The 67,390-nt window shown below is 46.8% G+C and overlaps 7 protein-coding genes and 1 long non-coding RNA gene across 22 annotated transcripts in view; 3 read left to right on the top strand and 5 right to left on the bottom strand.

The window, feature by feature from the left end:
* Positions 1-6,126, top strand: part of lrrfip1b (leucine rich repeat (in FLII) interacting protein 1b) — a 10,990-nt gene extending 4,864 nt beyond the window's left edge. For 2 of the 6 annotated variants that reach the window (XM_076041906.1, XM_076041951.1), the window contains 16 exons: positions 285-332; positions 2,155-2,202; positions 2,356-2,406; positions 2,595-2,672; positions 2,833-2,868; positions 2,951-3,076; positions 3,213-3,383; positions 3,449-3,541; positions 3,743-3,835; positions 4,212-4,304; positions 4,429-4,561; positions 4,718-4,767; positions 4,865-4,976; positions 5,048-5,127; positions 5,208-5,312; positions 5,389-6,126. In XM_076041906.1, coding sequence (XP_075898021.1) covers positions 285-332; positions 2,155-2,202; positions 2,356-2,406; positions 2,595-2,672; positions 2,833-2,868; positions 2,951-3,076; positions 3,213-3,383; positions 3,449-3,541; positions 3,743-3,835; positions 4,212-4,304; positions 4,429-4,561; positions 4,718-4,767; positions 4,865-4,976; positions 5,048-5,127; positions 5,208-5,312; positions 5,389-5,499 — 1,428 coding nt within the window. In that variant the 3' untranslated portion in view covers positions 5,500-6,126. The remainder of the gene's footprint in view (positions 1-284; positions 333-2,154; positions 2,203-2,355; positions 2,407-2,594; positions 2,673-2,832; positions 2,869-2,950; positions 3,077-3,212; positions 3,384-3,448; positions 3,542-3,742; positions 3,836-4,211; positions 4,305-4,428; positions 4,562-4,717; positions 4,768-4,864; positions 4,977-5,047; positions 5,128-5,207; positions 5,313-5,388) is intronic. The other 4 variants (XM_076041940.1, XM_076041932.1, XM_076041915.1 and 1 more) reach the window with 3 other exon arrangements.
* Positions 6,127-11,446: 5,320 nt separating this feature from the next.
* On the bottom strand, positions 11,447-13,490 carry LOC142898620 (CD59 glycoprotein-like). Its single transcript, XM_076041646.1, has 4 exons — positions 13,332-13,490; positions 12,589-12,690; positions 12,438-12,511; positions 11,447-12,119 (listed from the first exon to the last, which is right to left on the bottom strand). Exons 1-4 carry the CDS (start codon positions 13,384-13,386, stop codon positions 11,997-11,999), a joined length of 354 nt encoding a protein of 117 aa, XP_075897761.1. The 5' UTR covers positions 13,387-13,490; the 3' UTR covers positions 11,447-11,996.
* Positions 13,491-14,020: 530 nt separating this feature from the next.
* On the top strand, positions 14,021-19,298 carry dytn (dystrotelin). Its single transcript, XM_076041245.1, has 14 exons — positions 14,021-14,098; positions 14,647-14,707; positions 14,779-14,853; positions 14,978-15,327; positions 15,422-15,441; positions 15,680-15,765; positions 15,929-16,026; positions 16,104-16,178; positions 16,236-16,299; positions 16,371-16,433; positions 17,978-18,089; positions 18,167-18,308; positions 18,410-18,734; positions 18,835-19,298. The coding sequence occupies exons 1-14, from the start codon at positions 14,021-14,023 to the stop codon at positions 18,933-18,935; spliced, it is 1,650 nt and encodes a 549-aa protein (XP_075897360.1). The 3' UTR covers positions 18,936-19,298.
* A 10,898-nt stretch (positions 19,299-30,196) lies between these two features.
* zdbf2 (zinc finger, DBF-type containing 2) lies at positions 30,197-39,510 on the bottom strand. 9 transcript variants are annotated; one of them, XM_076041862.1, is made up of 11 exons: positions 39,309-39,496; positions 38,740-38,802; positions 38,497-38,604; positions 38,397-38,437; positions 38,228-38,255; positions 38,013-38,127; positions 37,785-37,936; positions 37,155-37,608; positions 36,943-37,068; positions 36,570-36,877; positions 30,197-31,432 (listed from the first exon to the last, which is right to left on the bottom strand). In XM_076041862.1, the coding sequence occupies exons 4-11, from the start codon at positions 38,416-38,418 to the stop codon at positions 30,454-30,456; spliced, it is 2,184 nt and encodes a 727-aa protein (XP_075897977.1). In that variant the 5' UTR covers positions 38,419-38,437; positions 38,497-38,604; positions 38,740-38,802; positions 39,309-39,496; the 3' UTR covers positions 30,197-30,453. The 9 variants fall into 9 exon arrangements, with proteins under 9 accessions (XP_075897977.1, XP_075897940.1, XP_075897957.1 ...); XM_076041825.1 differs by having other exon boundaries at positions 38,527-38,604; XM_076041842.1 differs by having other exon boundaries at positions 38,527-38,604; positions 39,355-39,490.
* Positions 39,511-39,640: 130 nt separating this feature from the next.
* On the bottom strand, positions 39,641-42,812 carry eef1b2 (eukaryotic translation elongation factor 1 beta 2). Its single transcript, XM_076042005.1, has 7 exons — positions 42,655-42,812; positions 42,058-42,180; positions 41,855-41,984; positions 41,699-41,765; positions 40,624-40,749; positions 40,365-40,432; positions 39,641-39,759 (listed from the first exon to the last, which is right to left on the bottom strand). Exons 1-7 carry the CDS (start codon positions 42,732-42,734, stop codon positions 39,673-39,675), a joined length of 681 nt encoding a protein of 226 aa, XP_075898120.1. The 5' UTR covers positions 42,735-42,812; the 3' UTR covers positions 39,641-39,672.
* A 7,471-nt stretch (positions 42,813-50,283) lies between these two features.
* On the bottom strand, positions 50,284-51,268 carry LOC142898036 (uncharacterized). Its single transcript, XR_012928521.1, has 2 exons — positions 50,985-51,268; positions 50,284-50,865 (listed from the first exon to the last, which is right to left on the bottom strand). It is a non-coding gene; the product is annotated as an uncharacterized LOC142898036 (long non-coding RNA).
* Positions 51,269-55,218: 3,950 nt separating this feature from the next.
* arl11 (ADP-ribosylation factor-like 11) lies at positions 55,219-66,509 on the top strand. Of its 2 annotated transcripts, none has more exons than XM_076042023.1 (5): positions 55,219-55,373; positions 55,765-55,830; positions 55,910-56,025; positions 56,095-56,272; positions 65,758-66,509. In XM_076042023.1, the coding sequence occupies exons 1-5, from the start codon at positions 55,341-55,343 to the stop codon at positions 65,878-65,880; spliced, it is 516 nt and encodes a 171-aa protein (XP_075898138.1). In that variant the 5' UTR covers positions 55,219-55,340; the 3' UTR covers positions 65,881-66,509. The 2 variants fall into 2 exon arrangements, with proteins under 2 accessions (XP_075898138.1, XP_075898132.1); XM_076042017.1 differs by lacking the exon at positions 65,758-66,509 and adding an exon at positions 56,890-57,079 and having other exon boundaries at positions 55,220-55,373.
* Positions 60,243-65,490, bottom strand: LOC142898764 (caveolae-associated protein 2-like). Its single transcript, XM_076041960.1, has 7 exons — positions 65,182-65,490; positions 64,318-64,458; positions 64,131-64,232; positions 61,855-62,118; positions 61,637-61,789; positions 60,717-61,381; positions 60,243-60,621 (listed from the first exon to the last, which is right to left on the bottom strand). The coding sequence occupies exons 1-6, from the start codon at positions 65,395-65,397 to the stop codon at positions 60,971-60,973; spliced, it is 1,287 nt and encodes a 428-aa protein (XP_075898075.1). The 5' UTR covers positions 65,398-65,490; the 3' UTR covers positions 60,243-60,621; positions 60,717-60,970.
* Positions 66,510-67,390: the final 881 nt, after the last annotated feature.

Genomic DNA, 67,390 nt, shown 5'->3' with positions numbered 1-67,390 from the left:
CTGGCTTCCTGTCCTGACTTCCTGGCTTCCTGTCCTGATTCCTGACTTCTTGTCCCGACTTCTTGTCCCGACTTCTTGTCCCGACTTCCTGCCCTGACTTCCTGCCCTGACTTCCTGTCCCGACTTCCTGTCCCTACTTACTGACTTCCTGTCTTGACTTCCTGTCCCAATTCTTGACTTCCTGTCCTGATTCCTGACCTCCTGTCCTGACTTTCTGTCCTGATTCCTGTCCTGACTCCTGACTTCTTGTCCCATTTCCTTTCATAACTGTGTCCTCTCCACAGAGGTGCTCCCCCCTGGACACCCAGTGGAGCCACATTGAGCAGTGGATGGTACGACTGTTGTCAGGCTGTTGTGTGAGCAGTGTTGGTGGCTCCAGGGTGTTGGTTACCAGCAGGGGGCGCTGAGGTTAGAACCAGCCTGCATCAGATTTGGGGGTCCTAGTGTGATGGTAGTAGAGCTCCCCCTGCTGGCCACCACACAGTCTGAGACTGTTGCCTCCACAGCAGAAGGTTCCATGTGCCTGCAGCTGTTGTCTTGTTGTCTTGTTGTGTGTCTGTGCTACACATGCTCAGACAGACTCACTGCTGGATCAGCAGGCTGCCTAATAGGGCTGCACGATATTAGGAAAACATGCAATATGTGATAATGCTGTTGTATGTTGCGATAACGATATGACCAGCGATAAATAAGCAAATACAAAGTGCACAGTGTTCATGTCTTTCTGCTTTGGATTTGCTGGTAACATAGACTCCAGGCAATGAGTAGCCTATGCAGACACTGAAAAAAACTATATCCAATGTTTCCTTTCCAACAAGATGTTTTTATTGAAAGAACTGCACCTGGCAGCAGCTGCTATATTGACACTGAACCAACTTAGGTGCACAGCAACACAATTTCCTGATCACTTAAACAGACCATTTTAATATAAAACATTCATACTACTTAAAGAAAAGGATATCAGTAACATCGCCCATTAGCTGTATTGTTGAAATAAAAATTAAGTAAGTAAAATAAGTTAATAATAAATTACATTTTAAGCCTTAAACTGTGAAAGCTGTTGAGTTCAGTTTTCACAATTTGTGCCAGTTGCAATGTACAGAAGATGAAGAAGGGACTGGGGCAGGGGCATTCTAAAAGAAACTGCCCAGGGATTTTTGTTGTGTGTGTGTTTGACACACAAGAAAACTGAGTTATTGGCTTAGTCCGACTAACTAAAGTGCATGGGACCTCCCCCCTCCCCCTTTACCCACCGCGTTGGCATGAGCTCCTTCAACGCCTGGCACTTTTATGAGCTTGCGAAGGCAGTACGCAAACCTTTTATGTTCATTTGTGTCCTCTAAAAAGGGTTTGCAACAACACAGTGCTATGACGAAGCTATATGTTTTCAGCTCACAGATGTATACAGCTGATAGATATTTTGCTGAGTTTTTCATTCGGGTGAAAAGAAGTCCAGCTTAACGCAAATTTGCTGTTGTGGATGTGGCCTGCGACTTTAAAAATTGCCAGTAGTACGTTGTATACGTTTGTGAATTTCTGACAAATCCGCTGACGGTGGCAAAGCACATCTGCAGCTGTTCGGTGAGGAAACCCTTTAAATTGAAGACCAGTACGAACTACGCCGGTGTTGTATCGTGCTCCAATTCCTCTTCGCCCACATTTTCCTCGCAAGGCCTGCATAACACAGTAAGGCTCAATCTGATTGGCCAAATTTCTTTACATGTAGCGCATGGTGACCATGCTACTTATCGCAGTTTTTATGATATGTCTATCGCACATGTTATCGCGATAACGATAAATTTGCGATATATTGTGCAGCCCTACTGCCTAATCCAACATAATCCCTCCTGCATGTGTTTGACTCACTGCTGTTGCTGTTTTGCCTAATTTGCTTGTTTGTTTGACTTTTGTGTTTGTTTGTGTGTTTGTTTGTGTGTTTGTTCCTCCAATGTGACATGACCCCTGGGGGGTGTGGCCTCAGTCAGTGCGACGGAGGTGTCTACTACCTGGATGGTGTCTATCAGGAGCTTCTCCTGCAGCTGAAGTTGTTTAACTCTATTCTCTTCCTCGTCCTCCTCCTGCCCCTATTCCTCCTTCTCCTCCTACTCTTTCTCCACCTCCCCTTCCTCCTCTTCTTCTACGGTGGTGCTCCAGGAGGACAGTGAACACTACTCTCGTCACTCTCGGAGACACCTGGCCTCGGTCTGTACCCGCCTCCTCTCCACTTCCTGCTTCCTCAGTAACCTTCATCACACCTGGATGCTAGATAACTCTGTGGGATAGGCTCTGCCCACTAGCAGGTGACATCACTGTGAGCATGGATGTGCTCTCAGTGGGTGTGTCCTGTTGTTGCAGGTGTCTGATGACGAGGAGAAGATGTCGGTGGGCAGCCGAGGAAGCTTTAGGGTAAGTGAGAGAGTCAACCAATCAGAAGCAGTCGCTGCTCCAACCCTTCCTGTCTGTCACCACTCAAACCGGCCAATGACATCACTTCCTGTCTGTGCACGCTACACTCTAACATCACTTCCTGTCTGCACTCTGCGCACAGGAAGTGATGTTCCTCTGATGTTCCTCTGGTCTCTCTGCTCCTCCAGCCCTCGGACTACAGTGCTCTCCTGGGTTCAGGTTCTCGGGCCTCCTCCAGGGCCAGTTCAGCTCGGGCCAGCCCAGTGGTGAGTGCCACCCTCTGGCTGTCTGTGTCTCTGCTTCCATCCCATCACAGCCGAGTCTGGCTCCACCTGCTAGCCACACTGCAACGACACGCTCCGTCGATAGTGGGTTATCAATGATTGTGATCAGTGATTGTGTGTGTCTGTCTGTCTGTCTGTGCAGGTGGAGGACAGGGCAGACAGGGACCTCCTGGACAAGGTGAGTCTCGTTGCCTTCTCACGTTAGGACGGTGTTGAGATAAAATCACCAGCAAGTGGCACTGCCTCCTCGTCCTCCTCAGGGCTCCAGGACGGCCTCCACCCTGTCGGCTGCCACGTTGGCCTCGCTGGGTGGAGCCTCGTCTCGCAGAGGAAGCTGTGACACGTCCTTCTCCATGGAGACGGAGGCCTCCATCAGAGACATGAAGGTCGGTCTCAAGGCCACAATGTCAGAGCACAAAAAGTGCCTTTGTTGTTGTTGGCGGTGGTAAAGATGATGATGTTGATGATGAAGCTGATTATGATGATGATGATGGTGATGATGAGCTGGTGCTGGTGTTCCAGGAGGCCCTGCTGGAGGCAGAGGAAAGGTACCGCAGGGCGATGGTCTCCAACGCTCAGCTGCACAACAACAAGTCCACCCTGATGTACCAGGTGGAGGCGCTGAAGGACGAATTGAGTGACCTAGAGGAGCTTCTGTGGGAGACGCGGCGCCACCGTGACGAGCTCGACAAGGTGAGGCGGGCCAGGTCAGGGTGGCCCCTGCAGGAGGACCTGACCTGACCTTTGGTGTCTTTCAGGAGTGTGAGCGCGAGCGGCAGAAGCAGCGTCTCCTCCAGCTGCAGTTGGAAGAGGCCCAGGAGACCCTGAGACACGCTGAGGAGCTGATGAAGGTCCGTCCTCCTCCACCACCTCCTCCAGCTCCAGACTGGGATTAGCTCACATTACACTCTAATCCACCGATTCATCAGTGATCAACTCTTCTCTCTTCCTGCCATTTTCTGCTCCACTGAACAGTTAATCTGACTGTTAATCTCTTTCCACTAACCCTCTTCCTCACCTTTGTCTCTTCATCCTGACCGCTGCCTCCTCAGGAGGTGTCTGACCTGCGACTGAAGAGCAGCACTCAATGTCAGGAGGTGTCTGACCTGCAGGAGGTCCTGCAGTGGAAAGACAAGAAGATGGCGGTCAGTGGCAGACAGATAAGAGTAATCCTTGGAGTCGGTGGCACCAGATTATAACAATCCTGAACTCTGACAGTCACCCTGGGTACAGCCAGATAATCATATTATGTTATCCAGACTCTGTGGTAGTCACTTTATATTATCCAGACTCTAGTAGTGAGATTATATCATCCAGACTCTACTAGTCTTGATGTGTCAATCTTCCCGCTAATGTGCCACTCAGACTAGCAGCTAGCATCCTAAACTAACTCCCGAGGGTCAGGAATTGTCACTAACTCGTCACTCTGTCTCTTCCTTCTAACTCCTCCTGACTCCTCCTCCTATCGGCCCCACCTCTGGCTCCACCGCTTGTCCTTCCCCCTGCTCCGCCCCCTATCAGGCGTTAGAGAAACACAGCGAGGTGTCTGAGATTGTTTGGATCGATCGTGATCGGCTGAGGGTTGAGGTTCTGAGGCTCCTCGGCCTGTTAAAGGTACTGACAGGAAGTCGTGACCCCACTTCCTCCACCGGGCGGCGCTGTGGCCGTCATCCACACCGTGAACTTCTTGCCAGCTCCGGCTGCATTGGGTCTGATTGGCTACTGCTTTCTGCCTCAGGAACACGGCGTGGCCGCTGCCCCCAGCCTGTCAATCAGTGGGGAGACAGTAAGCGGCCAGGAGGATGGGGCCACCAGTTCTGACCCCGGATTGACTGAAGAGGCGTCTCACCACAGCAGAACGCACACTCTAGGTGAGGCTCCCCCACCTGGGCGACCAGACCTGCAGACCTGAAGAAGCCCCAGAAGGTCCCTCTGAAATGGACTGAAGAATCACCTGATGTCCACCTGTGGGTGTCTGTGGTGTGATTGTGTGTCTGTTCTGTGGTTGTATGTGTGATGTGTTTCAGAGTCTCGGCTGCAGAAGCTCTTTGAGGAGCGGGAGGGTCTCCAAGACGAGGTGAGCTCTCACGGTTCTTCTGGGTGGATCTGCAGGAACCTGGTCACCTGACCACCTAGTCACCTGACCACCTGGTCAATTGACCACCTGTGTGCAGGTGAGACTGCTGAGGGCTCAGCTGGCTCAGAGGGATACGGTTGACGGCGTCCAGCATCCAGAGGGGGGCACCCTGGAGAACGGGATGCAGTCTCATCTGCTGGAGCTCCAGCGTGAGTCTCAACAATGTGGTTGTGCGACTCTGTGGTCTGGCCCTGACTGTGTTTCCATTTGCGTCCACCAGGGGATGCCAACAGGCAGAGCAGCGAGCTCAAGTTCAAGCTGGTCAAGTGTGAACAGGAAGTGACCTCGATGGAGCAGAACGTGAGTCCTCCCCCTCCTTGTCAGACAGACGCCATGCATGTTGCTGGTTGTGATGGAGCCACTTCCTGTCTGATGTTCAGGTGATCCGACTCGAGGGTCAGGTGACACGCTACAGGTTGGCGTCAGAAATCGCCGAGCGGACGGAGGACGAGCTAAAGGTGGAGAAGAGGAAGCTGCAGAGAGAGGTGAGGTGTTGGACGGCTGCAGCAGCTTCAGCTCCCTGCTGGACCTCATCAGGAGTCTCTTCTGGTTCCCCTGTAGCTCCGAGTGGCTCTGGACCGGGTGGTGGAGTTGGAGGCCTCCAACGGACATCTGACCAAGCGGCTGGAGAAGATGAAGGCCAACCGCAGCGCCCTGCTGGCGCAGCACTGACCCCTGCTGGTGGAGCAGTGACTGCTGGGACGGGTGGGGTCCTGGTCCTGGTCCTGGTCCAGGTCCAGGTCCGCTCTTTTGGACACGGATGTCGTCTCGGTCCCGGACCTCCACTCTCCTGGAATGCAGCAGGGACCATTTCTCACCATGAATGTTCTCTGTGCAGTTTCGTCCGTCCTGAGCTCAGAGAGACGATGAAGCATCACAAGACATTTTTCCCCATCAAATACTTTGATAAAACTGGACCAGCTGTTGGATGGAAATCATCATTCTGGCTGGAACTGGAACTCATGCTTGAAGGTTCTGGTTTCAGTCCTTCAAACATCATTAGGGGTGTTTAAACTGACTGGCCCCCGCTGGTCCAGACTGGCCTCCACTGGTCCAGACTGGTCTCCACTGGTCCAGACTGGTCTCAGCTGGTGCAGGCGTGGCTCTTGTCTCTGCAGCTTCACGGAACTTCTGTCAATCAATGTCAGTCAGGCCCTGGAAATCAAGTCTTCTTTTCTTCTTCTGGCTTCCATGACTAATCCCTGACCACTGTGCTGGAGTGGAGGGGGCGTGGCCTTGTGTTGGACAATGAATGAGTCTGAATGTCCACGTCTGTAATAAAGTGAAATAAATCATAAATGTGTGACAAGTTTTGTAAATCACTGGTGCTCAGCATATTCCTAGTGTTTGAAGTGTTCCTAGTTTTCCCAGTGTCTCCAGATCCTGCTTCTCCAAGGGTTCCAGTTTTGACCCTCTCCTCCTTCCCCTCCCCACCTTCCCTCCCATCGCCATGGCAGCCACTCAGAGGCCCCCAAAGCTCTGGACAGCCCAGGAGTGAACCGGACCATGAGGCAGAGGATTGTAGGAAGAGACGACGCTGAAATAATGAACAATCCTGCAGTCCATAAACGCAAAATTCTGTGAAACAGCCATGCGCGCTTAACCAACAGAATGATGCGGCCAAATGCTGAAAACTCACAAGCTTATTCAGGCCGCCTCCCAGCCATGGTGCCCTTAACAAAAAAGATACGTCTGCAAGCAAGTTAACAAAATAACAAATGTTGCTAATGTATGTTTGCTATTCAAAGGTGTTGGTGGTGATGGTGATGACACTAGTCCTGCTGGTGCTTCAGGAGAAGCCAGTGCAGAGAAAATGGCAGAAGGTACAGAACCATTTCTACAGTAGAGCAACAACATGCAAATTGCAGACATATGAACACCAAGAGACACTGCCATTTGACATAAATGGCTCTCATAGCTTTCTTGGCACTAAATCATTATTCTATTAAGCGATTGTGTGGTTGAATTTTTCTGTCTATTGCTGACTTGCTGTTATGAATCCTAGCCCAAACATGAAAGTTTGTGCATTTCAACCTTGGATTTACTGTAGGTTGGGGTTCATTAGTATTCCCTGGCTTAATGGTGTGCCGCTGAGGCAGTTGATATTCTACATGACATGACTATTTATGTATAGCTCTAAACTTGGCAGTACTTATTATATAAAACCTTTATTCTCTTACTGCTATTGCAAATACAGCAGTAAAGTTACTGTATATTCCAACCTTACAAATTACACTAGCTCCCGTGCGTGCGTGCGTGTCCGCAGCATGCCCACCCATGCATGCCAGTTTGCATATGTAGTGTGCATACAGTATGTGCCACTGCCATGTGTGATAAGGCTGTCCCTCTGTAGATTAATTGTTAGGTTGGTTTCTAGTTGGCTTTGCTAGCTAAAGAGTCATTTGTTATGCTTTCTTCCATGCACATTCTGGTTTACTAATAAACTTTGTGACTGGCCATTGCAAAAGTCAATATTGAAATTTACTTTTCTATGTTTCCTATGCAAAGGTGGAGATATTATCAGTTCTGGTGCTTCAGACGTTCAGCCTAGTTCTAGCTCAGCCTCAGCGCAACTGACAGATAAAAAACAGACAGTATGTGTCAGTGGTTTAGGATTAAATAGGCTATGACTATGAAACATTTGAAAAAAAACATGTTTTTGACATTCTTTGATGAAATTTGTTATTGCCAAATTGACTATTATGCTTATATCGGAGTGCATATTTGTTTTCAATCAGCCAAAAACATATACAGTATTGTGTGTGCGCGGGTGTGTCTGTGCGTGCGCGCATGCACGTGTGCATGTGTGGGCACACCTACATACATGGGCACGCATGCCCATGCATGTAGGTGTCAACTTGCGTGTGTGGGCAAGGCAGGGGTGGCCTGTTAAATTACTGACTGCTGGCCTGAAAAAGTGTCCCAGTCCGGCCCTGGGTCGGTATATTGAAATCGAAACCGCATATTGGATGAAAACGCCGCCCTGCCCGGCTTCGTGTAAACGCCGAAACCTTTTGGAAACGCCTCCCTGCAACCTGAGTGGCAGTGAGGTGCAGACGACCACCCACAAAAACAACAGCGTCGGGCAACGGACTTGATTCTGCTACTCATGATCACCCTGCAGTCTTCCAATTAACCTCCACTACAACAAACCGCAAACTAAAGTGAACAATAACACACAGATGCGATTGCTCTAAGACTGCAAGGGAAGCTCAGCTTCCCCTAAAATGTCAGAAAATAAGCGGTCACATATGTACTGTTGTGTGTACATTTCATTCACTAAATATGCGACAGAATGCGTTCATCTTTAGTTCAGAATCAGCTTCTTATCGCAGGTAACTGACAGTGACACGACTTCTTTCTCATACATCCCCGCAGCGTCACCGTGCTTAGACCATGAAGGCGCTGAGCGTCTATTGAATTCAATGGGGAAGCATAGAGTGGGTTGTTCCACTGCAGCGAAACAAGACGGTCATTGTATAAATACTGGGCTTTGTCCCGCCCGTGGGACGCTCAGCATATCTGGGGGTCTATGGAGCAATGGCCTTGGTTGGCCCCGATGCTCGGCTTCTGCATGATTGGATGATCTGTTTGAGGCTGAATCCTTTTTGATTGACAGTGAAATGAGCGAGTCAGTGATCTTGAAGTATAACCATCCGCAGAAGCAGTTTTCAAGTTTTTCATTCTGTTGTTTTGAGTTGATCTGGAGACTTTACTGATCTTCTTAGCGACCTTGTCTTTGTTAAAATTGTCTAGCAACAATTCCAGCATCTATTTCTGTTGTTTCTGTAGACTGTAGCTGCTTGTGTTTGGAGACTGATTTCTGACACAGCGGGAGCGGATGAGCCTCCCGCTGTGAGTGCTTTGTGTGGGGGAGACCCTGTCACAAAGCACTCACAGTGGTGGCTGCTGGTCTTTCAAGGAGGGGAAGCTCATCTTCAGCCTTAGGGTTGCCAACTCCTAGAGTTTCAAATCCGGGACATCTCGGGGGGTGGAGATCTCTCAAGTCTGTCGACGACTGGGGGCGCTCCCCGAAATATACGGGACAAAGTGAAGTGCGTCTCGTATCAGTTCATTACGGGACAGGTTTTTTAGTTGCCAAATATGGGACAATTGCATATTTTACAGGAGGGTTGGCAACCCTATCTAGACCACAGACGGAAATCAAATGAGGTTTTGTCATTTTCTCTAAAAAGCGGGACAAATTCTGTCCCGGGAGAGATTAGGTGTTTCAGTTTTCTGGCACCTTTATTTTGGAATCATCTTCCAGCCTCGGTGAGGGGGGCAGACACAGTTAGTTTATTTAGAAGTAGACTTAAGACCTACCTTTTTCTTAAAGCTTATAATTAGATTTCTATCACTCTCCTCACCCAATCAACCTTTGACTCTATCTACTCTGTCCAAACTAGCTGTCATTATGCTTTGTATAGTATGCTCGATATGCATGATACTGCCGCAGTCTCTGTGTCCCCAGCAGGTGATGACCACTGTGCCAGGAGCTGGATTGTGCTGTCCTGGGGGTCTTGGTGTCATCGCTTCATCCCACCACCACGCTGAGGACCTATACTTGTTCTATCGGCACATTGTTCATCGAGCTAGGCTCTTGCCTTCCAAAGCATGGACAATTACTGCCCAAGCGGACAGCAGCCTTGAATTATTTCCTATGTTTTGTGTCTATATCCATTTTGTGAATGCCTGGTTGGTGTATCTGTTTTTCACTCTGTCCTGTCTGCCACCCTGGCTCACTCTGCTCCTTTCTCTCTTTCTCTGTCTCTCCTCTATTATTGTGTTTCACCCCAACTACTCATAGGCAGATGATGGCCCTCTGGAGTCTGGTTCTGCCCTAGGTTTCTTCCCACAGGGGACTTTTTCCCAGCCACTGTCGCATCTTGCTTGCTCCGGGGGCCCGGTTGGTTCTCTCTGATTGTATAAAGCGCTTTGAGACGCCTTTGGTTGTGATTTAGTGCTGTACAAATAAAGTTTTATTATTATTATGTTACATCTTGCATGCAGATTTCACCCAAGTATGCTGTCCAACTACTTGAAAAGTCTAAAGGTTAAAATGGGTCTGCTTGTGGATTTGACAAACACTTCTTTGAAACTTTGAAACTTCTTTCAAACACTTTTATTTGAAACTCTGGAAGTTGGCAACCCGTGGTTAACACAAGCAGGAGCTCAGTGACTTCCAGCATGGAACTGTCATAGGATGCCACCTGTGCAACAAATCCAGTCGCTCCTAAATATTCCACAGTCAACTGTCAGCTTATTATAAGAAAATGGAGCGCCGGATGCAGTGGTGTAAAGCACGCCGCCACTGGACTATAGAGCTGTGGAGACGCGTTCTCTGGAGTGATGAATCACGCTTTTCCATCTGGCAATCTGATGGACGAGTCTGGGTTTGGAGGTTGCCAGGAGAACGGTACATTTCGGACTGCATTGTGCCTAGTGTGAAATTTGGTGGAGGAGGAATTATGGTGTGGGGTTGTTTTTCAGGAGTCGGGCTTGGCCCCTTAGTTCCAGTGAAAGGAACTTTGAATGCTTCAGGATACCAAAACATTTTGGACAATTCCATGCTCCCGACCTTGACAAAGCCGGCCAAGGAGGCGTCCTGCGGGAGCGAGTGAGATGTGTTTACGTCCCACGGAGAGCACAGCGCTGGCTGTCTTTGATCGGGATCACGTAACGTGTTAGCGGTAGTTATCTATTTATCTAGTTATCTAATTGCTTTCACAAAAGTAATTGCAAAACACAAACCCACGGGGAATTGACATGAAATTAGATTATTATTATTTTAATTTATAAATTTTTTTGAAGGGCATTATTTTTTACTGGTCCCACCGGGCCAGTGGTTGGCGCATTCTGGTGGCCCTGGGGTACTTTAAATACTGTATATTGTCGACCCCAGAAACTGGTATGTCAAATAAGCATGTTGATTTTGATGCTTAGGCTACTAGTAGTATCCTAATATGGAAATATGAATTTAAATCAGAAGAGTGGGTACTAGTCGTGGGCACTGTTATCTGACTAACCTGAGAAGCCCGTATGCTTTGTAAAACTGTCTGAAATAAGGTCAGGTTTATGGTTTAAACATTCTAGGCTTGATAGTTTGTATGCTGTAAAACCTCATCATGTCATTATGGCATAAAATATAAGTTGGAAGGGGTAGAGCAAAGTTTTAGGTCAGTGCAAACTGCAGATTCATTCCAGTCATGTGTACCTTCCTAATCATACCTTTACGAATGTTTTGATTTTTTTTTTTTGTCAGTTTCACACTGCTAAATGTTCATTGTAATTAAGTGCCCCAAAACTGATACACCATGATAGTTTTAAACAAAAAGATCAACTGAATCACATAATGATGCAAGTTGATGTAATGACTAATATTTCTTCATAATGAAAATATTCTTATTACAGCTGATGGACTGTTATTTTGCATATTTTGACAAAACAAATTATTGAATGATATCTTATTTCTCATGTTGTCTATATCCTCACCATTACTGCACACTTTGGGGGTTTGACACATGAAAATTAGACCTGAAATTGAGTGGGTTTGCCTCCACCATGTGTATACACACACACACACACTATTTATTCCACAGAAAAATGACAAAAGGGAAACCATCGTTTTTCTTTAATTGTATTATTTTAACATGAATACAACCAGAAACAACTGAAGGGAAACAAGCTGGAGTCCACTTCTTGTTTAAGACTTTGGCTAGGAAGGGACCAGACTACTTCCTGAACTAAATCACACACACTGTAAACCATCAGATGTCCGTGAAGTCGCTGTGACGTGTTGTGTATTTGTTTTCTGTTCAGTCGTGTTGGCAACATCAGTCTGTCAGAGTTTTGACACATTCCATTAACTTTATTCATTCAAATGAAGCTTTTAGTCAAGAGTTAGTGAAACTGTGTGATCGCTGCGTCTGTCTGGCCACGGTTTCAACATGACAACCTTCTGACAAGGGTTCAGGTCAGAGGTCAAAGCCTCAGGTCAGGTCAGTAGCGCCGACGGTGAGACTGTGAAACAAGCAGAGAGGATTTTTAGCAAGAAGATTTAGATCAGTGGTGTGTTTGGATACTTCCTGACGTCAGTGCAGGTGGCCTGAAGGAATTAGTTGCAGCCACAAGGGGGCGCCAACATCATCATCATCATCATCATCTCCTCAGTGGACGCACCACCACGTGGCGGCCAGCGAGGCCAGCAGTCCAATCACAGAGCTGGCTGCCATGGAGGGGGCGGAGTTGCACAGGTCTGAGTTGCAGCACTTGAAGGTAAAACTGGAGACCTAGAAACAGCACAACATTAGCCTTTTAGCAGTGTGGGAGGAGTCTGTTAGCAGCGGGGTGAGCCTGTTAGCAGTGGGTGGAGCATGTCTGCAGTGGGGAGAAGCCTGTTAGCAGTGGTGGAGGAGCCTGTTAGCAGCAGGAGGAGCCTATTAGAAGTGGAAGGAGTCTGTTAGCAGGGGGGAGGAGCTTGTTAGTCAGCGTTGCACTCAAAGCCCCACAGCTGCTCCAAAGACACAAACTACACTTGTCTTGTCTCCCCCTGGAGAGCAGGAACATGTGTCCAATCATATGTCAGTGTGTGCAGGGAGCGAGGCTACCTGGGGGAACATCTGGCCCAGTCGGCTGTACTCGCAGTCAGAATACTTGAGACACTGGCGATACGTCATCCCACCTGTAGGGGCCAGAGAGCGTCAGAACTATTCCAGCCTGCAGTTCTGCTGTTGGCCTCCAAGGGGCAGCAGGTCTTACCTCTCTCACTGAGCGTCAGGCAGGCGTCGTCGTAGCTGCAGTCCCTCTGCTTGGAGCAACTGGCAGTGTAGTCTTTACAGCTGTAGCAGCGGATAGCTGAGCCTGCAACACAACACCATCACTGGAACCACTGACCACTGGGAACCACCAGCACTGCTGGACCCACCACTGGAAACACCACTGGAACCACTGACCACTGGAACCACCACTAGAACCACTTCTGGAAACACCCTTGGTGGTACATCCGTCACTGTGCGCCTGTAGCTGCTCAACAGCCTGGCAGTCTGAACATCCTGACCCATCCTGAACCAATGAACCATCACCCCCCCCAGAACCATCGCCACTTTAGAACCGTCGCCCCTCAGAACCATCGACACCCTGTACTATTGACATACTGAATTACTGAACCATTGACACCCTGACCCACCCTGAACCATCGCTCCCCCAGAAGCATCGACACCCTGAACCATCTCCCCCCAGAACCATCTACGCCCTGAACCATTGACATCCAGAACCATCGCCACACTGACACATCGACACCCAGAACCATCACCATACTGAACCACTCAACTAGTCAGACAAATTCAGACAATTGGACTGATCTGCCTGATCTTTACTTTCAATACAATTATAAACTTTGGATGGAATCCCACGAGGACCAGGTCAGGGTCAAGGTCAAGTGTTAAACTCCAGGTCTCTCGACGTGATGAAATCCAGTTTGAAAGTGCTGATTTCAAACATACCCAGTTCGAATAGCACTGAGCAGAGCAGCAGGCAGGTCCCCAGGGAGCGCTTCATTTTCACCTCAGCTGGCTGGGTGGGTGGAGTGACGCAGAATGAGCTGAGGGTGAGACAGTGCAGCGGGGCTGGTGTCGTTAGCCTGGACTGACCCAGCAGCAGCAGCCCCAGTCTGACTGACTCCGAGGGAGGTCCGGCCCCCTGGGAGGTCCCGCACACTGGTAGGCCATGCCCACTAGGAGGAGCCTCAACACAATTCAAATGAACATGTTTGTTGTTATTTTCCTGAACATGTAGACATATTGCACAACATTGTGTTGTTATTGGAATTTAAATACAACTTGAACACACAGTTTGTATGAGAGACAAATACATCCCAATAATCAACCCATGATGGACTCACACACAAGCACACAAGCACACACACACTCACACAAACACACTCTCACAAATACACTCACTCTTACTTGCAGACACACTCACTCTCAGTTGCAGACACACACACACACACACACACATACATACACACACACACACACACACACACTGTACATGTACATGTTTCTGCATTAGTGACACGACTGCTGCTACAGTGATCTCAGCGGAGGAGAAGAGAAGTTGTGTTGTTGTGTTGTGACGTCATACAAAGACACTCAGAGACTCACAAGCGGCTGCAGTTTGGGGGAACAAAGACATGTTGACGGGCAACAGTCAGGCCACTGTTCAGCCTCATCAGGCCACCAAGGCTGCGACACCAGACACACCGGGTCATGTGACCTCCTGCACTGTTGCTGCCCACGCATTCCTGGTTATTATTGATCAGTTTGTTTGTTCCATTGTTGGTTTAGTCATGCATTTATTGCTGATGATTGGTGTTGTTGATGATTGAGACACGCTAATGTCACGTCACTTGACACCTGACAGTCCTGATGATGTCACAAAAAGCCTGACTCTGATTGGCCACAGATGTCAGGTGAGAGAGACTGAAAGGTGAGAAGCAATTGAGCCTCCAGCCTTCCTCCTGCCTTCACTCATTCATCATTCAGGAGCTTCACAATCTTCAGGAGCTTCAGTCTCTGGACAACAGCACCGAGTAGGTTAGTATGTTTCACTGAATAGACTACATTTATTAGTTTTACTGCAATAAATAGTTTGGTTCTACTCCAGTAAATAGTTTGGTTGTACTGCAGGAAATACACTGGTTCTACTCTGGAGGTTGGTTTCACTTCCTGAGTTTCACCGTCCGGCTGCTGATCTGCTGGTGTGTGGTGATAAGGAAATTATTATCTGTGTGACATCTTCAGTGCGTTTGTGCTGCAGGTCAGAGTCCCAGAAGGTTGTGGTGTGACGGTGTCTCCAGACATGGACCTGCTCTCTGAAGGTGCTGTGATCTCCTGTGGTTTCTCCTCTGCTGTCAGTCTGAACTTCAGTTCGTGTCTCTTCCTCCATCAGAAGGGGTGCAGGAGGTCCGTCGTCCCCTCTACAGGGTCTCCATCAAGCTGCTATGTCTTCAGGAGCGTCTCCATAGTGAGTCCTCTGACCTTCACCTCTGACCCTCTGCTCCTCTGACCTTCACTTTGACCTTTGTCTCCGACCTTCACCTCAGGCTACAGCAGCTTCTGTCTTCACATCTGGTTTCCTCGTGTTTCAGTGAAAGTCGTGTCTCTGCGACATGTCTGGGCGGTGTTCTGCTCAGTGGGTGGGGCCCACCTGCAGCCGGACGCCAGGCTGAACCGACAGGAAGTGACCCGCATTCTGAGCAGGATGTTCCAGCAGGTGGACCAGGAAGTGAAGGTGGACCAGGAGGCCGTGGAGGAGATCTGCAGTCTGACTTTCAGGATGTTTGATGGGTGTGTCCACAAGGGGGCGTCTGTCTGGCTGAGCAGCTGCTGCCCTCTACTGCCCCCTGCTAGTCCCCTGCTGCCCTCTGCTGCCCCTGCTGGTCCTCTGCTGGTCCGCTGCTGCCCTCTGCTGGTTCTTGCTGGTCCTCTGCTGCCCTCTGTTGGTTCTCTGCTGCCCTCTGCTGCCCCTTACTGCTCTCTGCTGCTCCTTGATGGTCCTCTACCACCCTCCACTGCCCCTCACTGCTCCTCAGCTGCCTTATGCTGCCCTCTGGTAGCTCCTCTGCTGCCCTCTGCTGCCCCCTGTTGGTCCTCTGCTGCCCTCTCCTGCCCCCTGCTTCTCCCTACTGGCAGCTGTGGAACTCTGCTTCCACAAGGTTCCCATGTCCTTGACTTGAGGTTCTACCAGTCCAGAACAGAAGGAGCTCACAGGACAGATGTCCAATCAGAGCATCTGGTTGTGGTGTAGCTACGCCCACTTTACAGGGTGTCATGTGGCCCCTGTGTTGCAGGAGAGGAAGTGGAGGCGTGTCAGCAGCGTCTCTAAAGACGCTCCTCATCGTCTTATCAGGAGACAGTCTGCAGGACAAGTACACAGGTCAGTTACTGACTGTTACTGACTGACTGTCTCACTGACCGTCTGAATTTCACTGTCTGACTGACTGTTTTACTGTGTGTCTGACTGTTTTACTGACTGACTGACTGTTTTAATGACTGACTGATCGCATCTGTCTGTCTCTCTTCGACCTCGGACCCTGCAGCTCTGGTGGGCGTGGCCCAGGAAGGGGCATGGTCATCAGGGGAGCGTGGCTCCATCAGCAGGTCTGGACTGGAGTCCCTGCTGCGAGACCTCAGTCAGGTGAAACACTCAACATTTCCCAGCATGCCTCTCTTCCCTGCCCCACCCCCTCAGTGTGCATTTGTGTGTGTGCCAAGGTGCCCGTGGCAGTGCAAGAATTGGGTGTGGCCAGCTGCAGCGTGGAAGCAGCTGTGACTTCCTGCTTCCACCAGGTGAGAATGAAACAACTGTCAGAGTCTGGTCCTGTTCTGGTCCTGGTCTTGGTCCAGGTGTTTACCTCATCTGAGGCTGTTGTTCCTCCAGGGGAGCTCCCAGACAGCGAGTCCCAAGCAGGTGATGTCATGGTTGGGGGCGGAGCCCCCTCTGTTGCTATGGTTATCTGCTCTCTCTCGCCTCTCGCTCAGCCGCCACCTCCACCACGACGTCCGTTGCCACTGCTGCAAGACCCGCCCCCTCACTGGCCTTAGGTGAGTAGGCACTGTCTAATCAGAGGGCAGGACCCCGGACTCAGGTGTGTGTGTGTGTGTGTGTGTGTGTGCGTGTGTGTGTGCGCGCGCAGGTATCGCTGCCTCAGGTGTTCTAACGTCCAGGTGTGTCAGAGTTGCTTCCTCACCGACAGACACACAAAGAGACACAAAAGGGACCACCCAGTCCTGGAGCTAAGCACCCAGGTAAGCCCTGTGACCTCAGTGACTGCAGCCAGGAGACTTAAGTGACCTCTGACAGGTGACCTCGGCCAGGTGACCACTATGACCTCAGTGACCCCAGCAAGGTAACCTGTGTTTCAGCCCACCTGGAGGGAGTCTCTGACCTCAATGATCCGCTGCTCTGGCCACGCCATGTTGCCGCGGCGACAGAACCAGCGGGGGGTGGAGGGGACCCTGATGTGGGCGGAGCCTCCAGGGACCTCCCACAAGTAAGGGGGCATCCCCATAGCACCGCCTCGCCTTGCCTTGCCTCGCCACGGTTCGATTGTGTCCCCACAGCCCCGGGTCCACGAGACCGTGGGTGGAGTCGACGCGGTAAAGCGGGACAATGTGTTCGACGGCATCATTTCTGTGCGATACACGACAGCGCAGCGATGGACACAGTAGAAGTTGTTTCATACCTGCTGCTCGGTCTGTGGTTGGTTTTCTGTTCAAGAAAGAACAGTTTTCCTCACTGAAGTCACAGTTGATCATTTATGCAGGCAACATTTATAATTTCTGGTTTCGTTTTCTGGGAGAGTAAATGTGTAGTTCAACCTTTATATCTTCACCAAAAGTAAACACGACACAGATACAACGGGAAATAGCATCTATTTAAAAACAAACAGACAGTAAACACGCCTCCTTATTTGAAACAGCTGCCCTAGCGAGCCAAGGACCACTTTATGCCGCGGTGTTCGAGGCTTCCTTGCAGCGAAGAGCCACGTCCTCTCGACCAATCCGTATTTCCTCTCGTCTCAAGACTCCTCGGATTCCCTAGCTTACCGCGCCTCACGCAGGAGCAACTTGGTTTGTTTCGAGCGCTTCGCCGTTTGCCGCTCGTCGTTTTCGTGAATATGGTTGAACACACTCGCGAACACGGAAGTTCCGTGTCGAAAGAGTTGGCGTCGGTGTCCGCTCCGAAAGGGAAAATCGACGAAAACACTGAGCCAATCCAGTGCCCTGCTCGTCGCTAGGTCTCCACTCAACTCGCCTCGTCTCGCTTGGACCCTGAGCGCTTGAGGTACCAAAACGGCGCCCCCTACAACCGTGTAGCGGCCAGTGGGGACGCTCTACAGCCGTACCGTGGCGAGGCGAGGCGAGGCGGTGCTATGGGGACCCCCCCTAAGTCAGACAGGTGTCACTCAGCAGCTAATGAGCTGTGGCCCTTTGGTCATGTTGTGTTGTTTGCTTGTCAGAGCTCCGCACCCTTCAGACTCCACCCCCTCATTGGCTGCTGCTGCTGTCAGTCATCACGACTTCCATGATGCCTTGTGCTCCTCCAAGTGTGTGCAGACGGAAGAGCAGCAGGTGGAGCAGGTGAGGTGATGATGTGCAGGTGAGTCTGGCTGGCCAATCACAGAGCTCCCTGACTTTCGCTGCTCCGCAGGGCACCAATCTCCTGGCTGAGGTCAGAGACCTGCAGAGGGACAAGTGGTGAGCAGCCAATCAGAGCACAGCTGAGGCCTGAGGCCATCATCCCTGACCTCATCTGTGTCTGTTATGGTCCTCAGGCTGTTGGAGCAGCAGCTGCAGGCCTGGAGGCTCAGCGTCCAATCAGAGCAGAGCATCCTGGAGAAGCGCTGTTCTGGTGTGGAGGGAACCCTGGAGGTCCTGAGGAGGGAGACAGGCTGGCTGGAGGGGCTCCTCACCCAGGTGACCTTTGACCTCCTCCACCATGTCGCCCTACTCATCCAGGAGCTGGGATGGCCGAGGCATCATTGGAGTAGGAGTTCAGTGTGCCACTCTTTTTCTAGGCTCTGAACAAGGCAGCAGAGAAACACATAGAGGAGGAGGAGGAGCAGCAGGAGGATGATGAAGATGAAAATGAAGAGGAGGAGGTCATCCAGGACAGGCACTGCGAAGAGGAGGTGGAGCCTGAGGCTCCTGGACAGGAGGAGGCGTGGCCACAGGAAGTGGACCTCCTCCTCCCTCATGCAGAGGAGCAGGAGAAGGAGGAGGAGCAGAAGGAACAGGAGGGCGTGGGTGTGAGTGTGAGTGTGGAGCAGCGGCTGCAGCAGGCGGTGGTCCAGCTGAAGATGGAGATGGAGGTGGAGATGGGGGACAGGTGGAGCTGCTCAGGTGAGTCCCTTCTGCTGCTGCTGCTGTTGCTGCTGCTGCTGCTGCTGCTGGTGGTCAGCCCTAAGCAAATCACAGCCCTCACATGTATCATCCCTGACAGCAGGCACCAGAAAGGGGGCAGAGCTTGTGGAGGCAGCAGGCTGGATCGGGGCCTCCATACACCACCTGGTGGAAGCTGTGAGAACTACAACCTCTGACTGAGGACCAGTGAGGAGGAGCTGCTGAAGGACCTGAGGGTTGTCAGTAGCTTCATTCCTCCAACAGGGGGCAACACTTAGTGGACACTGTGATGTGATTGGTCTCCTCACCTGGAGCCTCATGTACAAAAACGTGGGTGAACGTCATCCTGACACCTGACGTACGTTCAAATCCAGGAACATTCGTCGAAAAAAATCTGGATGTTCAAAACATGACTGATGAGACACATGATGACTGTGGGTGTCCTTCTTGTTTTGCCAGGGGTTCAAGACTATTAATTCATTTTTTTATTCACCAAAGAGTCAACCATCAAGCATCATGCCACTTGGAGACCAGTTTCACTCAATCGTGTGCTGAAGCAGCCCTCGTCGCTCAGCTCCATACATGCACCACTGATGATCTACATTGACCGGCTCTACGTACGGTCAAGAGGGGGCAAAGCCCCCTCAAACAAGTGGCCTACCCCCTAAAATCAAACTTGTGCAGAATCTGCACAAGGTACGCGGTTTCAGGCTGTTTCTCACTTCCGGCATTATGTCTTTGGTACCTCAAGCTCTATTTAGTTAGCCTCTCAGAGACCGAGCTCTGAGTGTTGCGGTAAAGCGAAGCGTGCCCTTTGCTGTGTCAGCAGCAGGGATATGATTCTTTTTTTTTAATTTTTTTTTTTATAAACATATTTTATATTGTCATAATTACAGTACACAAACTTTTCATTTTTAAACAACATAACCCCATCCTTTCCCACCCACCTCTTACATCACACTTGAAACGTAGATAACTTAAACAAATAATAATAATAAAAAAAAAAAACATCATTGCAGTCATGGAGGGAGTGATGAATAACAATAATATGAATGTAGTGGGGTAAGGTTGATTGATTAATTTAATCGATCAAACTCACGAAGGAGTGGAAACAGACATCAAAAAGAAATTAATAATTTTAATGTTTATAATGTTTAATATGATTCGATCGGGGCACCACCTGCTTTTTTTGGTTGTTGACGTCAGCAGGAAACGCCAGAATCAGTCTCAATACCGTCTCCTTAATGGCGAGTTCTTGACGATACGCAGGGATTTGAACCACACTTTAATAAGTCAGTCAAACAATGACATCAGGCTTAATGTGCATTTATTTGTGTAACAATAGATGGTTCACACAGAACAGGATGACATGAGTGTGATCATAAAGACACAATCAGCAACAAACTGTGTGAGTGTAGTGTGTGCGTGCGTGTGTGTGTGTGTGTGTGAGAGAGAGAGAGAGAGTGGGCGAAAGAGAGAGAGAGAGAGTAAGTAAAGAAAATCTAAACTTAAGCTAAAAGTAACAAAATAAAAGAAGAAATATAAAAGACTTTGGTTTGTCTGCTAGACTTTTTGTGGCTAAGTCTAGCAAAAATAATTTGGCAGTTATTGGTTACACTGATGCGACAACCAGACTCTTGACAGTGAGAAAGTGATGAGGGCTTACGTTAGATGAGCTTCTTCCAAGGTGGTCCTGGGAGTTTGTACTGTACCGTTCGGGTCCGGTGCCGCGCAGGAAGCTTGGATTAGCAACACCGACCGTTGAGGTTGAATTTCCTGTTCTGCTCTGTCCTGCAGGTGGCTTCACTGGCGTTTTGTCATCAGAGTAGAGTCTTTCTTCGTAACCAGTTGTAATGTTGGTGATCAAACGAATTACACGGTTACGAGGAAGGAAAAACTGCTTGGCTGGTCTAAAAAGAAAAATCACAAAAATCACAATCTCGGGGCTGAGGATGAAAAATAATGGTCACTGGACGAGGCTGAGTTGTTTCTGCTTCTGTCTTAAATTGGCCTTTTGCCAGAAATTAGGAAAAATTAAGTTGACAAAAAAATAGAATAAAGAAAAATGACGAAGACAAAAACACGAGACAAGATGACACTAAGAAAGACGAGACAACACTCAGGAAAACTAAAACTTCTCTAACTCTTCTTCTTCATCTTCTGATCTTCTGAGACAAAGGAACTGAATTCGCTGGTATAACTTGTGGGTGGTCTCTTGAACTCCAAGAACCAATGAAAAGGCTGTTCCAACACTAAAACTGATGGGTCGTCTTACGCTATAGGCATCTGATGAATATGTATGTGGTGTCGGGTTCATTGCTGATAAAGAAATGAAACAACAACCAAAAATGAAACAGAAGAACAACATGAAGAAATAAAAACCGTGTGATCCTTCGTATGGTGGATACCTTGCGAAAGTTAGGCAACAATTGAGGAAGACATGGCGTTCAAAGCACATTAAAACTTCAACATATATTTTATATCTAAATACCTATCAACCTATCTAAGCATGCATACAAAAGCAGGAGTAAGTTTATTTATATTTAAAAGACAACTGAAAGATTTAATAGATTTCGCATTCAGGCACTTCTATGGGCACGTATACAAATATATTTATATATATGAGTAGATATATGTATATATAGTTGTCAATATTTAAAAGGTGTATGTAGGGATTGAGGTAACAGTCGCCTATCTGTAACGTGGAAAACTGGTGATGGTAATGATAGGGATTATGGCAAAGCGTGTAACATTGATATGAGGAAAACCGACGTGCAAAGTTTATTCAACTTTTAATCGATCACTTAGAAATCACTTTCGTAACCTCCCCTTAGTGGACACTCTTGCTCCACCTGAACCTTGAAAACCTCCAGGCTTCCATTAGGAGGAAATCCTAAATCCGTTAATTTTGAGGTTAGAAGAGTGACTCAAAGTCCATTAATACTTTATTTTTGATGGTGGTCACAGAAATGTGACTTCCAGATCTCTCTGTAAAAAGGAAAATAGAGTGTTTAACATTGTCTGATATTGAGATGTTCAGGAACATCTGTGTTGAGGATGGCCCCTTGGAATGTTCTGCAGAGAGATAACGGTCGTAAAACTAGCGCTGGCCGCCAGTGGTACCAGTCCCTGCCTGGGTGTTTTTCGGCTTTAAGATTTTAAGTAGAGATAGTCGCAGAGAGAGAAGCATCACAGCCAATCAGGTACCACCTTTAGTTCCTTCAAACGTGGTTCACCGGAAGGCCGTGCTGCAATAAATTCCAATTGTCCTGGTGAAAAACATTAGGTCCAGATGTGGCACTACATGAATAAGTAGCCAGAAAAGTAAAGAGAAACAATGAATAAAGAGAAAAAAAAAGAAGAAAAAAGAAAAAAAAAGAATAGATAACAGCTGCCCATATCTCAGTCAACGCGGCCCCACCAGGTATTCCAATCGCACTATCAGCTCTAATATCAGACACTTCGTCCAGGGACCGGCAGACTAGGCAGAATTTAAAGTATGATCACAGTATAGACCAAGAGATCAAGGAGAAACCTCTGTAGGGGCAAGTTGGTTAAAATTGTGTAGCAGTGGTTCCCAGTGGGAATAAAACCTTTTAGGGCAACCCCTCAGGTTAAATGTAACCTTTTACAGCTTTAGTAAATACAAAATATCATGCAGCCAGCTTTTGAAGGAAGGCGGCTGAGACAACTTCCACAGAAGGAGAATCTTCTTTCGCGCAACCAAAGAGGCAAAGGCCAAAACATTATTTTGTGTGGTTGTGGTTTTGAGGTCATCAGAAGGGGATATGATTCTTCATTACATGTCAACGTACCAATGAAAAATGAAATCCTATTCAAGTCAAATTCAAATCAGAAATGTTGATATAATTATTGGACAAAAACTGAAAATGATCATTTCTGTGCACTGTAATATTTCAGTATTTATAATCAAAGCTTCTTAGATGGCAATATACACCTCATTTGAGCATATATACGGTTCTTGAGCCTTATGAAAGATTTTTTGACTGCACAAATTGTGCTGCACTGCACCATCCAAAGACCTTTACTGCTAGAGACGTTGCTCTTACCGTGTGCGTCCGTTTCTCTCGCTGAGTAAGGTGCTGAATGAGGTCCTGACTTCTTTTCGGGCTCTGCACAGTTATTATGCGGTTTTCTCAAAACTTCCTCACTTTGCACTCCATTTTACAGCAGCTCACAAAGAGAGAGTTAAAGCTGCAAGATGCATCCTTTTTCAGAGGGTTCAAAACAAGTGTTGCTCCTGCATGTACTAACTCAAATCCTACAATAAAACTGTCAAACAGGCAAGAATATCCCCTTTCTCAAAACTCATCACAGACAATAAAAACAACCCTACATGTCTTTTCTCCACCCTCAATCTTTTAACCAATGCCAATTAAAAAAAAACACACAGAGGCACCAACAGATGCCCTCTGCGAGGACTTTGCAGACCACTTTGAAAGTAAAATTGGTGACATAGGATAGTTTTGTGTAACCTAGATGTAAACAGATGAATAATAATCGTGTTGAAGGCAGCAGGGTGTCTTGGGAGTAGTTAATGCTCAAATTGTTACTTTTTTTTGTGTGTGCTGCTGCTTTGGCCAGTGTGGCGGTGACAGCCGAGCACGTGGCACCCCTGCTGGAGGGAGGGTGATTGATGGGAGGGCGAGCGGACGGGAGGGTCGAGTCGAGAGCAGTAGGAAGAAGGGGAGCGAGCAGGAATCAAAGTGTGTTTTGGGGGTTTTCGCGTTGGTTGTTCTTTAGTATTTTGGAGGGATGTTTTGTTCACCTGCTGTCCCGCTGGAGTCTGTTTTTTGAACGAGGATTTGGTGAGTCTAGTGCTGCATTGTGTGTGTTGGCATGTTCATTCTTTTGTTGTGGAGGCTCAATGTGGGGCCAATATTATTTACAGCTAGGTTTTTCGTTTGTGCGACGTGTGTCTTGCGCGGTCAGGTTGCCTCGCATTGGACTGAGGAGCGAGAGCGGAGCGGCCATTTTGAGTCGCGGATTAGATCCAGACAGTTAATCTATGTTCACTAGTAATTTATTTTCTGTTTTCTTGATGTATATGAAGCTAAAATGCCTGTATGCGCGTTGCCTTGTTGTATGGCAGGCCAGGTTTTTTAGTTGGGATCACCAGTCTGGAGGAAACACAGGGAGCTGTGAACAGAAGATGGCGAGCCACCTGTAGGAGAGAGACAAGGAAGAGATCGGTTCTGCAGACTCACCTGCACATCGTGGACAGAGACTCTTATTCAGACTCTGGAATCGTGGTAGAACAAAATTGACAGGTTTTGTAGCAACACTGAACTTTATTTGAAAAGGACTCAACCAAATGACTGGTAAAACACCAAACTGTGAAATTTTGAGTTATTGTTCATATTGGTCTAGGAGATATGAGATTTGATTTATCTTTTTATATTTTTTTGAACTGTGTTATTCTTTTCCCTTTTCTTACTTCCTTCATTATATGCCAAAGTGGTGTTTAATGGGTGGGTCGGGTAAATTGAGTTAAAAGAGCTGGTTAAACAAACCAAAGAGAAATTAGAAAGATGGAACTAGATGCATAAATAGGCCTAACTGAGATTAAACAGGAACTTAAAACAGTAAACCCAAACTCTATACTAGTGACTAAACAACCCATAACAGAAATATAGACACCAAACTATATCTCAACTCAAATAGGTTGGATCAAATCTAACTTGGATAAATGTGGATATGTAACCTGATTTTCCTGAAGTTGTGGGGTTTGTAAATGTTGAGGAGAGAGTTTAGTGATTTATTTGTTGTGTGTTTGTGTGTAAATACTTGGTACCAATATATTGTTTTGTTTTCTATAAACTTTCTATATAAACAAGCCGGCAGTTAAACTCATTCACTGGTCTGTGGTCTGTTATTACTTATCATTAATATTAATAAACCACAATTTATTGAATAGACTCCGAAACCTGGTGGGCCTCTCTGGAACTGTTTTTAATTGGGTTCGTTCTTATCTCACAGATCGATGGTTCTTTATAAGTATGGATAAATGCTCCTCCAGAACGCATGAAATTAGGTGTGGGGTGCCCCAAGGGTCAATTTTAGGTCCAATTCTTTTTAATCTTTACATGCTTCCATTGGGGGACGTCATCAGGAGACATGGCATCAGTTTCCACAGTTATGCGGATGATACACAGCTGTACATCACTGTGTCTCCTGATGACACAGGGTTAATTGATGCCCGTTTTAACTGTATTTTAGATATAAAGTCATGGATGGCAGAGAATTTCCTGCAGTTCAACCAGGACAAAACTGAGTTTTTACTCATTGGTCCTGAAGGCCAGAGAGAGAAACTTTTACCAGTTCTAGTGAAACATCTTCTGTACAGAGACTGTCTGGCAAAGCCTCTGCACCCTACCTCCACGGGCAAGCACCAAGCCTTCCAGCCTCGGCTGTGGCAGTCGCTGACTAGGCCGTTGTACTTCTCTCTCTTCCCCTCAAAGGCCTCCTCCATTCGCTCTTCCCACGACACAGTGAGCTCCAGCATAACAACGTTCCTTGTTGCCTCTGACACCAAGACAAGGTCTGAGGGTGGTCTTAGCAACATGCTGGGGGACCTTGAGTTGGTTTCCCAAGTCCACTGACAGCTGCCAGTCCTGTGCAGTGTTGAGAAGCCCTGATGTTGTTCTTGATGTTGTTTTTTGCTTCTCCCCAGCTCTGATGAAGTTGATGGCTTTCTTCATGGGTTTTGACCTCTGACAGCTGGTGATGCTACTACAGATGCTCTCTGCGATGGTCTTGAGCACCTGATCGTGATGCCATCGGTATCGGCCGTCCCCCAGAGCTTTTGGGCAGCAACTCATTATGTGCTCAAGGGTCCCCTTTCTCTGGCAAAGGGGGCATGCTGCTGTATCGACCAAACCCCAGCAGGGCAAGTTGGAAGGGCTGGGAAGTACATCGTAGACAGCCTGGACTAAGAACTTGATGCAGTGTGGCTTTGACCGCCAGAGGTCAGCCCACGAGATCTTCCTCTCTGCAACTTGCTCCCATCTCGTCCAGGCGCCTTGCTGTCTCATTCCCACTGCTCTACTGGATCTCTCCTCCTCCACCTCCGCCTCGGTTCCTTTCCCCGAGCCTTCTCCAAACGGGGGGATGCGATGGTTCCTAGACCAGACCTCTGGCTACTGTTCCCACCAGGACTCTGTGGCGTACAGGTGATTCTGCCTGCTCCACTGCAGCCTCTGCTCTCCATTTCCTGCCAGTCTTGACTGCTACTTCTGCCCCGGATGGTGCCTTGCGGAACTGCAGCACCTCCCTTGCACGCAAGACCTTAAACTCCTCCTCAATAGATTTCAAGGGGAGTGTCAGTTTGCCAGTGTTTCCATAGAGGGCGATGTTGCTCAAGCTCCTCGGCAGTCCTAGCCATCTCCTTAACCAACTCTCCTTTCCAGATCTGAGATGGTTGTGATCGGGAAATCATAGAGGAGCAATGGCCACAGTATCCTCGGCAGAATCCCGTGCTGGTAAACCCACGCCTTGAATTTTCCTTGAAGACCCGTCTTGTCGACATCCTTCAGCCACCCCCCTAGCTCCTCACAGGTGTTCTTGATGGAGGCTGAATCCCTGAGGCTACTGTCAAAGACCTTTCCCAAGCTCTTTATTGGCTTCTCAGAGATAGTAGGGATTGGTATTCCTGAGATAGAGAAGCGGAACTTGTCTGCTACTCTGCCCTTTTTCAAGACCAAGGATCTTGACTTCGTTGGCTTGAATGACATCCTGGCCGATCCCATTAGCCTCTCCAGCCCCGTCAAGATCCATCTGCCTCCAGGCACTGACTCGGTGGTCACTGTCAGGTCATCCACATAGGCAGATGATGGCCCTCTGGAGTCTGGTTCTGCCCTAGGTTTCTTCCCACAGGGGAGTTTTTCCCAGCCACTGTCGCATCTTGCTTGCTCTGGGGGCCTGGTTGGTTCTCTCCGATTGTATAAAGCGCTTAGAGACGCCTTTGGTTGTGATTTAGCGCTGTACAAATAAATTTTTATTATTTATTATTATTATCCACGAAGGCACGGATTGGCGGTTGGCGGATCCCAGATTTACACTTGGGACCTCTACACTCTGGTTCTGCAGATTTCACCAACATGTTCATCGCCAGAGCGGACAGGATCACTGAGATGGTGCAGACTGTAATGATTCCCACCTCCAATCTGTGCCATTCAGATGTTGTTGATCCTGCTGAGACCCTCAGGCTGAAATCACCATAGTAATCAAGGATGAGCTCTCTTACCACAGCTGGAATATGGTGAAAGGGAAAATCGACGACACGAAAACACTGAGCCAATCCAGTGCCCTGCTCGTCGCTACGTCACCACTCAACTCGCCTCGTCTCGCTTGGACCCTGAGGGATGCTCTACAACTGTGCCGTGACGAGGCGAGGCTATGGGGACGCCCCCTTAGTAGTGCCTCCCTCAGCACAAGCTCTCTCTCTCTCCCCCAGTTTCTTTGCAGCAGCTGTTTTGTGTTTGATCTCCTGTGACCCACACACTTACACACACACCACTGATATGCCACTGACTTTCACACTCCATACATTCTTACTTTTGATTTAATAAACTAGTTTACATCATTTTGAAACTGCGTGCAGTTTGGTGTTGCAGATTCCCCATGGTGAGTCTGGTCACTTGGGCATCGGGAAGACATATGACCGTATTTTGAGATGTTTTTTCTGGCCAAAGTTGAAAAAAGATGTGCCGGCGTATATAAAGTCCTGCCATACATGCCAGCTAACGAGCAAGCCCAACCAGAGTTTGAAGCCTGCACCACTGTTTCCAATTCCAGCAATAAGGGATACAGCGAGTGGCAAAATTGTCTTCTGCACAGGGAAAAATGAAGAAACGTTATGATCGGCGTGGAGACCAGGTGCTCACATTGTTGCCTATTGTGACATCTCCTTTTCAGGCAAAATATTCTGGTCCTTATTCTGTGTTGAAAGGTTTCAGACCAGAATTATGTGATTTCTATGCCAGACCGAAGGCTAAAAGTATAAATAGTCTACAAATATTACAAAACTCAGCCGCACGTGTGCTGACGAGGACCAGAGGACAGGATCATATTACACCAGTTTTAAAGTCGCTGCATTGGCTTCCCATCTGCTTCAGGATCGGTTTTAAGGTTCTCGTATTAGTTTTATGGCCCTTACCAGTGGAACAGCCTGCCAGATGACCTCAGGGCCGCAGAGACTGTTGATATTTTTCAAAAGGAAGCTTAAGACACACCTTTTTAATCTGGCTTTTAACTGATTTCTTTTAGTCTTATTTCTCTTATTTGACTATTCTTATGCCTTTTGTTGCCTTTGAAGATTTTTAGACATTTTAATTATTGCCTCTTTTTATCCCACTGTGGCTGCAGTATGGTGCCTCTCTGTTTGGATGACCACCCATTAGTGGCCTTTCCTCACCCATATCCTTAGTGCCAAGCTATCCTACCAACGTGTGTATGAGAATGAGTGTGGGCATATGCGTGTGTGCGTCTGTGTGGAGGGGCGGGTCCAGATGAGGGGGTGGGAGGGACGAGCCTATATTTATGTTGCATGTCTCAGCATTTTATTTTTGTTTTATCTTGTGAAGCACTTTTTGTTGCATTGTCGTTTGCATGAAAAGTGCTATATAAATAAAGCATAAATCTGTGCCATCAGCAATCACTGCTTCTCCTGTTCCTCCTCCCTCTGTTGTGTTTTACAAATTAGTTTGAGAACATGTGATGCTCGGTAAAAAAAATTTCATAAGACTACCTTTCAGTTTTGTAAATAATGATTATATGACAAGTCTTTCCTTTAGGTTGAAATGTATTTGAGAATTAGGTGACCCATTTAAGATAAATGTTATGCTGTTGGTTGTTAAAATCTGGATAAACGATATTTATTTTACTTTCATTTTTACTTTACTTCATTTTTATTTTTCAGTTTTCAGCAATCCTGAGGGATTGCCACCTTACTGTGGACAGGGGGTTTGCGTGCCTCAGTGACCCTAAAGCCTTATACGAGCAGGAGCTTTAGTCTTCAGGTGGGACACCCAAGTTGGACAGGTCTTAGGGTAGAAGCCTAGTGCAATCCACTTGTCCAGGTTGAGAGCTGGTCACAAAGCTAACGAACCATGTTTTCCACGGTCAAGTCACTTTTTATATGAACGTGAACGTGGAAACGGGCATACGACCGTTTTTTTGTGCATACCTTTTGTACATGAGGCCCCTATTCTCTTTTTTTTTTTCTTTCCTTGTCCTGTCTGGTCATAATGACAGGCAGAAGTGTCTCTGAATGTCTATGATGGCTGACAGATTTTATTCTCAGAGGTAGATCTTGAGAGTGTGAGCCACATGGGTCGTTTCAGGGGCTACCTCTTGAGTGGTTTTATTAAATTCTTGTGGAAAGGTGACATTCTGGCCATGACCGGACAGAGGGAGGGATAGGGGGGTGAGAAGAAAGTAGAAAGGGGAAATGAGTAGGGCGGGGGGGCGATGAGAGGGATAGAGAGAGAGGAGTAGAGGAGGCAACTGGCAACAATATCAATATACAACTATTGTGTTAAAAGAGAATAAAAACAGATACTGGGCTTATTCAAATGATAAACTGATTAATCTAAAGAGAGGAAAGAAAGAGAAAATATATATACATATATATGTAAATATATACATATATATATAAATATATACATATATACATATATGTATATATATATATACATACATATATATACACACACACATATACACATATATATATATACATACACATGCATATACCCACACAAAGACATGTTCACATATATACCCATCTATAAACATACATGCAAGTACATAGAATGATGATAATAATAATAATAGCGATGATAATAACAGCGTTAATAGTAATGATAATAATAACAATAATAATAATATACTAATAAATAAGGCAATAAGCTATGCAACAGTGTGCAACAGTGTACCCGCGTTTTTGTATACCTGTATGTGTGTGTGTGTGTGTGTGTATACTTGTGTATACTTGGTGCTGTGTGTACCTGAATGTGGGAGTGGGTGTGTTTAAGTACGTCACTGGAAGTAGGCTGCCAATTAGTGCGGCCTCCGAGGTTACAACCACCCCACACCGGCGACGGGCCGGGGGGGGGGCCCGAACACGGCACACCCGCCGCAAAGCCGGCCAGGAAGAGGCCCAGAGTAGCAGGCCCCGGGCCGGAGGGCACCCGCCCCACGAGGAGCCAGGGCAAGATGACAGGGAGGCAGATACCCCAAGAAGAAGGGCCACCACCCGGGGCGGACAGGCAGCAGAGCCCGGCCCAGTCGGGGGCCCCCCCGGGCAAGCGAGACCAGACCCATCCCCATGACCAGGACCCAGCCCCATCGGTACCTAAGGCAGGCCCGGGCACCCAGGGCCCTACCCCCCCCCTACGGACCCAGTATGGCGCATCAACCGGTGAGACACCACAACTCAATTCCAGCTTAGAAAATATGTTTTATTCAGCAACAACAATAATATCAAATAACAAAGTCAAACTGAAGTATCAAAACACATGAAAACAGATAGAAGAAACAGTGTTTCCCCCTGAGACCTGCTGCTTGTGTTCCAGCTGCCAATAAACCATCTGGTCAAAAATAAAGTCAAAGGTCAAACCGGAGACTGAAGTTGTCGATTTTTAACAGAGACCTTTAACCTCCAGGATGCCCAGGAAAAATGTCACTTCGTGCTTTTTCACGACTCAAGTTGTTTATTTGAATTTTTTCTGAAGCTCCGCCCCCTCCGCCCCCTCAGGGGAGGAGCAGCAGAGCTCCGACCACTGCTCCCTGTCCGCCTCAGTCCCTCCCTCCGGGGCGGGGCCTGAGGGGGTGGGGCTTCGGCCCTGCTGGATCTCTTGGCTACCAGGGGACGGAGCCTGAGGGGGCGTGGCCTCCTTAGGAGGGCCTTGGCCACCTTGCTCCGGCCCCCCCGGTGAGACTGCGCTGAGTCTCTACTGAGTGTGCTCAGCAGAATGGCCGAGCACATCTGACCTTTGACCTCTGGCGGCCCCTCCCCCTGCGGTCGGTGGGCATTAAGGTTGGGACTCAGGCTGCGGAACAGCTGGCGCCTGCAGGAGGGGGCGGAGCCTCTGGAGGGGGGCAGAGATTTCAGGACGCGGCGGCTATTGGGGTCGTAGAACCTCACTGGTAGCTGCTTGTACTTGACCTTTGACCCCTGCTGATCCAGCGGGCGCCGCTTCTTCCTGCAGCGTCTGGGGGTGGAGCCGGGCGCCAGCGAGTGGGCCAAGCCAGGGGGCATGGTCAGTGGGCGGGGTAAGGGGGTGGAGCCAGGGGACAGTGGTAGCAGGTAGAGCATTGTGGTGCAAGGCTGCAGTGGCGTCACGATGGGCGAGTAGCAGGACGGGAGGCAGCGCCAAGCCTGACCACCAGTGGGCCTCGCAGTCACCGGGGTAACCGCCGCTGCTGTCTCCTGATTGGCCGCGGGGGCTGGGGCCTCCTGATTGGCCGGCCGGACCTCCGGGACAAGCAGACGGTATGTCTGGGTGCCGTGACTCACTTTGACGACCTGACACCTGGATGCCACTGTGAAACCCCGCCCCCTCTTCCTCCTGGCCACGCCCACCACGTCCTCCTCGTCTTGGACGTCCAATGGGGGCGGAGCCACCTCCTCCTCCTGGACACGTCCCTTCCGGCCGAGGCGCCGCCTACCGTACCTGAAGAGGCAGAGGGTCACATGACCTGATGGACGTCTCCACCCCACACCCGGGCCCCCACCACGCAGACTGCGTTTACATACACAGCTTGATCAAGCTATGATCAAAATTGGATATTGTCCAATCAGACTTCTGTGCCAGTATACATGCAACAGGCAAAATCGAATTATTGACGGGAATGTGTTCCCCTCCCCAACACTAGTGGGCAACATGAATCTTTTCAGCGTGTTCATTTCCGATTACCCTCTTTCGTCGCACAATAACAAACAACTGGAGCGCGATACAACATCGGTGTTATGTCCGTACTGGTCATTAATTTAATAGGTTTCCTCACCGAACAGCCGCTAATGTGCTGCCACTGTCAGCGGATTCGTCAGAAATTCACAAACATATTACTGCCGATTTTTACAGTTGCAGCCCACATCCACCAGAGCAAATATACTCTTTTAAGTGAGTGTTACATACTAGTGACATTAAAAAATTAGGAATTACAATACACCCAAGCATGCGCAGGGCTGGACTTTATTTCACCCAATTGAAAAGCCTCTGTGAGCCACCGAGACTCACAGCTAGCACACCGTCATCGTTTATATAACATTTTGTGGGCTGCCTGAGACTCGTTTCCCTCGGCCACCATATTTTCTTTACTTTCATGAAAATTGCCAGTAACATGTTGTGTACGTTCGTGAATGTTTTGACAATCCACTGACGGTGATGCTGCAGCTGTTTGGTAAGGAAACCGATGGTGATTTGGAGAGGCAGACTACAACGTTGCATGCTGTTGGAGAGCTACAACAAAACAATGTCTTTGATTTTACACTTTGTGCCGTCACTGTGGCGACTGACCGGGACCCTTCGTTCTTGGTGCATGCAGGTTTGGAGAAAAGACTGCCGGGAGAGGGTTTGTAAAGCCACTTTCCCACTGAAATTAGGGGGTTGACAGTGTTTTTTGTTTTTTTTTTAACGCGGGTCGACTATCAATCGGCATTTGGCCCCTTTCCCACTGATCAAAACCAGTTAGGTCTGACCCCGCTGGCAAGCTCCACAGCTTCCACTTTTACCGCTGCGGGTCTGCTGACGTCATTGCACTGAGACCGTGTAGATAAAATGTGACATAATTCGGGGAATTAAACAATGGAGAGCGAGTCCGGCGGTGGCCAGTGTTCTTTGTTGTTGGGCACCTTTGAATGTAAAATAGTTCCGTGAATAACCGCAGAACAATGGTGTCGTTCACGTCAGACTTTCGGCGTCTGGTCTATTTTGTGTGCGAGCTGCGAGTGAAAAAGCCAGAGGACGGGACTTCCAGCGGAGCCATGTTGCTCCGTTGCTGATTAGCCAACTAACCAAATCGTTATTTGGACAAACCTCAGCAAAAACATGACCAACAACACCACAAAAACGAGCACTACTGATAGACTTGCTAGATATCAGTTTAGAAACAGAGAAGGAGATGAAAGATCGTCGGAATCAGCCGATGCTAATAAGCCTGCTAACCCCGACGAAGCTAGCGCTAGCAATGTCTCTGAAACTGCCGTTAGCAACCTGGAAGGGATGCTGCAAGCTATCGGCCAGTCAAACTCAGAAATACGAGGGGACATTCTACAGATGAGGATTGATGTAAAGGAATTTGAAGGCCAAACCAAGGAATCATTCACAAGGCTTGAAACATCAATTTGAGGTTTAAGTGCACAACTAACAAAGCTGGAAAAGAGGGTCGCTGACGCGGCGGAGTGCATAACAGCCACAGAGGAGACCAACGCAGCTCACGGGAAAGCCATCGGCTTCCTACTGCAGCGTGAGGCAGAATTATTTGAACGGTGTGAGGATCTTGAGAACAGGCACAGAAGGCAAAATCTAAGGCTCTATCAGGTACCTGAAGGAAGCGAGGGGAGAGATGTGACCGCCTTCATCAAAAGGTTACTGCCGACGGTGCTGACTAGTTTGCCGTTAACCGAAGCCGACATCAGAATTGACTGAGCGCATAGAGCACTCATGCCAAAACCGAAAGAAACAACTTGCCTCGCTCCATCGTGATTAAATTTGCGGACTACACAGTGAAGGAACAGATCTTGCAGTATGCTTGGAGAAGCAGATCTACTTTGATAACGACTACTCGCCGGAGCTACAGAAGAAACGCGCTCAGGTAAGATATGTTGTGAAACAGCTCAAGGAGAAAAACGTGAAAGCAAAGTGCATGTACCCAGCCCGACTGAGGATGATGGTGGGATCTGAGGAAAAAAACTTTCCATGCGGTGATGGACGCAGCGCAAGGTGCTTAAGGACCTCAACATCCAGGTCCGAGTCGAGCGGGATAAAGCAGAGCGTGTGTGGCCAATCACAGATGGGAGAGACGGGCTACCAAGTGAGGGGGACGGAATGTCAGCATGTTTACAGAGGACGACTGCAGGTTTTTCTTCCCTTGAAAAGACTGGGAATACTGCGTAAAAAAGTAAGGTTTTTCCATGTTAATTAGATGAGCAACCGCGAATAAGCTACTGGTAAATGCTTAAAGTTAAATGGTCTTATTACCTCCAATTATAATGGTGTTGTTGGGCTATACATATATGTTTGTGTGTGTATATGTTTATACATGTGTGTGTGTATATATATATGTATATACATATACATATACATATATATATACATACATATACATATATATATATGTATACACATATATGTGTGTGTGTGTGTATATATATATATATATATATATACACATATATACGTATATATATATACACACATATATACACACACACACACACACACACACACACACACACACACACACACATATATATATATATACATATATATTTACATACATACATCTATATGTATATATACATATATCTATATGGATATACACACACACACACACACACACACATATATATATGTATATATAATTACTTATACATATCCCTGATACTGATATAAGTTTATATTTCTCTCCCATCACCCATTTTAGGTACCGTGTGGTACCGAAAATTAAACACCCAGACACAAATAGATTTACCTCCCAACCAAAAGAAGTAACTGAGGCTTTTGCTGCATATTATAAAAAATGATATGAAGGTCAAGAATTAACAGGGAAGGAGGAAAACATAACAAAACTCCTCGACTCGATCCAATTGAATAGATTATCACAGGATGAGGCCGAGTTGCTATCTTCCCCCATAACAACACAGGAAATAATAGACAGTATTAGTAAACTAAAGAATGGTAAATCCCCGGGTGTCGACGGATACCCTGGGGAATACTATAACATTTTTGTTAACGAGCTAGCCCCAATTTTATGTAGGGTTTACAACTACGCACTGGATGAAAGGGACCCCCCAAAAACCATAGTTATACACAAAGAGGGAAAGGATCTTATATCTAAATTTATTTGGCAAAATAAGAAACCAAAGGTGAGAAACGCTCACTCTTGGGAAGAACGGGAGTGGAGTCAGCCTTCCGAATTTGAAATATTATTTCTGGGCCGCACTATTAACAACAGTGGTAGCTTGGATTAACAATGATGTGGAATCAGGGTGGGTAAACATTGAACAGAATTCATTGCAAGTAATACCTTTATCCACTTTAGTGTTTCTGAGTAAAAAGTCCCAGAGGAAATTTGAAATCAATAATATATGGGTGAAACACACCTTCAAAATATGGTCAACGGTCCAAAAGACAATAAGAGGGGCAGTTGCCCTTTCAAGGGGAATCCAGACCCCCCCCTCTCATCAACAGATATCACTTTTAAGAGATGGGCAAGGAGAAACCTGAGGGTTATTGACCAGTTGCTCTGTGACACTGGTGTACAGCCATTTGCATATCTGGACTGGACAAATGTTTTCTACCCCTAAGCGATATGTTCCGGTACTTTCAGATAAGGCACTACATCACAAACCATGCAGATTGGAATATAATTAAAAATGCTCCAACCAGCATAGAAATTGACTTTGTCAACATAATTAAACATCAACTATGGATTGTCTTAGGTGTACGCTTGTTCGTTTGTTGTTTCTCAATGGCTGCTTCTGTTCGGCTTATCTGGACCCTAGTGGATTTCGTTTTGTTTTGTTTTCTTGTGATGTCAGCTGCACTCATGCATGGCTTGTGATGTTGTCAAGGAACTGTTGTGTTGTTTGTGGTGTGTTTCTATTAATAAAAATAAAAACAAAGAAAAGGCCAGAGGACCTCCATATGAACAATTTTTGAGTGCTGATGGACCATAATTGAACACCTCAATGGCTGCAACTGCTGCGATATTATGATTTAGCACACGTAACGCTTAACGTCATCACGTGTGGCAGGTAAAAGACGTGATGTTGACGCAGGTCTGCCTTTCCCACTGCAAGCTGATTGGAGCACAGCTGATTAGAGACGGTTTTAACAAGGCTTGCTTGCAGGGTTGTTTGACATGTTTCGACGCGAGTCGGTGAGCCTTTCCCACTGCCACCAAATGCAGATTCATGGCGGGTGTATGTTTTTGGTAAGTGGGAAAGGGGCTTAATTGTAGTGTATGTAGCTTCAGTAAAAGCAATGAAACATATCTGCCTACTCCTTTTATTGCGTAGATAAATAGAAGTAGAAAACACAATGTCAACGAAAGAGTTTCAACACATAATGGAGAGACAATTTCTGATTAACGTGCAGGTCATTTAAGAAACCTTTTGGACTTCTGGTGGTGTTTTGAACCTTCAGGAAGGAACTACAAGCAGCAATTCCACTCCAGGTGAGAACCGCCATTGTACTGTATTTACTGGCAAATTCTGCAGAAAACCCTTTTTAGAGTACACAAATTAATTGAAAGGTTTGCGTACTGCTTCTACAAAGGAATATTGTCCAAAGTTATACATAAACTTATAGAACTGCCACAAGTTCAAGTAGCATGCGTTACCCAGTTAAACTCCGACTAAGGCGTATACATGACGGAGAAATTTGAATTCCAATTGCATTATCTGGGTGTCTTAATAGATAGTTAGACTAATGCGTTTACATGCACTTCAGTTGTCCAGTCATAGTCAGACTAAGGCAATAATTTGGTTTTCTTGACTGTCATGTAAATGTAGTGTCAGAAAAAAACTAGGGAGGATACCAGGAGAGGAGGTCACTGTGGTCACGAGGGGTCACTGGTTGTTACCTGGCCAGGGACTCGCTGTCGAAGTAGCAGGTGAAGGTGTGTCGTCTGAACTGGCGGACCAGCCGCTCCACCTTCTCCTCGTCCTCCTGCTGGATCTGGGCCCACGACTTCCCCCTGAAGGATTCTGGGACATGCCGAGACTCCAGGGGCGGGGCCTGGTCCTGCTTAGCCCCACTCCCAGACAGGTGGAGGGTGGAGTGGAGCTGATCCTGATAGACCTGGTCCTCCAGCAGCACCTGGAGGTCCATCAGACAGGTGAGCTCCTGTCTGGTTGACCGGCTCACCTGGTTGGGCGTCTGCAGCTCCACCTGGTGGCAACATGAGTTCAGGACAGAGAACATGTGAACCCCCTCCCCTCGATCCCCACACACACCTGTAGAGCTGAGTCCCAGTCATCGCTCACTGTCTCCGTAGAGGTGGGGAGGCTGAACTGAAGGTCCTTGAACTCCTCCTGCTGGCAGCTGCTGGAACTGCGCCCGTGGCAGAACCTCCGGATCACCTGAAGAGCAGTAGCAGCAGCAGACACTGGAACCAGAAGGTCATGGAGCAAAACCACAACAACAAAGAGGACTCAAAGGGTCACACCTCCTCCATTGTCTGGCCCACAGGGTACGGGGTGACCGGGGGGACAAGGGGGTCAGGGTTGTCCGAGGAGAAGAGCGCCTCCTGCTGGGTTTTCGGCCACCTCCCCCAGGGAACAGAGGGAGAGGATTCACTGCTTTTCCTCCTGTTGGTTTTTCTGTGGACCTTCCTGTGGACAGTGGGTGGAGCCTGGGCCTGTGGGGGTGGAGACTGGGCCTTTCCACAGGACGTGGGCATGCCCTCCACGCAGGTGGTCCTCTGGTCTTCTGCTCTGATTGGTGCAGCTAATCTGACCAGAAGACCAGCCTCACTCTGCTGGCCCAGTCTGCTGTCTGCTCCCTGATTGGCCGAGAGACGTTTAGTCTCACCTGACCCGGGTGTGCATTCCGGAACCTGGTCAGGCTCCCCCCAGGACAGCGGGGGGGCAGAGCCAGACGGCAGGTCGATGTCAGGAGGTCTGCAGGGACAGAAGGTGATATCACTCATTGTGGGTCATTGGAAAGGTCACTGTGGGTCTTTGTGAGGTCACTGTGGGTAATTTTGAGGACACTAAGGGTCATTGTGAGGTTACTGGGGGCCATTGTGGGTCACTGTAGGTCACAAGCTGGAGGTGCATTTGATTCGCTCAGTCACCTGGGGTCCTGGTAGCGGTGCGGGTGGTGCAGCAGGACGTCCTGCAGGAAGCGCTCTAGCAGGACGGAGCTGGTGGAGGTGGAGAAGCCTTGGGGGTTGGGGACTCGGGTGGTGGCCTGGATGGACTCCAGGTGTTTGAGGCTGGACAGGTGCTGAAATGACACGTTGTTACTGCGCTGCTCAACCTAATTGGCCACTGGGGTCTGTTGACCAAACTGGTGCTGCTACCTGTTCCAGGTTGCTGTAGAGGAGCCTGCAGTAGCCACAGTAGCCCTGCCTGCTGGGCTGATGGCCAGATGGCCCTGCCTCTGGCTCCGCCCCCATTTCTGGCTCCTCCCACATCCTGTCACTCAGCATCATGTTAAATAAATTTAAAACACTTTACAGAAAAAAGAAAAAAAATCATTATCAGTTACTATTAGATTATTATCAAGCAAACTCACCTGCTGGCAGCCTCCACCTTCCTGTCAGCTACAACACACACACACACACACACACACACACACACACACACACACACACACACACACACACATTCTCAAGGCTCATAGGACTGATTAGCTGTGTGTGTGTGTGTGTGTGTGTGTGTGTGTGTGTGTGTGTGTGTGTTACCTTTCTCTGAGGAGTGTGACATGCTTCTACTTGCTGAAGCTCTGAAACACAGAAGAGAAACAATCCAGGTCACCTGCACTCAGTTGGGTTCAAAGGTCACCTGAGGCTGAAGGTCTGTGGGGGGGCTCACCTGGGGGCCGCGTGCTGCCACTCCAATCACAGGGCTCCATCCCGTAGCTGAGGTGAGCCGCTGGTACGTTCCATGAGACTGGAGGAAATGAGTCAGTCTGAACGAGTCTGTCAGTCGATTCACACGGACGGAGCTCTAGCCGCACGAGTCTGTTTAATATTTTTTCAATTTAATTTTGTATATTTGAATAGTTGTTTAATTTTTCATCATTACCTATTTATGAATGTGTTTCGGGGGCTATGTGTTCTTGTGTGTATTTATCTTGCTACTGGACACCTGAAATTAGTATCTAATTGCTGCTAATGAACAGAATTACCAGCAATCAATAGAAACACAACTGTACTTCCGGTCATGCTGATTATCGAACTGTTGCTCGGAATATTTTTCTCCTAACCAATAAGACCAGTCAGTGACACTCAGGCGCCTGTGTTAGAATATGAGAGAAGCTTCTAGAATACGGAAGTCGGGGCAGACCCGAACCCGCTATGAATCGATTCCATATTCTTCAAACTAAAGACTAAGATGTGCAAAATGAAGTGATTGGCTGACGGGATGACCTGCGCAATGATTGGCTCGTTGCTGCTAACTAGCGCGAGCGCTACCAGTTCCGATGTAAACATCTCCGTCGTAACTGTCGGATAAACGGCAGTTTGCGATAAGTCAGTAAGGCGCTGGTGACGTCAACGCTGCTGTGTGTGTAGCTAGCAGTTAGCATGCTGTCGAGCGGACGGGTCGCTAGCGGCCCGTGGGCTGTGAGGGACCCAACTTCCAATCGACTACACCTGCTGCTACGGACCGCAGATTCGGTTCTTCACCTTCACCGCTCACTTGTGATATTTCTTCCGTCTTTCACTCCTCCGCCGAGATGCTGATGTTCCCGCCAGTCTTCTTCTGCGGCAGGAAGTCCGTCCAACAGACGGCAGTGTTGCCGCCTGGCGGAAATGGAAGGTCCTGCACTTGGGTTTCTCCACCAGATGGAGAGTGACACCAAGTGGACTTCGGGTGTACCTGCATCTCATGAACATCTTACGGCGTCACGCACTATACCAAGCGAGCCAAGTGACGTCACGTGTCGCCCTGATGACAATCAATGAAAATGAAAACAACGCACTGCTTTTGTTTGACTGGTTTTATTTTGGAGCACGTTCAGATCTTGTTGAAAGCTGCGACATCCATGGACTGGACATAATCCTCGAACTCGGAGATCTTCTCCTCCAGGATGTCTGTGCCCACCTGCAGAGCACCAACTACAGGTGAGTCCAGTATCACATGACACCCACAGTGACTTGTGCTGTGTCTCAATTCAGGGTCTGCACCCTTCAGACCGAGTGTCCTCCGTCTGAAGGAAGTGTTCTTCGAGTACCCAGCCTAGAAGGACGGACCAAACCCTGCCTCCCCGGTCACCACCCGGGACGGTCTAGCCTTCGGCGTATTTCCTCATTGCGTCACCGCCGTTTTCATAGCGTCAAGCTAACCATTGGTGCACCATCTATCGAAAAACCCGATCTTAAAACTGAATCTTACATTGATGTTGTCTTTGCCAGTACATGCCACTAATTTCAGCTGACTTCCCAGGATCCCACAATGCTTTGCAGCAGCACGCAAAGCATCATGGGATACATAAGTACACAAAGGATAGTAGCGGTGCATCCTTGGAAATCGTCTAAAACGAGTGCGCATTCCAAGTACGCATTTTGAGCGTCCTAAGCACCCTTGGGAATTGGGACAAGACTTCGCGCAGTGCTACGACGCAACTTCCTTTCAAAATGCGCACTTCAAGGATGCAGACCCTGAATTGAGACACAGCACAAGTTAACGTTACTGTTGCTGCCACTCACCTTGTCGTCCTCCACCACACAGCCGATCTGGAGCTTCTTGATGCCGTAACCCACCGGCACCAGTTTGGCTGAAACGACGAGATCACAGCTTATTCAAGACTCAGTGAGTCACTTCACAACTGATTCAAGACTGAATTTCATCTGCACGTGTCAGATTAAAAAGGTGTCATCTGGTGTTCAGCCGAAAGATGGTGAAAGAAATCATCATATGGTCTGCAGAGGCTCTGATTGGTTAATGGTGGTGGGAGGAAGTTCTTACACTGGCCCCAGATCAGCCCTTCCATCTGGATGCTGCGGACACACTCCTCCAGCTTGGCCATGTCCGTCTCGTCGTCCCAGGGCTTCACGTCCAGCAGCAGCGACGACTTGGCGATCAGCGTGGGCTCTGAGGGGGAGGGGCAGTTAGCGGTTAACATGGGGCTGGCACAAGAACAAATAGAACCGAAAATACAATTTTTCCATCGGCGAGCAGTGTCGATTCTTGGCGGAACTGACGGGGCAGTACACACAAGTGAGCAGCGCAGAGCATTCAGCGGATCATACGCAAGGTGACAATGAGATACTGTCTGACAGCCTCTTACTTTGTTATTTAAACTGAAACTTTCTCCCTTTACACCATCAGTGTACTCAAGAGCAGGAGAAGCAGAAGGAAAGTCACAGACTAACGCAGCACAAACATAAAAAAAAAATTATGTTCTGGTATGGCTTATGAGATCAGGCCACTGTTTTATTTATTTGCAGATTTATAAGAACAATATTGTTTGAGGCCACTGCTGTTCTTTTTTAAATGTATGGTTATCCTTTGGCTGATAGCAGTTGGTACTGCAATTTAAATTCTGTGCGAAGAGATGTTGAAACGCAGTGATGTGTGGAACACATTCCGATAATGTAGTGAATTTAAAAGTACATGGGTTCTGATTTTTTTTATTGTAGTACCGAATTAGCATCAAGAATCGTGGAAATTCACAGGTATTGTATGGACTATTGAAATTCTGGTATCGTGACAACCCTACATGGGGCTAACCCAAAGCTAGCAGACAGGCAACATGCTTACACGCTGCATGTACTGTTAAAACACTTTTTCCATTCAGTTACACTCCACATATATTTTTTACTAACTGCCTCAGTGAACAGTGCATCTTCTGCATTTATAGAAAACAAAACGAGGTTGTTTTCTAGGGTTTCAGACTGTAGTATTGTGTTGCTGCTGTGAAGGCTGTTTGTGCCGTTTGCATCATCTCTTGGACGCATCTTTCCACTCTTGTCATTTCACTGCACATCCAGCATTAGACTAATAAAGTTCTTAACTCTTGAATTAGACTGGCTGCACCTACTTTTGGCCTTCTTGGCAGCGTACTCGGCCAGACGCTGCTCCTTGACCTTCTTGGCCTCATCGTCCTCCTGCAGGACCAGAGGGACACGTCACAACCAGTCGAACCCAGTCAGAACCCAGTCAGAACCCAGTCAGAACTAGGTCACTGCAGTCGCACCTCGTCTGAACCAAAAAGGTCCAGGTCATCATCGTCGTCGTCTTTGGCAGCTGGGGGGACAGGGCCAGAGGTGCTGTCAATCACCCCGGCCGGCCCATACTGACCCAGGGGCTTCTTAACACCTGGGAGGCTTGACAGGAAAGTGGGTGGGGCTTAGCTCTCGGTTCGGGCCAGGACGTAGGAGGAGGACGGGAGAGCCTCACCTGGTCTTCTGGTCATGGTAAGACCTGATGTGGTTGTACCACCGCAGCGCGTGGCACAGGTCTGTGGTAGGCGGGGCCTTGAGCACTTCAAAGACCGCCACGTCGGCCTGCGAGGGGACGTACCTGAGGACGGGCGATAACACGTGACGTCACTCTTTAACCATCGGCTCACTGCAGAAAAATACACACATTGGCCGGCGTATTCTAGGCCTTAAAACTACTTTAAACTGCACACACTGGCCCGAGCTGCGTTCACACAACCCCCCACACGCTCACTGTGCGCCATGTGGATATCGGCTAGCTACAATTAGCATGCTGCTACTTCACGTTAGCAATTCCTCAATGTAGAATTGCCAACTCGAATCTTTCGTCCTCAGCTTTGTAAACCGGAAACACTTAAGCCTGACTCGCTTCGACTCGCTCGAATTTTAACTGCGCTCAATTCTCCTGCTAGCTGCTAACCGCTAACCACAGGTGGTGCAGCAGAGCCAAAATGGCGGTGGCGGTACGGCCTTCACTGCTTCTTCTTCTTCTTCTTCCTCTTCTTCTGTCTATCTCCTCTATCTCCTCCTTCTCCTCCTCATCTGCTCCTCTCACCCTTCGATGTAGCTGCGGTCCGACAGGAAGTCGTTGAGCACTTTGAGGCCAGAGGCTGATTTCAGGTCGCCGAAGCCCATGATGAGGTGCAGGAGTGTCGTTCCTGAGCGGAGCGGCCGAAGGAAGGAAGGAGGAGCCGGGCAAGACGAGGCTTTATAGCCGAAGAGACTCCTCCTCAGCGTCGCCTTGGAGGAAGAGGAAGCGGAAGGAGCTTCCTGGCCGGGCCTTTCAAATTTAAAGTACGACTAACAAGCGGAAACCTTTTACAGTAAAACCGTTCAGAAATTATTTTTGTCAAGTAGGATTCCGTCATCCAAGATGAATAACTTAGCCGCGTTCAACCAATCCACAACACGTGTGTCCAGCCAGGCTGAATCGGTTGCACCATAAAATCCAGGATGTATATGTATATGTAATGAGCACATACGTATTTATCTAGCCAAGTGAAACGTATCCTGTATAAGCGCTGATTCCTTAAATAGACCCCCATTATCGAGGCCAGAATCAAGGATTCGCCATGACAACGAGAGCGGCGTCCTTTTCCCCGTCCGAGGTAGAAATCTTCACGGAGGATTATGAGGAGGTAAAAGAAGAAATGCAACACCACCACAGCGATTAAACAGAGAAACGCGTGGCAAAGTATCGCAGGCCGTCTGAATGCGTAAGCAGTGCACAAATACGAACTCGCTGCTCCGCTGAAATAATAATAATAATAATAATAATAATAATAATAATAATAATAATAATAATAATAATAATAATCCTGACTAGAAACGTTAGCTCCGTTTTTGCAACCTGGGAAACAATCGCTTATAACTCGGCCATTTCTGCGTCTACATGAAATATATTGGTATCGTCTTTTAGATGAGGGCTTTAGGAATCTAAAGGGTCTGTAGGGTCATATACCGGAGTGTGAATAACGGTGTAGGCATGGTCAGCTAAAAAACGGACAGCACATTTTTACATTTGGGCAATTTTCAATCATTATCAATCAAATATCTCACTTCCTGTTTTTCGTGCAAAACATTAGAGCATACAGGATGTAGATCTTGAGGAGAAGAACGTGTGGGTTTTTGTTGCACGAATTTTCGATGTTCCTAGAGGGCGCTATGGGTATTTTAGTATGCAGGCGTTTTAGTCAATTTTTATCGTACAGCGACTGTCAAGGGCTATAAAATCAAAATGGGGCAAAACGCTTCCGGATCATTCTTTTTATGTTGTCCTTCTGAAGGTCTAGTCTGTGTAATACAAAAGGTTTCAAACTGTGACTATTTACATTTGTTGTGTTCTGGGATTCTTGATGATGAGAGGCCTAACCCACCGTCCCGCCCTCTTCCCTCTGTCCCTTTTTTTTTTTTTTTTTTTTTTTTTTTACAAAAAAACAGAACAAATCCTGGTTCACTTCTAATTTCCCTAAACTTAACAACAATAAAACTAAAGTAGTCCTCATTCCCTTCAAATCCATACTCAACAAGACAAACATGACAAATCTTAAAATAAATAAAGGTCAATTGAGTTACGATGGTGTCTTTTTGTTTCATGTTTGCACCTTTTGGCCTACAAAGAGATGACACTAAGGACTGAAATTATGAAAGATTTTATCTGTAATCCTACCTTAGTGCTTGGAGGTTGAAACACTAGCATCATTCATAAGGTTAGAAGAAAGGTGCTTCATGTACCCTGAAATGCAACTTCTCAGAAATATTAAAACTTTATGGTAATAAAAAGTGAGAAGAGTAACGGTTGAATTATCTATCCTTTAAGGTAGTAGATATTGACTTCTGGTATCTTTTGAGGGATGGCAGCTTAATTAGATAGCTCCCAACAAGAGTATTTAAAACGGCCTCAAAGTGAATAAACAAACCACCGAAGTGCACAACAACGGAAAAAAAAAATCAAATGTTTTAAAAATTATTTCCGTGAGAGCCATACAATATTTGTAATTTTAAAATTAGTAACTCTTACAACTAAATACAGAGATTTTGCCAAACTGGAGTCTGAAGGAAGCGCTGGGGCCGTTTCCACATCTAACCTCCGCGCCTCTCCTCTCCTCTCCTCTCCTCTCCCTTTTTCACTGTGTCTGTGGTGCGTGGGGGCAACTATCCTGGCATCAAAATGTTGTTTTAATGCTGTGAAGAAAATGAAAGTATGAGAGCGAATTACAAAACCGCCACACGCACGTAGTGTCCAGAAATGCCACTGCCTGCGCTAAACTTGCGCACAGTGGCACTTCTGCTCTAATTGTGTGATGACCCTCTCAAACGGTTTTGCCTGTTATCCCTCTGTGTGCCGGTGTGAGGAGGTGTGTCAGGAGAGATTGGTCACACCTGAATCTCTTTTCAATCCAGGCTCCTCGTCCTTTATAAAATGGCTGCCACCACAGCCATCTCTCTCTCCCTACACAGCAAGCAGGATGCTGGTTTGGTCATGTTTGGGATTGCATTTGTTTAATTATTTTTGTTCATAGTTTTACTTTACTCAATAAATCTTTTGTTTAATTCAATTCTGTGACTCAAGCCTGGTTCATGACAAAGTGGGGGCTCGTCAAATCCAAATTAGTTTTGTGGGAGATTCACACAGAGCTTTGTGCTGTGGGAGAGAGGTTGGTTCAGTCTTTTGTCCTTCAAACATTTTGTTTTGTAACCGTGCAGGTCATTTGTTTTTGGCATTGTGGTTTTGGAGTTTCTTTCCCCTGTTAGGTCTAGATGGCGGGTTCTGTTTAGGGAATCTGTTGAGCTTTCATAAATAGTGTGGTGGTGAATGTGGGCAGAGCTGATTCGTTTGTTTCAGCTCAGGAACACCTCAGTGGCTTCTGGAGGATCGCTACTTTTGCTGCCCACTGATTTAGTGTGTATAATAACCACTCGCAATTAGCCACTGGAAAACTAGGGTGGAGATAATTAGTTTTTGGGTTGAGGTAGTGGGGAATTGAACTCTATTTTTTTCCCATTCTTTTCTCTCTTTGTGCCATTTGAGAAGTAGGACCTTGCACTGTTGAGTGACCTCTACTTTGGGTGAGTAAATAAAAATTACTTTGGTAGAGGAATTTGTTGAGGCTCCTCCAGTGGAGTTATTGGAGCGATGCACGAAGGACCAGTTGATTAAGCTTGCTGAATATTTTAAGATTGAATTGACTGACAAGCGTTTGAAAGAAAAATATTAATGTTATTTTGAAAAGTAAAATGGTGGAAGAAGGAATCTTGTCTGTTGATGACCTGGTTAAACCCAGTCTGATTTTTTTTTCCCAGTGGAGACCCCTACAGGTTTAACATTTGAACAACAAAAGCAACTCTTGCTGTTAAAATTTGATCATGAAACCAGAATGCAGCATAAACAATTAGACCTAATAAAAGCAGGGAAGTTGTTGGGTGAGGGTGGTGTTCAGGAAAAACCTTTGTTTAATGTTGCAAATAACCTGAAATTACTTCCTAAGTTCAGAGCATGAGCCAGACCTGTTTTGTTTTTTTTCACTGTGCTCGGTGCTTCAGGTGCTCAGGAGTGGTCTGATGAAGAGTGCACCTTGTTATTGCAGTGTGGGCTAACAGGTAAGGCACTGGAGGGAGGCCTATGCTTCTTTGACCGTTGCTGAAAGTAAGGAGTACAAGAATGTCAAATCTGCAGTGCTGCAGGTGTACGAGTTGGTTCCGGAAGCTTATTGTCAGCGCTTCTATGAAGAGAAGAAGGGACAAAAATCTACAACACGGTGGAGGATGCGACGGCGGACCTGGCCAGTCCAGGGATACCGGTGAAAATCATTGAACCGCCGGCGACCCTCAGAGAGAAACTACAGGGGTGGTCATCGTGGCAGAGCGCGGGGGAGAGGAGGAGCTGCAGGATACAAAGAGAGGCTGCAAGTATTGAGACGGGAAGTTAACTGGAGCGACTTAAGGTGAAATGTTGAAGAAGTGGACTATATGTTGAAATATAATTAATGTTGGGTAAAATGGGTGGGAATTTTCTTTTGTTGGGGTGGATCACAGTTGAAGGCCCCCAAGCTCAGGGAGTTAATAGGGGTTCTCCTTCAGTGACTAAGGGAAGTGGTGGATTTATTGCACTGCTGGGAAGTGTGGCTGGGAGCATTCATGCTTTGGTTCCGTTTGGTTTCTTTTCATCTTTTCTTACTTGTTCTTTTTTCATGGGGGGTTACCTGCTGTTGCTATGTTTATGTTGAATGTGTAATTTATGCATCCACATGGTTGATGATCCAGTGAAGATTATTTCTTTTAATGTCAAAGGGGTTCTAAACGTGATTAAGTTGAGTAAGATATTAAGCAAACTAAAAAAGAAAAAGCTCAAATTGCTTTACTTCAGGAGACGCACATGAACCAAACGGATCATCTACGGTTGAGAAGAAAGGGTTTTAAACATGTCTTCTCCTCATCTGTCAAACATAATCATGAAAGAGGAGTGGCTATACTAATCTCTAGTTCACTCATATGAACACATGAACCAGCGACGATGAAGGCAGATTTTTTTTTAGGATTATAGGAAGGATAGAGGGGTTGGAAATTACAATATTAAATGTATATGCTCCTCCTGGGAGTGACTGGGTTTTTCTTTACAGAAAAATGTCCGATTTAATGGTTGGCTCGCAGGGCACAGTTGTCTGTGGGGTAGACTTTAATTTCAGACTTAATCCCACAATAGATTCCTCGAAGTCAGCTCATCAAGATACTCCACTCACAAAAAGTGAACCTGTATTTGGAAGAATTGGGAATAATTGGTGTGTGGAGAGAGCTACACAACAACTGGAGATTATACACACTGTTCAGGTTCATTCAAAGTCTATGCCAGGCTTGATTATTGTTTTTATGTTTAACGTGGATATATTTAAGATTAGAGAATTTGAAATTTTAACAAGGGATTTATCAGACCACAACCCTATCGCTCTCTCCCTACGGGTGACTAGGAAAAAATGTAACATCCCATGGAAATTTAATTCGGATATATTTAACAACCCCAGCATAGTATCTAAAATTAAGGAAAACTTAAAAAGAATTTCTAGAAATTAACGACACTGGGGAGGTGTCACCAACCATTATATGGGATACACTTAAGGCTGTAATGAGGGGTAAATCATATCACCTCTTATTTAAAGAAAATGAAAGGCTAGAAACTAGTACATTTACAGGCCAAACTAAAGATAAAACAATGTGAAGATGTAAACAATCCAAATTCTACTGTAAAACAGGAAATTAGGAAAATACAAGGTGAAATTAATGATATATACACACAGGAGGTCCAGAAGAACTATTATGAGAGATATTATGAGTTAGGAGGAAAATCAACAAAATACTTGGCGTACAAATTACGTAAACAGGAAGAAAGTGCTATATATAAGATTAAGAATCCTAAAACAAACAAAATTGAAACTAAAATGGAAAATAAATAATAAAACCTATTACAGGAGGAAATCCATGCCTCTATCACCAGACTAAAGGTTGGAAAGGCAGTGGGACCAGATGGCTACAACGCCCTGTGGTATCGCAACCTAAGGTCAGAACTAGTCCCACTACAGACATTTAATTACGTTTTACAGGAGGGACTAATCCCGCCCTCCTGGAGAGAGGCAACTATCACTGTCATCCCGAAAGAGGGCAAAGATGTAAAAGAATATGGGAATTGGGGTGAATTCCAATTCCTCCCTTAACCCGCAATCTCAAAAATGCGTGCTCGCGCGAGGTGCAGGTTCTGTCCCGATTCTAAGAACGTCAAGTTGAGGGACGAGTTTAAGGGCTGTATCGCACTCAATATTGAGATTCTCCGGCACCACCCTTGGCAGTAAGGGCTACCCAGAAGGCATTGCGTATTTTCGCCAAGACATCTTCGAAAAAGATGGCGATGTAAAAGCGAGCTACAAATGGAAGTATTTTCTTAATTAATAAAGATATAAATATTACGAAACCATTTTATTGTCTTAGTTTAAGACTTTTTTTATGGATTATTGACATCGTTGTTGCGTAACTTTTTTTTTTTTTACTTTACGAGGTTTGTCAACCGGACCGGCGGTCCCGGCTTCACGTTACTTGTGTACCTCGTTGTGTAGCGAAGGAGGACTTCTTCCTTTTTTGCCGTCTTTCACTTTTTCTCCTTCTTCTTCGTCGTTGTCGTCTTCTTGACAGACTGGACGTAGCTTTGGTGTAAGGCCGCCCCCCACAGTCTGAAGACGTAACTGCACTTAAGGGGTGTCCCATTTCTAAGCCCTTACATTTATTTTTGAGGGCCAAGATTGAGGGCCAAGATTGAGGGCCAAAGATTGAGGGTTAAGGGCGAGGGTTGAGATTGAGGAGTTAAGGGAGGAATTGGAATTGGCCCTTATTGTCCAATCAGTGTTCTCAATTTAGATTATAAATTGTTCACCTCTATTCTCACCCGCAGATTGGAGAAGCAGCTGCCTGACCTCATCAATTTAGACCAGACTGGTTATATTCATTACAGATAAACAACTGATAAGATCAGAAGAATACTACACATTATAGGACAAATACAAAATGATAAAATTGCAGCAATTATTGGGAGTTTAGATGCGGAGAAAACTTTTGACTCTGTCAGATGGACTTTCGTATGCAAGGTGTTGGGGAAGTTTGGCTTCCAGGAAAAATTCATTAAGGTGATTCAAACGCTCTATGATAAGACCCTCAGCCCGTATCAAGGTTAATGTGTCCTTTAACTTAAGTCGTGGGTGCAGGGTTGTGCAATCTCACCACTCCTCTTCGACCCATTAGTTGAAGCGCTGGGTCAATCAATAAGACAAAATGAAAACATCAAGGGTATTGTAATGTCAGGAGTCGGACACAAGGTGGCGATGTTTGCAGATGACGTGTTGGTTTGCCTTGGGGAGTTGGAGGGATCATTTAACAAACTGATGTCTGCTTTGACTGACTTTAGCTACCTCTCGTGATACAAAGTTAACATCTCAAAGACCCAGGTGATGACGTTAAATTTTACAGTTCTGTCTTCTCTACTCAAGAGTAAGTAAGTAGGTAAATTGGGAAAATGAGAACATAAAATATTTAGGGATATGTTTGACCAGGGATCTTTCCGAACTCTTCTGGGCAAACTACCTATCAATATCTTCGGCGATAAAAGCAGACCTGCACAGATGGAGTCTGGTACCCTTTCTAAGCTTCAGTTCAAGAATAAGTGACATCAAAATTAATCTACTTCCCTGACTACTTTATCTATTTAGGAATTTACCTGTTGAAGTAAGTGAGGATTCATTCCGTGATTGGGACAAATGGATCTCCAGGTGTGTTTGGCAGGGTCGAAAGAATTAAATACGCTGCAACTAGCGAAGGAAGCTGGGGGGATGGGTCCATGAGAACTATTACTATGCCGCTGAGATTACCCCCCTCCTATACTGGAGCAACGAACCGTATACGGCATTTGGAGGGAGTTGGAGTCCAAACTGTCAGACTCATTTCCAATTCAAGCTGCAATCGCAGATGAGGGCCTAATGCGTAAGCTGCAGGGGCTGGGGAACCCATGGCTGACCCACTCACTACTAACTTGGCAGAAGGTGATTAATAAGTGTGTGTAACACTAATTATATGTTTGGCTACAGTTAAATGTAATATAACAGACTAATGCAAGGAGCTGTGTGAGTATTAATGAAACACAAACACAGAATTGAATGTTCCGGTAGTATATTTAACAAAAGATGCTTGAAATTCTTCAAGATAACAGTCAGAGAAAAAAAAAGAATAATGTAGCAAATCAATTAATCAGTCAATTAATAAAGTCCTACTAGTAGTAATTCAATCAATCAATTGCAATTTTCTCCAAGGCACCTTTTAACTTATCATATATATCATACTTTCACAATATGGAAATCATTCAATCACTTGAAAGAATTTTAACCGAATAAACAAAAATCAAAAGGCACCATCAAAGTAAATCAATTTCTCACTACAATGGGTTATGTGAATGTGAATGTAATTGTTCTCATTAACAGTAAGGCCAGTTAAGTCCTACCACACCACTGGGAAGGCGCATGAAGCAGCAGACAGGTGTGAGGCCGGCCAATGTGGTAGATGAAGCTTGGTCCACAAAGTTAAATTTCAGTTTTTCCAAAGGTGGCTCGCCATCTAGTCTGAGTTCCAGTTCTTCGTCTCCAGAATCCAGGTTTCTTTCAGTCCTTAAAAGCCTGACCGGTGTCCAGCCAAAGGAGTTGATCCACAGAAGCAACACATTCGGATATTCGCAAGAGTACTGTGGAGTTGTGGAGTGGTTGGGAAAGCTTGTTAGCATTAACATGGTAGCACAAGTGTGTTATCATTACCATGGTTGCTAGACCGCTTCCATACTAGTACTTAGGAGATGGAACTCACCAATTCTATGAAAAGGAAGTGAATCATAGGAGAGGACAAAAGCCTTGCATGGTTTTTGGCTCTCCTGAGAGATGTCCAGCACGTTTATTTTACAGACTTTTTTAGAATCAAGTTTGAGTGGTTCTGCTGCTTCAGGTGGATGGCTTGGTGAGTAATGAATGAACAGGTGGTGTGGTGTCACTTCCTCCTCCACCCAGCAAACAGGAAGGATGACAGATCTCAGCATCTGATTGGCTCAGGTGTTGTGAGTGATGGGTGGAAAAGCCAACAAGGAGGAGGTGAAAAGTGACGTCATGTTGGACAACCATGAACTATTAAAGTGTTCCAGGATTTTATGAGTGCTGCATGTGACATACACAGAATGCTGAGGCTGTTTAGATGGTTTGACATGACTCCAGCTTTAAATCGTGGTCAACGCTTGGTCTCACAACATTCTTGTCACTCACTAAAAAAAAAACTTTGTACACAGCTTTGATGTTCTGCACGAAAAACACAGATTGCAACAAAATGATTTTCAGAGATATCAGCAGCTATGTTCCTACATCAACTGTGAATGTAAAATGACAGGCCTCTCAGATGTCGAATCAGAATTTTTCCACATCCTGAAAAATGCCTTGACCATTGACCCCGCCCACCTCCATTTCTAAATTGTACACAGCTACATCCCATGCCACCAAGCAAAATATGCAATACATAAAAGATAAATGGGAAAAGGAGACATGGATGAAGATCTCTGAGGAGACTTGGGGCAACATATGGTAATTTCAATGGTCAACATCCAACTCCATGGCTTGGAGAGAACATTGCTGGAAGAACATCATTACATACTTCAAGACACCACAACAAGAAAAATATAAAGGCACAAACATGTCATGCTGGAGGCAATGTGTATCGACAGTAGCTAACCACTACCATATCTTTTGGGACTGCCCCAAATTGAAAGGGTTCTGGAAAGGTTCTCCTTGAAAGACTGCTGGTCTTTCAAGGAGGGGAGGCTCATTTTCAGCCTACATTATAAAATGCATTCGTTTACTTATACGTAAATTCTGCCCTCAATTGCTTTCAAGAAAATGACCAGGAGAGCTAGGCTGCTTAAACTGCCTTGGCCCATTGTGTTGTGGGTTCAAGACTTGAGCTGCTTTAAACTGGAGAAGCTCCTCTCTACAACTGTAGATGTAGCTCAAATTGTTGCCACCAATGACAAGTTTGTACAGCTGAGGTATTGCACTGTCCAACTCCATGTCTTTCAGAAACACCAAGAAATCACACAGCTTTCCTCTGTTGCCCTGCAAGTCCTGGTTTGAATACAGGACTCGAAGTTCAGACCTCAGTCTCACTGAATCAAAGCCATAACTTTTTAGGACACATATTATCTGCCATTATGTGAAGCTTGCTGGCAGTTAGCTCGCTAGCTGGAGCTACTGCGCGAGGCTTGTATGAAGTGTGACCGCCTGTGAGTGCTTTGTGACGGGGGAGAGACACAGCCGCTCCCGCTGTGTCAGAAGTCAGAGTCTCGCAACACAAGCAGCTGCAGTCTACAGAAACATCAGAAATAGACGCTAGAATTGTCGCTGGATGTTTTTAACAAAGACAGAGTCTTCGGATCAACTCAAAACAACGGAATGAAAAACTTGAAAACTGCTTCGGCTGATGTTTATACCTCAAGATCGTTGATTTGCTCATTTCACTGTCAATCAAAAAAGGGCTCCGCCTCAAACAGATCATCCAATCATCATGCAGAAGCTGAGCATCCGGGCCATGGATATATTATAAGAACTGGATACCAGACCGGCAATATGGCGGCGGGACGATTTTTCCCAGTGGCCACTCAAGGTACTGCAACAAAAAAATTCCATGGGACCAAGAGGCATTTTCCCCATTGACCGCAATACAAAAATAAACGTCTGTAAAAAGGCTAGCAGGACACCTCCTGCCAAACTCATGCTTTATAATATAACCTTTTTATTGTATATTTCTATTCATAGACTTTTTGTCTCTCTGAATAGTTTCTAAAGGCTAGAAAATCCCCACAAAAGTCTACATTCTGATAGTAACGTCACGGCTTTGTACGCGCACGTTCAAAGATTGTGCGAGCTATATCCCGGGAGCGCGTATTATTATTATTATTATTATTATTATTTATAAAATTTCGAAACAACATCGTCAGTTGTTAATTTCCACGTTTGTACGGTTCGTGAGCACACACGTCTGTCAGTGACGGTCTCCACACTGACACAACTGCTTATGCTCTATTATCCCATCAATGCAGAAGTCAAAAAGTTTTTTGGACCCACGCGCTGGGTGAGCAACTTCATTGAAATGAATGGGACGCCATCTTGGACTCTGGGGGCTTGGTCCGGGCCAGCCGAGGCCAGCCCACTGCCCCATAGACCCCCAGAGACGCTGAGCGTCCGATGGGCGGGACAAAGCCTAGCATTTATACAATGGCCGTCAAGTTTCGCTGCAGTTGAACAACCCACTCTATACTTCCCCATTGAATTCAATAGACGCTCAGCGTCTGCACGAGGGGTGGCCAAACTTTATTTGCAATGGGCCACATGACAGAACTGCATCGTGTTGGCGGGCCACGAAAGTGTTGTTGACGGGGGGGTCGGAGTGCTGGTTGGAGATTGGGGACAGAGACACGTAGCGGGCTGTAGTTTGGCCATGCCTGGTCTACACGGTCTCAGCACTGTGACGCTGAAGGGATGAATGAGAAGAAAGTCGTGTCAGTTACCTGTGATAAGAAGCTGATTCTGAACAAAAGATGAACGCGTTATATCGCATATTTAGAGAATGAAATGTACACACAACAGTACATATTTGACCAGCAATGATTTTCTGACATTTTAGGGGAAGCTGAGCTTCCCTTGCAGTCTTAGAGCAATCGCCTCTGTTCTGGAAGGATATTCGGTCTTCATTAAGCGCAGCTTTTAACACCCAAATACCTCTTAATTTTGAGGCCTTGTATAGGTCATGTTACTTTTTTAAATATAGGCGAGAGATTAAGTTATTGCAATGGTTTTTGGTGGCAAGTAAAGAGACCATCACTACGAAATGGCTAGCCCAGACACCACCTACTCTAGATGACTGGTTTGGAACCATCCTAGAAATCTTTAGGATGGAAAAATTGACCTTTCAATTAAGAATTCAACAAGACAAATTCTACCAAATCTGGAATAAATGGATTTTATTTTTTAAGCCCCATGAGAGCAGAATTTTCATGATCTTACTGGTATGGTATTTTTTTCTTCCAATTTACTGATTTCATTTTTGTATGGTTAGTATGTTATATATACATGTATATATCATTATTATTATTACTATTCATTTTTTTTCCTTTTTGTGGCAGCGGTTGACCCTCCGGTTCCTATTTGTTGTTCACTGTTCTTGTGAACTGTTTATCTCACAAATTTATGTTGTATCAAAATCTTATTACAAAGTAGTATTTGTCATTCTACCGGTACAGGCTTAAAGAGGAAGTTGGCTGTTTTCCCAGGAGTGCAAGATACCAGGACATAAACAAAAAATGGAAGGACTTTAATCTATATCATCTTTAATTCTGTTGGAATGTGCAATTTCCCTGTCCATTCCAAATAAAGATAGAATTAAAAAACAAAAAACAGATAGTAAGTATCACAATGACATTGAATTGAAATAAATGTACAACGATAATAAACTAAGCATTTGCAGCTCGTGAGGGGTGAGGGTGTAAACCTCAATAAAATGTGGCAAGCCAAAAAGGAACCCCAGATTCTCGGGTAATAGTCATGCACGCTAAACATTTGGCCAACGGGATATCCCCTAGGCCAAGTAGCCAGGGCGCATGACCAACTGGAGGCATAGTGACAGGACCGTCAACTGTCACAAAAAGAACCTCATGTTACTCTTTGATGTGTATTCATGTTTATATGGGATGTGTATTTTTTTATATATGATGCATGGGAAAGTATAAGTTATGTTATAAATGATCAAATGATTGCAACATTACCTCAACTAATTTATCTATAATGATTGAAAATAAATGATTCCAAACATTGAAATAATGACAGTGGTCTAACGTGATAACAATATGTAGCGTTCAGTGGAATAACTATTAGTTTCTGTTGGCGGTGACTGCTTACTGAGATAACCCTGGAGCTACTTCCAGTTGCCATGATGGTGAATCACAACCCTCACCTGGACACAAACATGTGGTCCAACCTGTCCTGCAGTTACCCGACTCACTCTGAATGGATGCTGCTCCCCCATTGGATGACTGATCAGTAAATCTGAGCACAGCTGAACGCTGTGGGACCAGGAAGTTACTAGTTTGAGAGTCTTAACCAGAGGAGACGGAATCACAAGTAAAGAGTGATGGGTCAGACCAGCAGCTGCACTTCTGCTCAGGTGAGTGAGTCACCTGGACTCAACCAGAACCACCTGTCCCGGTGATCTAGATCTGTGTCTAGCACACAGGATGTCTGACAGCTGGAGACTGAAATAGAAAACGGGGGCAAAACAGGTTTTCATCTACGTTTGTTGAACAACTGGACTTGTTTTTTTTATTGTGTTGATTTTAATACTAGTTCACATCATGGATTTTCTTTTTTTTAAGACATGGGCTAAGGTCATGTGCAACTGCTAACAGCTAACCGCTAACTGGTTTGACCTGCCTCCAACTCTGAACGTCCTCTGGCTTTCTGTGTGTATGTGTGTGTGTGTCTGTGTGTGTCTGTGTGTGTCTGTGTGTGTGTGTGTGTGTCTGTGTGTGTGTGTGTGTGTGTGTGTGTGTGTCCAGGTGGTCTTGGTGGGCCTGGACTGTGCTGGGAAGTCGACCTTGCTGGCCAGGCTGCTGACTGGACAGGTGAGTCCTGCCCAGGTGCTGCACCTTCCTGATTGGTCAACAGGTGAATATGTTTCTCTGTCGTTTTTTTTCCCCTCAGCTGATGGAAACGTCTCCGACCATCGGGTTCAACGTGGGAACGTTGGATGTGGACAAGAAGACATCTCTGACGGTGTGGGATGTTGGAGGCCAGCAGGGCATGAGGCCCAACTGGAGGTAACCTCACCTCCCCACTCCTGACCCCTTACCCGCCTCCATGAGGTCACGTTCTCTGCTCCTCTTCAGGTTCTACCTGGACGACTGCCAGGCTATAGTGTTCGTGGTGGACAGCAGTGAGCCGTCCCGCTTGCCAGAGGCCCAGAAGGTCCTGAAGAAGGTCCTGAAGAATGAAAAGCTGAGGAACGTTCCTGTCATGGTTCTGGCCAACAAGAAGGACCTGCCGGACTCCATGACCATCCGAGAGGTACCCAGAAGTACTCACACTGTGTACATAAGTGAAAGTATGGAAACTACTCTGGTAAAAGTACTAATTCAACTTCTTTACTCAAGTAAAAGTAAGAAAGTACAGTTTCTAAAATGTATTTAAGTAAAAAGTATATATATTTTTTGTCATTACTTGTTTATAATTATGCCAAAAAAGGAAAGATTTGTCTCAAAATAATGTAGACTGAAGTGACCCCAGTGACCCCAAAGCCGATGATTTCCTAAAAAAATGTCCCTCAAAAACATGATGCACTTTTCTATTGAACTACACAAGAGCAGAGTTCAAGTGGCTCCACTTTGAACAGCAACTACTGGAAATGACTGAACAGAATTTGTATCTTTGAAACAGTTTTAAACACAAAAAAGGTGTGCGTTTTCATTGTAAGAATCAAAAAGTACACATATCTGTGTACACACATAGGGAGACACAGTAACAAGTTGTCAGAAAAAGAAATACTCAAGTAAATTACAGATACCTGACAAATGTACATGAGTGCAGTAACAAAATATTCATACTTTTTTACTTCTCCACCGCTGCCTCCCCCTCCTCGTGCTCCTCTGTGTTCTCCCCCTCCTCCTCTTCATCCACCCTCAAAGATCTCCACTCAGCTTCAGCTGCCCTCTTACACCGACCGGCTGTGGGAGATCCAGGCCTGTAGCGCCCTCCAGGGGCTGGGCCTCAAGCAGGCCTTCATGTCCATCAGCAAGCTGATCAAGAAGACCTGAGGAGGACCGAGGGTCGGGGGGCTTTATTTATATTTATTAAAAACTTTATTTAAATGACAAATGTTTGGGCCGTTACTCTGAAACACGAAGGTCATTTATGCTCGTTTGAAGGTCGAACTTGGTCCTAAATCACGATCATTGAGCAGCCAATGACAGATGACATCATCTCCTGCTGCCAGCCGCAGAGGACGACTTGATGAGTTCAGGGGAACCAACAGTCTTAAAACAAAACTCCAAATCCCTGTAATCCTGAAGTACTGTGGAGTAACAGCAGGGAGAGTTGTTGCTCCTTCAGACCTTCACCATGTCCTCAGTCAGAGATGTTTCAGTCACTGGATGTGTCTCAATTCAGGGTCTGCAGCCTCCGTCAGTCGGCGGGTCCTTCGGAGGACGAACCCAAACCCGCCTCCCCAGTAACCATATGGGACGGTTTAGTCTTTGGTGTATTCCTGGTTGCATCACCGCCGTTCCTAGGATTCCATAGGATCAACCTAACCATTACTCAGTATTAGCAGTCACATATTTTAACTAAATAACATATTATTTAAATATAAATAATATATACACATAAATAATATGTTATATGACGTTTGATGTTCAAATAAGTAAAAAACCCTATGGTAAAAACTTAATATTTTATGTGAAGTACTTTATTTATAAATTTATATGTTGTGTCTTTGCCAGTAGATGTCGCCATTTTCAGCTGGAGTCCCAGGATCCAAGGATGGTTTTCAGCCGCACGCAAAGCATCCTGGGCTACGGGAGGCCACAAAGGACAGTAGTGGTGCATCCTCCAAATCGTCTAAAAGGAGGACGCATTTGAAGGGAGGATTTGGAGCATCCTTCGAATGTTAATGAATTGGGACAGGCCTTTGCGCAGTATTGTGACGTAACTGGCCTTCAAATGCAGCTTTCGAAGGCAGCAGACCCTGAATTGAGACACAGCCACTGAGGTCCCGGCTCCATGTTGTGCTCAGCAGTGGCGCCTCCAGAAATTTTTCATAGGGGTGGTCAGATGGGGACACTTAAAATCTTGGGGTGGCACACCAAAACTAAAAGCCATAATTTCAGGATATCATTATACTGCTGTAGTAAACCAGCCAGTAGAAAACTATCAGAAAGACTAAAGGAAATGCTTACTGATATACTTTGGTTTATTGTGCTACATTTAATGTTACTAATGATCTAATGTGCACAGACTCTGCTCTGCTCTTGACTGGGAGATATCTATGCTAAACCAGAGGCAAAATCAGTTATTCTGACATTAAAATAATAATAATAGTGGTAATAATACATGTCAAAAACCCGTCAAAAAGCTGCTCTAACAGGTGCTGTAGCGGCACTATTTAGCACTTAAAAAGCAAACGTTACGACGCATACTTCCCTCTCTTCTTTTACGAAAGAATATTTTGACTTCATGGCTTATTTTGACTTACTGAGGCTCGGCTCCAATCGGAGCCATGCCGATCGGAGCAGAGGGAGCCGAGCCGATGGGAGCGCTCTGATTAGAGCCAAGTTCAGTTTTTTGCTGTGAGTGAGGGAAGATCAAAAGCGGCTTGCCTGGCTGACTGCGCATTTGGGATGAAATGGTCAGTACCCTACTACAATCTATACTTGCCAGTGGGGTGGCCAGTAAATTTATATAGGGGGCCCTGGCCACCCTGTGGTGGCACCATTGATGGTCAGAGTGCAAAGGGTTGTGACCCCTGACCTCCCGCTACTTCGTCTTCCTGTGTGGCTGGTGCTGGAGGTGGTGCAGGCGCCTCAGAGACCCCCAGGACTGAAGCAGCAGCAGCAGCGGCACCAGGACCCACAGCCCGTTAAAGAAAACCAGGTAGAGCCACAGGTGCATCCAGTGAGAGGTGTCCAGGTGAGGGCTGCCTAGCAGCCAATCAGGACAGAAGGTCATCCAGCCGCCGTACAGCTCGCACACGCTCAGAACGATCTGCAGGAAGTGCCTGTAGGACAACAGCAGTCTGAGTACTAGAGTACCTCAGCAGCGCCACCTGTTGGAGGGCTATCAGCTGCAGTGCTGCAGTCCTGCAGTAGTTGTTGTACTGTAGTACTGCACTAGTTTCACCTGTAGCGTTGCTGTAGTTTTCCTGGTAGTTTTACCTGTAGTGCTTGTCCTTGAGAAGAGCGTGGATGAGCAGCAGACCCAGCAGGGAGTCGAGGACAACAGTGAGGATTTCGATGGCGACGATGGTGGGGTCAGAGATCAACCAGCGGCTGTCCGCCTTGCCATACTCCTTCCCTGCAGACGGAGGGATGAAGAGGAGGAGGAGGGATGAGCAGAAGGATGCAGTAAAGATGGACGAGTCTCTTCTTCCTCCTCTCCCTCCTTTTGGACTTACAGAGTTCAGCAAGAGGACCTTCAGATGACTCCACTGTCCCCACGAGGGACATGTAGACAAATGGCCCCTCCTGGTGGAAAGGCAGTCAGACAGTCAGACAGTAAGACAGACAGACAGACAGACAGGTGGTGGTGGTGGGGCTCCTTGCTCCTGATTGGTCCTACCAGGGTCAGGTGAACGATGATGTCATAGAAGAGCCACAGTAGGACCCACCAGTCCACCCTAGAGCTGCGGCCGCCGTAGCGCCGTGCTAGCAGCAGGGCTACAGCTAGCTGCAGGCTACATGCTAGCAGAGACAGCAGGGAGACCAGAGAGAGGCCAGGGGGTGCTGTGGAGCCCATCTTTAATCTTCCGTCTGACCTCCTCCTCGTGGTGATGTTACTCCGTGAACCTTTCTCCCTCTGACTACTTGAAGAGACTCAGCAGGTTCCACCCCCTCATGGCTGCTTGCTGAGGCAGTAGGAGGCCACACCCACAGCCCTCTGATTGGCCCTGGAGGAGAACACCCTCCTCTGCTGATCCTGACCTCTTTCCCTCCTCAACGGGAAGTTGAAGGTGGAGAAGCGCCGCCCCCTTGTTGACTCTTTGGAGTTCTGCTCTTTGGACTCTGGGCTGCTGGTCGTGTGACTAGCTGGTCATGAGACCAACTGAGCTGCACTCTGTGAGCATGCTCAGTATTCAGCTGCCTAGATTCAGGACGTCCAGATCAACTGATGTTGTTGTTGTTTCTGTTGATTTCATGATGTGACACCTGTGATCATGTGACCTCATTCAGACAGTCAGTGAGACAGACAGCCAGTCTGTGAGTCAGTCAGTGAGACAGTCAGTCAGTCAGTCAGTCAGTCAGTGAGACAGACACAGAGACAGACAGGTGCTCCAGACTTTAATTTGTGATTCCACACACCCGATGAGCGGGACTCTCACAGGTACACTATGTGAAACAGGAAGTGCTCTTTGGCAGCAGGAAGCTAGCATCGTTGTTCAGAAAAGAAGAAGAAAATTTAATACGAGCTGCTGGTGGTTAGAAGCTTTGACCAACGATAGTGAAACTCTGAAGACTCAAAGCAGCAACAAATCCTCAGTGATTCGATTGATGGATGATAAATTATCATCAGTTCCTCTGTGAGAACTCTGTGATAATGTGATTGGTCGGCCTGGTCTTAGCTCAAGTTCCTCCAACATCTCAGGAAGCCTTCAGGAACACAAGAGGAACTCTAGAGGAAAGCAGGTGGAACCACTGGTGTGGAACCTTTGAGGCCCCTGGAGGTGATCCAGGAACTCTGACTTTTAGATAGAAGGTCAGAGGTCACAGCCTGAAGGCCGATTCTCTGTGCAGTGCCAAACAATAACTACTAGAATGAGCAGCTTCTTGGCCATCTCCAGGTTACACCCGGACTTGCTCCTGCTGAGTGGAGCTATTGGATCCTTCAGGCCAAAGAACTGGTCAGAAATGGTACATTTACAGAGGTCAGTCAAAGTTACAGAAAAAGCATTAAAAGTTTCCATAAAGGATTTTTAAAATTGTTGTAAATTCTTTCAGTTGGAATTTTGGTGATTCAGGACATTCAAAGACTTTCTTTTAAAATAATCTGCTGAATCTACTGTTGGAGGAACTCCTTCAGGTCCTTCTGCTCCCCCCCTTCCTCCTCCACCTCTTTCACCTCCTCCTCTTCTCCTGCTCCCCTCAGCTCCTCATGCAGCACGGTGGAGGACAGAGCGTACTCCTCACTCACACCTTCTGAGACCAGCGACAGGTCCTGCTTTACTGCTGAAGCCTCCTCAGCTCTTCCCTTCTCCATCTCTCTTTCATATTCCTCCTCCTCCTTGAACTCCGCCCCCGCCTCCACCTCCACCTCTTCCACTCTCCCTACCCCCTCCTCGCTATCCCCCTCTGGAGCCAGCTGGGCGTGGACCTCGGTGAAGGACACGCCCTGGTCGGGGCTCTGCTGCTGAACGTCGTCGGCCTGGAGGTTCTCGTCTGTCGGCCGGGAGTCGGAGCTGCTGCGAAGCTGGAACAGAGGTCAGAGTTCAGACAGGAAGTGGAGGAACAGAAAACTTTTCTCAGAGGAAACACTGACTGAAGGCCCAGATGGATCATGATGGAGGGAGATGGATCATGTGATTCCAGGAGGACCTTCATGACCTTCATGACCTTCAGAGAGTGTTTCTCTGAATCTGATCCAGGAAAAGGTTTCCTATGTGAACTCGACTGGAGAAGCTCCAGCTGAACTCTGGAGTGTCTGTGTGGATGAAGGTGTCAGTACCTTCCTGATGCTGAAGGTCAGAGGAGAAACCTTCAGACCGGACGTTTTCTGTTTGATCTTCTCACGCTGCTCCTGGGAGACAATCTTTGTCCCGATCTTGGTCATCTTCTTCTCGATGTTGTGCTTGGAGAAGGCCTTCTTCAGACTGTCCACCTGGAGACAGATGCCCTGTTAGACCTCTGGACCATCTGGACCGTCTGACTGACAGAACTGCTCACCTTCTTCAGACTGGAGAGCTTTAGCTTCTCCGCTCTGGATCTCTCCATGTTCTCCAGATCCTGCTGCGGGATGTCATCCTCCTCCAGGTCTGCCTCCAGACCCACGTCCTCATCTGACGACAGCTGGATGGTCTGCAGTTCCCCCTCCTGGGCCTGGGAGCCATCAGTGCCTGGCGCCAGTTCCTCACATTCCTCCAGGATCTCGTCACGGGGGAATGGAGGAGGATCCTTGACGTAAACACTGGCAGGGATCTCGTTCTCCTCCTGAGGGACATGAAGGCCGAGTGAGAACTGGAGGAGGATCCCTGGGGAACCTGGAACTCTAGAGGAACCTGTGGGAGGAACCTGGCTGAAGATCTGCTTTAGACTTCAGCGTGTCTTCAAGGTTAGCTGATAAAGGGCCTGGATTGTCTCTGCTGCTGTGGAGACCACCATTCTAACGGACCACCACGCCCTTGGAGAAATGTTGGAATGTTTGGGAAGTGTCGGAATGTTTGGTGTCAGTGAGAAGAGCCGGGAATAACCTTGACCAGACCAGAGAAATTACAGCCCTTTGTGCGTCACTGTCCGGCCCACGTGAGGCAAATCATAATTTAGAGCATGTAGGCTATTAGAAAAAATGTATACCACACATACAATAGAAATGTGTTCCTTTTATTTTGAAAAAAACGTTTCGTTCGTACTACTTCCATATGGACACACATGCGTGACCATGAGCAATGAGGTGAGCAGCGACAAGTGACGCCAGCTCGGTTCCATTCGAGGCTCACGGCAAGAAAAGAAAAGTTGATAACGAGTGCCATGTTTTCAACAAGACACAGACTGCCAAGAACCTCTTTACAGAATACTGAAGGTAAAGCTGTGTGCTTAATTTGTGGTTCACAAGTTGCTGCGTTCAATGATTGCAATTTGACTCGCCACGACATGAGCAAACATGAGGCTGAATACAGAAGTCTGTCTGATGAAGCGCACATGCAAGAGTCTGATGCGTTGCTAACAAAACTGCAACTTGCTCACAAAATGGCCCAACACTGAGATGGAGATGGAGGGTTTATCAAGTAGGGCTTGTTGGACTCTGTTGCACTGATATGCCCAGAGAAAAGGGAGCATTTGCGACTGTGCCGCGCTCGGGACGTACTGTAACGAGGCGGGTCGAGGACATCGCTGGAAACTCTGGCTTTGGATGAGAGCTGCGATGTTCGTGACAAAGCCCAACAACACATCTTGTTGCGTGGTATAACTGCAGACTTTCACATCATGAAGGAGTTGGCAGCCATGGCATCAATGAAAGGGAGGGACTACCAGTAGGAGTGACTTGTTGACACAGGTAAATGCATGTTTGGACAAGTTAGCACTGAAATGAGACAGGCTGGCAAGTTGTCTAAATCTGATGTGGAAAAATGTTGGACTTTAAGGTGATTAAGTTTTTCAGTGTTTGTGGAGCTCAACAATTTAAAAAATAAATTGCGTTGATGCAATGTTTGTTTTTATTTGTTACTCCTGTCGGAGTATTTTCTTGTTTGACCTTTACACCACAATTTCACATAGCCTATTTAAATAGAGATGTTTACATACATATATCAACACATATATATATATATACATATACACACACACGCATGCGCGCGCACACACACACACACACACACACACACACACACACATGTATATATATATATATACACATACATACATATATATACACATATACATATATGTATATACATACATATATATATATATATATATATATATATATATATATATATATATGTATATATATATATATATATATATATATATATATATATATATATATACACATATATACATATATATATATATATATATATATATATATATATATATATATATCTATACATATTTATATGTTGGTGTGGCCTCTCTGACACAATTCAGGTTTCTCATGTGGCCCCCTACAAAAATTAATTGCTCACCCCTGACCTTGACGCCCCGCCGCTGCAGTACTGCCGGCCGCCTTAAGGGTGAACTGTCAGAGCAGCAGGTATGGCGCTGACTGCTCCACATTCAGCAGATTGCCATGACCTCTGACCTTCAGTGGCTTTTATTGGCAGCTTAGGCGCAGGAAGTTTAAGCACCAAATAAATTCACGTTATTATAACACGCTCTGCAAGGTTACGCTGCTCAAGGTCACCACACACAGCAACAGGAAGTGTTCTTCAGGAGAACTTCTTCTCTCTGGGAGAAGGCTTACTGGTGTGGTTCTGACCTCTGACCTCTGATCTCTGACCCACCTGGAAGATGAGGACCCTAAAGTTGTTCCTGCTGACCAGGTGGGCGTGGTTGGCCTCCAGCTTCTTCACCTGGGCCCCCTGCCGCTCCATCTTCTCACGAACCTACAGAGACAACAGTTAGTAGCTCTGCCTCCTCCCAGACATTGTTGCTAGTACCGCCAGCTTCCAGCAGGGGCGCTCTGCTCACCTCCTTCATGGTGACGGACAGTTTGCGGCTCTTGTCCAACAGCTTGCTGACGGTGTTGGAGGTGGTGCTGTGGCTCTTAGACAACTTGGTCATGTCAGCCTGGATGCCCCTGACCACGCCCTCCATCTCCACCTGGTGGCACTGAGAACAAGACTGACTGATCAGAGAGCAGACAGCAGGGAGCCAGAGGGAGCCGTCGCCCTTGTATTTTTGGTCTTATGTATTGTGGTCTCAGAGAGTTTGAGTGAGTTCCCGGACGACAACGACAGCCTAACAGGGTAACAGGTAACAATGCTGGAGAGTTTCCATTGTCTCTGGTCTCAGTCTCCACTTCCCCCAAAACAGGAAGTGGTCACTCAAGAGGCCCAAAGATGTCAACGCCCCTCAGAGTCAAAGACCAGAAACTTGCTGGACATGATTGATTCCAAAGAAGGTGTTGCTTGGTCTGAAACCAGGACCAGCGCTCAGCTACACCCCACTACTGGGCAATGAGCTGCTGTCTTTAGCTTCAGCTAGCTGGCAGCTTAGTAGCTGTGTTTAGCTTCTGTTTATTTTTAGTTAGTTGCTTAGCAGCTTTGTTTATATCCAGTTAGCTGGTTAGCAGTTCTGTTTAGCTTCAGTTAGCTGGCTAGAAGTTCTGTTTAGTTTCAGCTAGTTGGCTAGTTAGCTGGATAGCAGCAGCGGCCAGGTCCAACAGCAGGAAATTGACCTGCTGGTTTTGCTGCTGTGAAACCGATCAGACTCAAGTCAAGTCAAAAGCCTGAGACATTCCAGGACGTCAGGACCTGGTGAACTCTGCTCCTGCTCCTGTGTGTGTGTGTGTGTGTGTGTGTGTGTGTGTGTGTGTGTGTGTGTGAGGCCCACCTCCATCCTGCTCTGGTTCTCCTGGACGCCGTCCAGCATGTTGACCAGTTTGTCAAGCAGCGTGAGGACGGTGATGGCATTGACGGGACCATGAGCTACCGTCCCGGGGCTGAAGCTACCCTTTCCCTCCTCCTGCTGGTCCACCTGGTCCACCTGGTCCTGGTCCAGGGTGGGGACAACCAGGTCCTGGCTCTGGTGGCTCTCCGTGGTCACCATGTCCACTGGCTCCTCAAATATCAACTGAAGGAACTTCAGCTGGCGAGAAAACTGTGGAAACTCTTCGTCCCGCCCACTTTCCACCTCTGTGTGTGTGTGCTGCTCGTTCTGGTTGGAATGTTTTCCCCTCCACACCTTTAACTCTTTCACTGCCGTGCAGCTCTGTCAGGAAGTGCAGGAAGTGTGACTGAAAGGCGGAACCTGGACTTCCTACTGTGTGTGTGTGTCTGTGGACCTTGTCGGTAAACTGCAGACACACACTCGTGTTGCGCCGACGCACAACATATCAGTTCATGTCCAAAAAGAAAAGTCAACCGGGAAATGAAGGGTTAATAACTTTTTTTCTCTCTCTCTCTGCAGCCCAATGTCTCTCTGTCACAGCCCGGGCGAGGAGGGGTGTTACTGTGGCAACTCTGTGTGTGTGTGTGTGTGTGTGTGTGTGTGTGTGTGTGTGTGTGGATTGTGGATGGTGAAGTCATGTGAAAGGAAACTGTGTCGCTGCACTGGAAACACCAGAGCGGCAGCAGCAACAGCAGTAGGAGCAGCAGGTCCAGCAGGTCCAGCACGGAGCGCTCTGCCGGAGGAGGAAACAGGGTAGTGGGGGAATTCTCTCCAACACAATACATATGTGGTTCCATGATGTTGTCTCACTTCCTGGAACTGTGTGTTTGGGAATGTCAGGAAGCTCCTCCAGGTCCAGGTCCAGCTCTAGGGAACAACTGCTGTCATGTGAAGTCGTCATGAGTTCACGAGGCTGCTGAAGCCCCGCTCCCTGCCGCCCAACCGGTTTAGGAGCGATACAAGAATGTGATCACAGCCACGGAGTTCAAACAGAGAAAATGAGTCAGTCATTGTCGCCCTCTGGCGGCCGAACAGGGAAGTGTAGCCCTCGGCTCCACTGAGCAGCTCGACTCCTCAGGTGTCCACAAGGTGGTGAACTTGTCTTGTGGTGTTTGCAACAGAGGCCTCAGTCAGTCATTATTCTGTCAATGAGTCCGTTGATCAGGACCAGTGTATTTGATATCAATACATTGTATTTGTATTTGGTATCAATGCATAGTATTTGTATTTGTATTCTGATTGTACAAAACGATTTGAGACGTTTTTGGATGTGATTCAGCGCTGTACAAATAAAAGTTGATTGATTGATTGATTTGGTACAATACATAAAAAGTTTCACTGTTCATATTTCAGGTTCTTTAAAGGAGCTTACTGTTGGTGTTTTCACACTGAATTCTCTCCATTGCTTTGACCTTGGAAATGGTTTTAAATATTCAACTGAACGTTTCTTGTTCAACATGTTGACTGATTTTTGTGCTCTACAAATGTTGACACAACATTTAATCCATGTTATCAAAGTCGTTCAAATGGAGATCAGTGCAGAAATTATTAGGAGACTCCTGAGCAAAACACTGGACACTGTTTTGAGACCCACTTATATTATATTATCATTCATTCATCTTCTATACCCGCTTATTCCCGAGCTCAAGGTCACGGGGGTCTGCTGGAGCCTATCCCAGCTGTCTTAGGGCGAAGGCAGGGTGACACCCTGGACAAGTCGCCGGTTCATCGCAGGGCCACATAGAAACAGACAACCATTCACACTCACATGCACACCTACGGACAATTGTGTTCAATTGACCTCACATGCATGTTTTTTGGAGTGTGGGAGGAAGCTGGAGAACCCGGAGAGAACCCACGCAGACGCAGGGGCTCATGCAAACTCCACACAGGAAGGTCCCAGGTCCAGGCCCCGGAATCGAACCCACAACCTTCTTGCTGTGAGGCGAACCACTGCGCCACCGTGTCGCCCTATGTTATATTATATTATATTATATTATTGGCTCTGCGATGAACTGGCGACTTGTCCAGGGTGTCACCCTGCCTTCGCCCTAAGACAGCTGGGATAGGCTCCAGCAGACGGAATAAGCGGGTATAGAAGATGAATGAATGAAGGATGAATGGATATTATATTATATTATATTATATTATA

Source organism: Nelusetta ayraudi, unplaced genomic scaffold (assembly GCF_046127955.1).
Source record: "Nelusetta ayraudi isolate G7.1 ecotype Tasmania unplaced genomic scaffold, CSIRO-AGI_Nayr_v1 ptg000004l, whole genome shotgun sequence".
Classification (NCBI taxonomy): Eukaryota; Metazoa; Chordata; class Actinopteri; order Tetraodontiformes; family Monacanthidae; genus Nelusetta; species Nelusetta ayraudi.
Note: the sequence above shows the minus strand (reverse complement) of the source record. Positions and strands in the feature narration are given on the sequence as shown.

What these genes read in the sequence shown, in the direction of transcription:
- LOC142898620 (XM_076041646.1), bottom strand. Translation starts at nt 13,386, where the DNA reads ATGAAGCGCTCCCTGGGGACCTGCCTGCTGCTCTGCTCAGTGCTATTC. An exon ending in CTCAGTGCTATTCGAACTGG is followed by an intron (nt 12,691 to 13,331) that starts GTATGTTTGAAA and finishes GTTGTGTTGCAG; the next exon opens with GCTCAGCTATCCGCTGCTAC. An exon ending in TGGGCCAGATGTTCCCCCAG is followed by an intron (nt 12,120 to 12,437) that starts GTAGCCTCGCTC and finishes TGCTGTTTCTAG; the next exon opens with GTCTCCAGTTTTACCTTCAA.
- dytn (XM_076041245.1), top strand. Translation starts at nt 14,021, where the DNA reads ATGTTGACGGGCAACAGTCAGGCCACTGTTCAGCCTCATCAGGCCACC. An exon ending in CATGGACCTGCTCTCTGAAG is followed by an intron (nt 14,708 to 14,778) that starts GTGCTGTGATCT and finishes TTCCTCCATCAG; the next exon opens with AAGGGGTGCAGGAGGTCCGT. An exon ending in TCTTCAGGAGCGTCTCCATA is followed by an intron (nt 14,854 to 14,977) that starts GTGAGTCCTCTG and finishes CTCGTGTTTCAG; the next exon opens with TGAAAGTCGTGTCTCTGCGA.
- zdbf2 (XM_076041833.1), bottom strand. Translation starts at nt 38,418, where the DNA reads ATGTCACACTCCTCAGAGAAAG. An exon ending in AAGGTGGAGGCTGCCAGCAG is followed by an intron (nt 38,128 to 38,227) that starts GTGAGTTTGCTT and finishes GCTGAGTGACAG; the next exon opens with GATGTGGGAGGAGCCAGAAA. An exon ending in CACCGCTACCAGGACCCCAG is followed by an intron (nt 37,609 to 37,784) that starts GTGACTGAGCGA and finishes CTGTCCCTGCAG; the next exon opens with ACCTCCTGACATCGACCTGC.
- eef1b2 (XM_076042005.1), bottom strand. Translation starts at nt 42,734, where the DNA reads ATGGGCTTCGGCGACCTGAAATCAGCCTCTGGCCTCAAAGTGCTCAAC. An exon ending in AGGGCTGATCTGGGGCCAGT is followed by an intron (nt 40,433 to 40,623) that starts GTAAGAACTTCC and finishes TCGTCGTTTCAG; the next exon opens with CCAAACTGGTGCCGGTGGGT. An exon ending in GTGTGGTGGAGGACGACAAG is followed by an intron (nt 39,760 to 40,364) that starts GTGAGTGGCAGC and finishes GGTGCTCTGCAG; the next exon opens with GTGGGCACAGACATCCTGGA.
- arl11 (XM_076042017.1), top strand. Translation starts at nt 55,341, where the DNA reads ATGGGTCAGACCAGCAGCTGCACTTCTGCTCAG. An exon ending in CCAGGCTGCTGACTGGACAG is followed by an intron (nt 55,831 to 55,909) that starts GTGAGTCCTGCC and finishes TTTTCCCCTCAG; the next exon opens with CTGATGGAAACGTCTCCGAC. An exon ending in GGCATGAGGCCCAACTGGAG is followed by an intron (nt 56,026 to 56,094) that starts GTAACCTCACCT and finishes GCTCCTCTTCAG; the next exon opens with GTTCTACCTGGACGACTGCC.
- LOC142898764 (XM_076041960.1), bottom strand. Translation starts at nt 65,397, where the DNA reads ATGGTGACCACGGAGAGCCACCAGAGCCAGGACCTGGTTGTCCCCACC. An exon ending in AGAACCAGAGCAGGATGGAG is followed by an intron (nt 64,459 to 65,181) that starts GTGGGCCTCACA and finishes TCTTGTTCTCAG; the next exon opens with TGCCACCAGGTGGAGATGGA. An exon ending in TGACCTTCAGCATCAGGAAG is followed by an intron (nt 61,382 to 61,636) that starts GTACTGACACCT and finishes CCTCTGTTCCAG; the next exon opens with CTTCGCAGCAGCTCCGACTC.